Source organism: Phalangium opilio, unplaced genomic scaffold, assembly GCF_054372755.1.
Source record: "Phalangium opilio isolate 3A_F unplaced genomic scaffold, DU_Popi_V2 ptg000086l_1, whole genome shotgun sequence".
NCBI lineage: Eukaryota > Metazoa > Arthropoda > Arachnida > Opiliones > Phalangiidae > Phalangium > Phalangium opilio.
In genome coordinates, this window is record NW_028324191.1 from 1,814,442 (window position 1) to 1,886,530 (window position 72,089).

Below are 72,089 nucleotides of genomic sequence, written 5' to 3' on the forward strand. Positions count from 1 at the left end.
GTAAGTCGGGTTTCGGTAAGTCAGGTTTTGGGAGGTCTGGAAATATATATATTTCCTCAACCTCCGTTGGCGAGGGGGTCGGCGTCAGTGGTTCGAAGGTAGAGGGTTTCGGGGTCTCTTGTTTTGATAGATCAGGCTTATATGGGTCCGGAGCTGGAATTTTGGGGGGATCCGGAAGTTTTAGGGGATCTGGCTCCGGCTTTGACTTCGGTAATTCAGCCTTTGGTTTTGGTAGTTCGGACTTCGTTGGCTCCGGCTTTGGCTTCGGTAATTCAGCCTTTGGTGGGTCTGTAGTCAGAATCTTTAAGGGATCTGAAGTAGACGGGGTTGGTCTAGTTGTTGTTGTTGTAGTAGATGTTGGTTTAGTTGTTGTGGTAGATGCTGAATTAATCGTTGTAGTAGCGGCTGAATTAGTTGACCTCGGAGGTATTAGTTTATCCGAACTTGGAGGTATCGGTTTATTTGAACTTGGAGGTATCGGTTTAGTCGAATTTGGAGGTAACTGTTTACCTGAAGCTGGCGTTTTAGAGGGGTCAGGCCCTGAATATGTTGGATAATAAGGCTTTGGAGAGGTTTGTTTCGGAAGCGTTATTTTGGGTGGTGGTGGTGGTGGTGGTGGTGGGGGAGGGGTTATTTTGGATGGCTGTGGTTGTACAAATACTACGGATTCAGTCGTAGCAATAGGTATCGGAAGAAAAGGCGTAGTTCGCGGTAAAATAGGTATAGATGGCGGTACAGGTTTATATTCTGGTTGAGGCTTTTTTCTTATTGGCGGAACCTCATGGCTTGTTTTACGTTTAATGGCGGCTTTGGGAATGTACTTGTAATCAAATTTTTTTTTAAAACTATCTCCAACATTATCAATTTCGATTTCCACGTAATTATTAGTGTAATTTAAACTTATATTTTTAGCATGCTTTGATACAGGATATTTGGATATATATGGAACATCTTCGTAATTATTCTCTTTAAATTCAAATAGCGTGGTCAAGGGAGAATCAGCTGGTATTTTGAACCGTATGTTTTCCTCTCCTAAAACTTGCAGGTAAACGGGAAAGTTTGTATCTAACTGTTTTCCCAGGGCCCCGTCTTTATATTTATTCACTAATTTAAAAGATAATTTGCCTTTTAAATACGGATGACTGTTTACATCATCATTTAACAGCTCGACAAAATTTTGGGGCAGTTCGTACTCTTTGGTCTTGGCATAACGATTGACAGGTATCTCTATTTTTTGATATTCAACAGGCTCTCGAACAGCTGCATAGTTGTCACGGTTCGGGTCACTTACAACCTGAATTTCAAACTTGTTAAACTCTTCGCTTATATTCACCCAATGATTTGGAAATATGATTTCTGCCAGCCCAACTTCATAATCGCTAGTCAAGTTAAGAGGTTGATGCAAATAATTTTTAAAACTTGATTGGGTATTGTTTGGGTATATATCTAGACACGTATTAGACGATAAAGTTAAAAAAAAGTCGTCATTCATGACTAACGCCTGTTTATCAACTAACCCCAACTTCTTAAACAAAGCTTATTTTATACATAAAAAAGATCGTCCATAGCTCGGTAGCCTGGCCGGGATTTGAACTCGCCACCTTTTTGGGTATTACATTAGTAGACCCTGCCTTTAACCACTGAGCTATGGACGATCTTAAAATACACGCCGTTTATCTTCATCAAAAAAACTTAAATTCTTAAACTTTTAAAAGTCGCTACCCTTGAAAAATCTACGTAGCTAGGTAATTGACCTTACCCGATTCCGGTAAAAAAGACAACGCCCTGGTTAGATTGAGCCGGTTTCAACCTGTTTTCAAGCGGTTATTATATAAGACGTTGGGCTTTAATAGTACGTTTCAGGGTGTGGTCGATAGGGTGTGGTCGGTAAAAAATAATTTTTTTATCTAGAGAAATTGTTTAATATTAAATCTGCTCTCGGTCATTTAGTATATAAGCTCCGTGTTTCGTGAAGAAAGTTATCAGTTGCCCAGCTATGCTCTTAAAAGTCCAACTAAAGATGTCTTGCTTTAACTCGTGCCGCTTTTGTTGGGTGAGTAAAGACCAAACTCAATTTTCCAACGGAAAAGGGACCAATTTCGATTATGCCAACTGTCTCTTCTCGGGCATTGCCTGAAAAGGGACCAATTTCGATTCATGGGCTAGATTTACGTAGCTTTTCAGTACAATCCCTGCTTTGCCACATTTGATTGCACCGAAAAGCTGCGTAAATTTGTGTGAAGTCGCATTTTTTTTCGCGTCCCACCACTCAACGTCGGCCATAGTTCGTGACCAAATGCAAGAGATTTACGTCAGAAATCCGGAAAATTTGGTCACGGATGATGTTGAGGAGGTTCATGAATCGCCCTTCATTGCAGTGTGATATGCGTCCATACAACGGACTATTGCAATGAAGGAAAATCGAGTTTAAATTAAGTCCTGCTACTTCTTCCGCCGCAAGACTTAATTTGACGTGTTTTCCATTGGTCTCTTGAAAGTTGCGTAAAATTTGTGTGAAGTCGGCTCAGCCATTAGAATGCACGAGCAAAGCCTTTTGGTTGTGGTTCGATTTCTTTCGCAAGGTCGGGCTGACACTGCAATGAAGGAGAAGTTCTGGCTCAAACAACCAGACCAGAACAAGACGACCAGACCCCACAGTGGCTCGGATGTAACTTCCTTCGGGAGGTAAAGGGTCAACGAAGAATTTTATAGGACATGGCCCGTACAACCCGACAAGCCCTGCCACCGCATAAGGTTCTGCGTACCCTGCACCAACTGGAGCACGTTCTTTTCAGTGAGGCCTTGACTTTGATGTCCTTCTCAAACTTAACAGCTGTTCGCTCGATCAACGTGGATAGGATTCGGAGCCGAAATGCCCAAGATCTTCATGAATCAATGGAGGCATGTACTACCAGAGTGCCTGAAAAAAGCTAGTAGCCGACCCCCCGCTAGAGTGAATGCCACGTTGATGTCGTGAAATTGTTAATAAAAACGCTGCGCTAATTACGATTTAAAGACCGGCTTTCAGTTAAGATTTCGACTAAAATATCAAGTTTTGAAAATCAAAATGTCACTTTGAGCAAGATGCTTTTTACGCTAGAGACAAGAACAATTACCTTCAAAATTTCGATTTAAAGACTGGTTTTCATTAGCGGTAAAAGTAGCGGTAAATATTTCTGGTTTTAATTTAATTTTTGTTTATATTTATATTCTTGTTATTCTCTATTTATATTCTTGTTATTCTCTATTTTATTGTATATATTATTTGGTATTTGTTATTAAAAAATCTTTATTTATATATTTGTCTTTGTTTCTCAGACATACTTTAAAGGTTATTTTTTATGGCGGGAAATTCAAACGAGAATCTTACAAAATAACTAGACTGGTTTATTAAAAGAACTACAGCCTCCGAGGGTTAAGCCGAGCTTGTTTTGGGGAAAAAATGGGTAAAACCCCTCTAAAGAGTCATAGCATGCTGGAAGGTAGGGCTGATCAGGTAGGAGTTTAGCTTAATCTTTGGGTGGAAGTTTGGTTTGAGTCTGGTGGATGGGGAGAGGGCGGCCATCTTGGGGTGGCGGCCATCTTGGATGTCTGCATATCTGTATAGTCCCTACTACTGTAGTGAGCAATATATGGCTCGTTTCGAAAAAAGGGCGTTTGACATAGGTCAACGCGATATAGACGATAGGCAAGCTGAAAATCTACTCATTGATGAAAAACATGATTAAAGCTTTAAGCATTTTTGAAACGGAAGAATCAATTGTGCGGGAATTTGAATCTACCCAGAATGACCGTATAGTTTGCGACTTTTTAAACAATAATCCAGAGCTGGGTTTCGCCTCTCAAAACGATTTCGCCTCTATAGATTTTTCTGGTCTTAGTAATTTCCCTGATCAATCAGGAGGCGGGGCGAGGGGAGCAGTTATGACGCCAATAGATTCTCTGCCCCACTGTGAAATTACGAGCCAAAGAGTGCAAATGTATCCTAGGTTCAACCTTTCTGGTCCAGAAATCACTGTAAGAATAACTAATAATTTGGTTGAGGGCTTAGCCAATATTGTCCAAGCCGTTCTTAATAGGCTAGCCCCATCTGATATGATACAGATAACGGCCGAAAGTTTAAGCTTGCCAAACCGGGGCGAGATATCACTCTCGTTTCGTAGAGGCGATCAAATGGACTCTAAATCTGTTTTAGAAGAGATAGAATCAGTTTTATACGACGATGAGTTTGAAAGATTCTTTTTGGGACCCATCGTCTTAAAATTTCACGTTGTAAGAATCCCGGTGGAGGGGTTTGGTCGTGCTGCTCCCAAATGAGTGCGGTCCTTTTATATCTTTTCTCGCGACTCCCGAGGAATTATCAGGATCGTGAACAATGATAATCTGTGTTTAAGTCGTGCTCTTTCCGTGGCAATTGCGCATTCGGAACATAAGAGAAATCCGACTAATATCGCGCTTAAAAACAAATTTAAGTCGATTTCGTACACGCGAGCGGATAGAGGTGATACGGCCTCTCAACGAGATGCCGCTATAGAGCTTTGCCGTAAAGCTAAAGTTAATCCAAAAGACTGTGGCAAAGTAGAATCTATACAAATATTTAAAGCCGAATTAGCGCAATATAGTATATTTTTAAAAATAATTTGCCCGAATTGATTTTGGGGGAAATCGACATTGACGACAATAGACCTCGTTTGATATTAATTAATCAAAACAGACATTACAACGTCGTCACGTCTTTAAGACCTTTGTTCGGGATGGACCATTACTGTGAAAATTGTCTGGTAGGATTAAGAAACAAGCGAGATCATAGTTGCAATCTTTATTGTTACAATTGTTTACGAGATCAAACTTGTAGGGGCCCTGACCGAAAGTGTGACAAATGTCTCAAGGTTTTCAAAGGAGATGAATGCTTTAATTATCATAAACAAAATGGTTTAGACGGGAAGAGTATTTGCGAACAACTATTTCACTGCAAACAATGTTTCACGCAAATAAATTTATTTAAGCGTGAAAATCAACCTCATACGTGTGGCGAGACCTATTGTTCTGTCTGCAGTAGATACACTCCCAGTCCACACTATTTTTACGTTGAGGTAATTAAAGAAGAACCTCCTAAAGTTCGCCAAGCGAAGAAACAGAAAGTTGCCCCTAACATGCTATATATCTTTTACGATTTCGAAGCTATTCAGATATTAGAATCTGAGGAAAAAAGGGGCGTTAGTCCACCAGCCTCTCCTTTGCGTATCAGAGATAGTTTGTGAAGATTGTATTGATGTACCCGAGGCAGCTTTCGTCTGCGGGAAATGTGGGTCACTCGGACCGAGACAGAGAGTTTTTGAAGGGGCAAATTTTTTAGCCTTTCTAAGAACGTTGGCCGCTGTCAAAAAGGTAACTTTATTGGCACATAATGCTAGCGGATACGATAATCAGTTTCTATTGCGAGAGATTATGGCTCTAGGCGAAGAATTTAAACCTAACTGCATAATTAACGGCACTAAAATTATAAATTTAACTGTCTTTAATTTAAATTTCCTTGACTCTTTCAATTTTATCTTCGTGCTACTCTCTAAATTCGCCGCCACTTTCGGCTTAGAAGATGCTAAAAAGGGTTATTTCCCTCATTTTTATTTAACGTTGTTAAGAATCACGTCTTCGACCTTAATAATCAATTAGCAACAAATTATTTCTTAGAAGACCAAATGCCTCCTCCAGAAGCTTACGGGTCGGAAAATTTAACCTCCAAAAATCTCAAAGAGTTTATTGGAGTGGTACGATAAACAAATTGAGGAGAAAAAAGGCTTTAATTTTCTGGAGGAATTAAAGTTTTATTGCGTCAAGTATGTTGTGATATTAAAGTTAGGTTGCCTAGCTTTTAGAAAAAGTTTCTTCGATATTGCCCAGGTTGAACCTATCCAGGTCGCGTGTACTATAGCCGGTTTGTGTAGCTGGGTGTTCAGGAGACACTTTATGGATAATGATTCTATAGGCATTATTCCTCATAACCTCTATAGAATGATTGATAATCAGTCACTGGTGGCTATAGAATGGTTATCCTGGTATGCTCACGAGAACGCCGTAAACGTACAGTCGGCATTTAATGGATCGGAAGCCAAAGTTTTGAAAATGAAAGTGCACGGTCTTTTGATAAAGATGTTCTAGAGTTTAACGGGTGTTATTTCCATGGTTGCCCTAAATGCTATAAAGTCAACCGCAACCAATCTTTACAAGGTGATCCTGGTCAAACCTTGAACACCTTGTACGTCAGAACTTTAAAAAAGAAGGAACGAATCGAGAAAGCGGGCTTTAAAGTAATAACGAATTGGGAATGCGATTGGGGTAAAGATAAAACCGATAATCCGGCTATTGGTGTTTTTCTGGAAGCAGAAAACATTAAAGAAAAAGTACGTGAGCCTTTAAATCCTCGCGATGCCTTTATTGGTGGAAGAACGTCGGTACTTAAACTATACCACAAAGTTTCAGGCAGCGAGAAAATGCATTACGTTGACGTAACTAGTCTCTATCCTTTCGTCAACAAGAGAAAGAAGCTGCCAGTCGGGCACCCAGAAATTTTACTGGATAATATTCCTGACATTTTCGCATTCGACGATTTCCTGAAATGCGAAGTTCTACCACCAATTAGACTCTTTCATCCAGTTTTACCAACGAGGTTAAACAATAAATTAGTTTTCACTCTTTGCCGGGAGTGCGCTTTGAAAGGTTTCCAAGGAGACTGCCACCATTCCGACGAAGAGCGAAAACTAGTCGGCACCTGGGTGATTGATGAACTTCGTGCCGCTGTAAATCGGGGTTATGTTATCCTAAAAAAGATAGGGGCCTGGAAATACAAGGTGCGACAATATAACCCCGAAACTGGCGAGGCCGGCTTGTTTCAAAAATACGTTGATTCGTTCCTTCTTGATAAACAGACGGCTAGTGGTTACCCCTCCAATTGCGTTACCCCCGAGGAACGTGACAATTATATTAAAAATTTTAAAATTAGAGAGGGTGTACTTTTAGACCCAGCCAAGATTAAAAGAAACGAAGGGTTGCGTAGCGTAGCAAAACTTGCCTTGAAGAGTCTTTGGGGTAAATTCGGGGAAAGTGTCAAATCAACCAAAACGGAAATTATCAAAGAACCCCGTAGACTTTACGAACTCTTAAGTAACCCGGATGTTGAAGTAAAAAGTGTTTTAACCATCAATCAAGAAACGCTGCTAGTCAAATGGGTTCCTACGACTGAGGCCGACGTTGTTTTGAAGCATACCAACGTCTCCATAGCTTGCTATACAACGGCTATGGCCAGACTATGTTTATTAGAATATCTGGAAATTGTCGGGGATAAATGCTATTACCACGATACAGATTCTCTTGTGTACATGTCCCCCCTTGGAATACCACTAATAGAAACTGGTAACTTTCTGGGCGAAATGACCAACGACTTGGAAGGTTATGGTAAAAACGCCTACATTGATACCTTTGTCAGTGGAGGATGCAAAAACTATAGTTATTGGGTAACAGATCCCGACTCTGGCAAAAGGTTCAATAAAACCAAAGTCAAAGGGTTTCGTCTTAATGTCTCTAACGAGAAACTAGTCAATCACGAAACTTTAAAAGGACTACTAGGCGTTGATTTAGATAAACCCCTTTAGCCCATAACGGTTCCAATTCCGAGACACATTACAAGGCTTCCCAACCACACGCTTGACTCTATAGATACTCACAAAGTTTATAGAGCCACGGTCGGTAAAATCCGTATACTAGACAATTTCAAAACAGTCCCCTATGGTTACCATCGCCAAACTTAATTTATTAATTTATTTATTGACAAATTGCCTAATTTAAAACTAATTTATTGACTAATTTATTTATTTATTTATTTAAAAGTTTAAAACTAATTTATTTATTTAAAACTAATTTATTAATTTATTTAAAAGTTTATTTACCAAAATGCAAGTGTATATTGTATATTTAAAATGAAAAAAAATTTTAAACTGATTTTGTTCTTTTTTCGCACGCTTTCCTGTCATTCGTGTTTATACGCGGCGCGTTTCCCCGCGATGCACGGGGCGTTCTTTTCCGCGACACACGTTCTTTTCCGAGAGAAGAAGATGCGCGCGACCCCTATATTAACGTTTGGCCGCTTAAAGTTTAATTTATTTAAGCTCGAGAACTCGGAGAACAATGACTCCCTTTTATCATCCGTGTACCATAACGGTAAATGGGCCGAGTGGGGCTGGAAAAACGTTTCTTTGCGAAAGAATCATTAAAAATCATCGGGAAATGTTTGAACCCAATATCGCTGAAATTATTTTCTATTATTCAGAATATCAACCATTTTACGACAGGTTGAAAGGTTTGGTTGTCTTTAAGGAAGGTTTACCGGATATGAACGAGTACGACGGCTCTCGAAATTGTCTTCTAGTAATAGACGATTTAATGGATCAGAACAAATCAGGTTTGATAGGTTCAATTTTTACCATGTTTAGTCATCATCGTAATTTGAGCGTGCTATATTTAACTCAAAATCTTTATCATAAATCCGGCGACGCTAGGGACATAAGTTTAAACACAAATTATTTGATACTGTTCAAACAGGTGAGAGATAAATTGCAAATAAATTATCTAGCTAGACAAATGTACCCGCGTAACCCGAAATTTTTAATGGAAAGTTACTTGGACGCTACTGAACAACCTCATTCGTATTTGCTATTGGACTTTAAACAAAACTGTCCCGAAGATTATAGGGTTAGAAAAAAAATATTTCCCGATGAGCTCATGGTAATTTACGTGCCCAAGAAGAGATAAATTAGACTCGTATCATACAAGAGCATTCATTTGAATTATGAAACGCCGAGCGATTACATCACAGCGAGACGTTCTCTCAGTTTTGAGTAAACTTAAAAAAGGGCCTAGACACGCTTTTATAAGATCCGCGGATAAAGGTTTAATAGACGCTATATCAGAATTGGTTTTAAATACGTTACACGGAAACGTGAAATTGAATTTGGCTCAAAGAAGTAGGCTATACAAGTATAAGAATAACCTACGCAAAATAACTAGTAAAAGAATAGCTTGGAAAAAGAAAAGGGCTATTTTATCGAACCAAAAAAGGGAAGGTCCTTTTTCTTTGCTCGTACCGCTTCTTTCATCGGTTATCGGAGTCTTTAGTTCGTAATGTACCATAAAATGACGTTGGTACCCTTGAATGAACGGAAAATACCGTCTCAACCCGATATTCAACCCGTTGATACTCTAAAGACAGATGTTATGCAAGAATTGAGTAGGGAGATGCAATCGGTTTTAAACAACAATTCGTTAGACGATCGCTCCAAATGGATTATGTATCAACAGCTAGTCCAAAGGTACAATAATATTTCTCGAGAAATCGTGCCGGATCCGACCGATAAATGGATTGACATGTTCCCCCTTAATTATAAGGGGAGAGCAAAGAAGGTTTTTACTCAGTTGCAATCGCAAAAAAGAGTTTTTGTAAACGGACGAGAGATCAAAAATTCTGATATAGCGCAGTTAGTATACCATTACATTACCCCCCTTAAAGAAATACCCGAAGGCTGGAGCGATTTTCATAACATTGTAAAAGAAATTGAGGGGCCAAAGCCACCGTCTCTCCCGAAACAGTCCCCATCCTTCCCCCTCCTCTCCTTCATCTCACTTCCCCGCCAAAACGAACGCCCTTAAAGAGGCGGCTAAGAAATTACGGTAAATAAAATTCAAGCGGGCCTCGTTACGTTACGAAAAGGAAATCTTCTTCTATAATACCAAAATGGCTGAGCTTCAACCCAACAACACCGAAAAATTAAAAGCCATATACTATGATCCTTCAAACCCCGCTTCGTTTTCAGGAATAGACGCTTTACAACGAGCTGTTAAAGATGATGCTATATCGAAAGCGGAAGTAATTTCGTTTGTGGAAAGTTCCACCCCGTATACTTTCCATAAAACGGCTCGTAAAAAGTTTAAGAGACGCCAAATTATAGTTCACAATATCGGTGACTTGTACCAAATAGACTTGGTTGACATGCGATCCTTGGCCAATGATAATGATAACTACACGTTTCTATTGACGTGTATAGATTGTTTTAGTAGAAAACTATGGGTCGTGCCTTTACTACGTAAGACGGGAAAAGAAGTTGTTAGAGCCTTAGCTCTTATATTCAAGGATCAAATACCGATTAGAATAGAAACGGATAAAGGGAAGGAATTTTTGAATTCATCGGTCAGAAAATTTCTCAAAGAAAAGGGGATTAAATTCTTTACGACCGAGAATGACATCCACCACGCCCCCATTGTAGAACGAGTGAATAGAACTTTAAAGTCTCGTATGTTTAAACTGTTCACCCATCTCCATACTAGAAGGTATATCGACCACCTGCGAGATATAGTGACGGCATATAACGGCGCTTGGCATAGTACTATTAAAATGACACCGAATAATGTTAAACCAACGAATATATTAGAAGTGTACAGAAATATTTACGGGACTGAAAGCAAAGGACAGAAAAAACGCCCTCCCCCCCCGAATAAAAAAGGGCGATTACGTCAGGGTTAGCAAAGTAAAAATGGTTTTTGAAAAGGGTTACGAAGCCAATTACTCCACCGAAGTTTTCCAAGTTGATTTTATCGGAACTGCCCGTGATCCAGTGATTTACAAGTTAAAGGATCTGGAAGGAAACCCTATAAGTGGCGTGTTCTATCGCGAAGAGGTTCAGAAAATGGTTAAACCCCAAAGGTTCAACATTGAAAAAATCATAAAGCGGGGAAAAAGGCGTGGAAAATTGGAGTTATTAGTATCTTGGGAAGGCTACCTGAAAACGCAAACCTCTTGGGTTCGTGGAGAAGAAAAAAAAATCAATCGTTTTACCAAACCCTACCAAGTAACGTCAACGGCTCGTTATTTCCCGATAATACCAGGGCGCATTACTGTACCAAACTACCTAATCCTATTCATTTAAATGGAAAATGGGAAGTGGCTCTAGTAGATATATTGTATACGTCTACATTTTACAACGTGCCAAGGGCTAAGGAAGAATGTGATGTTAGTTTTCATAACGTTTCCAGATACGTGAGCAAATATACCGTTGGGGATGTAGTCGAAGGAAAAAAAAGACAGAGAAAAAGTAAAGACGCTAGGAGGGAAACCCTAGTTATGCCCGGTGTTCCCCCGGGGTTTTACAAGTCTACAGAACATTTAATAAACGTCATAAATAATTCGTTCGACAAAAATGGCCCAACATTGCGGTTGATTTACGATAACGTAACAGGACACGTTACTATAATACAATCTGAAAAATTATTGAAACCTTATTTAAAATTCGAAAAAACCGTTGCCGAAATTCTCGGATACGATGAAGATAGCGAATGTATCGGTCGTAGCGCAAGGCCCTCTAATTTGAATTACCACGTTCCGGACCAGTTATTCATCTATATAAATATCGCTAGTGATCATATTGTAGGCGACCACTCGGTTCCTTTACTGCGGATCGTTTCGGTTGATGCCAAGAAACCATACGGGTCTCAAATATTTCAAACCTTTACCAGTCCTTATTACGTACCCGTTGGTAAAAATTACTTTGATATCATCGAAGTTAATGTAAGGAATAGTTTGGGGGAACCGGCGCCATTTGAATACGGAAGCTTAACGGTTAAACTACATTTGTGATGCCTAAGCCAGACCTCTTAGAACGGAGACAATGTTGCTACAAGCAATATTACAATAATCAAGGGGGAACCGGAGGGTTTTATATGGGGAATAACCCTAATTTGAAAGGTTACGGATTTGGGAGTTTTTTTCCGGATTGGTAAGGTTTGTTAGGCCTTTGCTTACAAGCGGTGCCAAATTCCTCGGCAGAAAAGCAGTTAGTACGGGAACCAAAATTTTCAGTGACGTAGTATCGGGCAAGGATATTAAAGAGGCTGCTAAGAAAAGAGTAACGGAAACTTTGGATGATATTAGAACTCAGCATGGGGCAGGGGGGAAACGTCGCAGACGTAAAAAACCCTTGAAACGAAAACGGGCTCAAAGTAAAAAAGGTATAAAACGAGCGACTACCAGGAAAATAAAGCCAGTTCGCCGTCGTATACCCTACAGGTCAAGACGACACGATATATTCTCCTAAACATGTTTCAAGCGACAATATCTGAGCTGGATTTTTTCGAATCTGTACCGATTCAAACTTCGGTAGAATTGGCCAAGTATGTTTGCTATCGACCTATTTCGGTTTTGGATGGAGACTCTCAGATTGAATTTTACGTTCCTGGAAATGGCGAAGAATATATTGACGCCGCTCTAACTATGCTTTATGTTCGAGCTAAAATAGTGCATACGGATGGTACCGATCTTGTTTAAGCCGATAACGTAGGACCCGTCAAGAATTTTTTACATTCGCTCTGGGATACGGTAGAAGTAACCGACAATGATACGGCTATTTCATCTTCAACCGGAAACTACGCCTTCAAAGCCTACCTAGAAACATTGCTTAACTATGGAGGAGACGCTAAAAAATCTCCTTTAACTTCTTCTTTATGGCATAAAGATACGGCCGGAAAAACGGTTTCTGTAACTGAAAACCAGGGGCATCTTGTCAGGAAAGAGTTAGCAAAGGGCTCGAAAGAGATTGAAATGTACGGAGCCCTACACGCTGAAATGTTTAACGTTTCAAAATTCATACCGAATGGCGTCAGTCTTAGAGTCAGGATGACCCGAAATAAACCGGGTTTTGTTTTGCTCGGAGCTCCTCCCCCCGGTGGCGTATGGTACAAACATGAAATACTCGAAGTAGGTTTATATATTCGTAAAGTGAGAGTAGCTTCTCGAGTAATGCTAGCATTAGAATCGGCTTGGACTGAAGCCACGGCAAAATATCCATTCACTAGGACAGAAGTGAAAGTTTTTACCATTTCGGCAAATATTCAAAAAACTACGATAGATAACGTATATTTAGGGGTTTTACCAAACAGATTAACAGCGGGTTTAGTAACTCATAACTCATATAACGGCAAATTGGGTTGGAACCCTTTCGAATTCAACAACTTTAAAAGCGGGTTTAGTAACTCATAACTCATATAACGGCAAATTGGGTTGGAACCCTTTCGAATTCAACAACTTTAACGTGAATTATATTAATCCGATTATCGGCTCGGAACAAGTACTAGCTAAGCCTTTGCGACCAAATTTCAAAAAGGGTCTTTATGTTAGATCATATTATTCTCTGTTTACCGGCTCTGGTACTCATTACAAAGACGATGGTAACGAAATATCTATGAAGGAGTATCCCAAAGGCTATACACTTTATTGCTTTGATTTGACTCAAGACGGAACCGCGTCAGATATAAATCATTACAACCCTATACGACAGGGACAATTGCGACTTGAACTCGGGTTCGAAGAACCTGTACCCGAAACGCTGAGCTTTCGAGGCCAAGCCGGCAACCGTTTCCTGGACATTCGCGCCACCGTACAATAAATCCCACGTCTCGATTTCAAAACAACGACAGAACCAGTGGGTCTCGCGTAATCTACACCGATTGGACTGGAATGCTGGCCTAACCTCTTACGCCAAAATCGACGAATGCCTCGCCGCCGGTCTACAGGGGGTCGACCTAATCTTTTTAAAGGGTGACGAAATAGTCGCCTTTCTATCGGACCATCTCAACAGAACGGTTCACGACTTGAACGACTTCAAGTGCCCGAAAGCCACCACCGCGGACATCATTTCTCTTCCCGTACGGTGAGCACCGAACGGCTTGCGCCTTTGACAAGGCTTTAATTTACGCCTTATGGGCGCACTCTAACAAAGCCGAAATTAATATTTCGTGCAATCAAGACATCCTTAATGAATTTTACATGTAAAAAAATGAATAAATGTATTTTTTTCTTTAAAAATGATTTTATTTTTTCAACATACACATATTACAGTTTGAAAACAGATTCTCTGAGGGGGGAGAACATGTCTGGTCGTTTTATTTGCAGACGAGTGACGTAAACAACATTTGTAAAGGGGGAGGGGGCTCATAGCGGGGATGGCGAACGAGTCTGGGCACGAATTATCTTTAATCTTGGTGGATCCATTTGGTTCGAATGTCGTAAACAACTTTGTATACAAAGAACGTCTGCGGGGCTGGCTGACAAGTCTGGGCATGATTGATAGGGGGAGAGAGGGTGGGGGGCAGTTCTAGTTCTTGTTATAGGTTTAGTGTGGTGGCATGGGGGTGGAATGGGGTCGGCTCTTGATATATTTTGAGTTTGGTTCTAGTTAAAGTTTAGTGGTGTGGGGGTGGAAGATGAGGGGCGAACGGGTCTGGGCATGAATTATTTTAGCCGCTAGGGGGTTTGTACATGTTGAATTATATAAGAAAACGGAAAAGATCGTTGGGTTTCATAACTAGTATGAACACCGAGGCAAAAAGACGTGAAAGTTTCCATCGCTGGAAGGGTCCGTATATAAATCCCCGAGATCTAGCTAGAGACGGATTTTTTTATTTATATACGTATGGTCACGATACCGTGGAGTGTTATTTTTGTCACGGTATATTAAACGATTGGAAAATTCGGGACTCTGTGCACGAAGAACACAAACGTCATTTTCCTAGTTGTCCCTTCATGCGCGGACTTCCAACAAACAACGTACCGATCGAAGACGACAAGGGTCACGACGTACCACCCACCGCCCGCTCTGATTATATGGAGTTTTGCATTCCAAAGTCTACCATTCAAAAGGCAATTTTGGATACCTACGTCCAAGAAAATTTCAGCGACCCCAAGAACCGCGAAATGTTGAATACGACATAAATTCGGAAAAAGCCCGTTTAAAAACTTTCCAATCGTGGACGTTGCTTTACGTTGATGCCGCCGAACTAGCGCGAGACGGGTTTTATTTAGACCGTAGAGATACCATCAGATGTTTCTTTTGCCACGGTACTCTTCAAGTATGGACAGCCTCGGAATCGGTAAACGATAAACATAGACAATTGTACCCAGACTGTCCATACATTTTCGGGCAACAAACGCTAGTCCACACGGACCATACCTTCAGATGTTTCTTTTGCCATGGCACTCTTCAAGTATGTACAACCTCGGAATCGGTACGCGATAAACATAGACAATTGTACCCCGACTGCCCCTTCATTCTTGGAAAACGGACGCTCAATATGCGTATCGAATCATTAGTATACGTTACTTCGGAAAACGAGGACTATATCTGCCTTATCAAGAAAACGACTCGAGACGAAGCCTTGGCTAAAAAACTTTTACAATGGTGAAAAAAAAGTTACTTTTTGCCCTTTTACCGTAATATATAAAATACCTTACGAGGATCGTTTTAACTATTATTATATCGAGAAATTGCATTTTAATGAACGAACCGTAATATTAATACTTTACTAGAAAAAATACTTTATGTAAAAAATAAAACATGGATAAAATATTTAATGCCTCTTGATTTATACATACATAGCGCGAGCGCAAAAGTAAAACAGCCCCGCTTTAAAAAAAAACGTTGGGAGAGAAATTCGGCGAGAGAGATAGAATGAGAGATAGAATGAGAGATTTAGAGAGAGGGAAGTCCCCCGGCTTGTACGTGTATCGGAGAGGGAACCGGTACGGAGAGGGGACCAAGAGAGGAATCCTATAACATTTCAGTACTATACGGAGTTGACCTATATACAAGAGAGAGAAAAATGCGCGCCTGCTAGGCTTGTACATTCGCGAGCGTAAAAATAAAGAGACGGTCAAAGGGAAAGAGACGGTGAAAGTCAGAATATCGGAGGGAACCAAGAGAGAGATGTTAAGAAAAAAAGCTCTCCAGCCTTCACAGAGCTCTTGCGGGTATAGGGCTGGGATAAAAGAGAGAGATTTAGAGAGAGGGAAGTCCCCCGGCTTGTACGTGTATCGGAGAGGGAACCGGTACCGAGAGGGGACCAAGAGAGGAATCCTATAACATTTCAGTACTATACGGAGTTGACCTATATACAAGAGAGAGAAAAATGCGCGCCTGCTAGGCTTGTACATTCGCGAGCGTAAAAATAAAGAGACGGTCAAAGGGAAAGAGACGGTGAAAGTCAGAATATCGGAGGGAACCAAGAGAGAGATGTTAAGAAAAAAAGCTCTCCAGCCTTCACAGAGCTCTTGCGGGTATAGGGCTGGGATAAAATATAAAGATAAAGTGAAAGGCAGAATAAAAAGGGGACTTAGCGGAAAGAGAGAGCATACACTCAAGTAGAGAAGAACAACCTCCACCCTTCGGGGGGAGGAGGTGAGGGGGAGACCCACCAACCCCCTCCGGGGGTGGAGGCATGGGGGCAAAAAAATACGTACCCCCTTCGCGGGTATAAACCATGGGGGAAAAAATCATCCCCCTGCGCTGCCCGCGGGTATTCTCTGTTTCAAGATATTTTGACGAGGAAATTAATCGCGTCCGTGATTCGTTCATGGGACTAGCGGAAGTTCCTAAAGCAGACGCACAAACGTTATTTAAAAAATTTCTGGAACCTTTAGAGCGTTAGGGCTTCCACTAAAAAACTTGATCGGATTTGCTGCAGATAATGCATCTGTAATCATGGGGAGCATAAGTGGCGTTCAAGCTCATTTAAAAGTGCGTTGTCCTAATTTATACGTCATGGGTTGCGTCTGCCATTCATTCAAGCTGTGTGCTTCGTCAGCCTGCGAGACATTGTCGCGCACAATCGAAGATCTCCCTAGAGACATTTATTCGTATTTTAGCCATAACGCAAAAATAATTTCCGAATTCAAAGAATTCCAGGAATTCGTAAAAATAGAGTCCCAGAAAATACTTCGACCATGTCAAATAAGATGGCTGTCTTTAGAAACGGTTGTAAACAGAATCCTAGAAAAATGGGACGCCATGATCATAAAACATTTAATATTTGAAAGTAATTCTTATCTTAGTTTTTTTCTCCAAAATACCTTTAGTAAAAATATTTCATTTAGAAATTTCTCCATCGTTTTAAAAACATTACGCATGTGCATTTTACTTTCTATTAAAAAATATACAGTTAGGTTTGAGCATTTGGCTCTACAAGGAGAATAAAATGTACTAAAATCGTTGATAGCTGATAAAATAAATGTAGGATTGAAACCTAACAAAACGTGTTCGTTAATTTCAAGGGGAAGATCATACAAAGAAAGATCTGTTTGCCTCTGCGGAATCTTCGTTTTGAAGACGAGAAGGATGAAGAAGATACTGATACGAGAAAGGGGACTGCAGCCTCTTCAGTATTGGGATTTTTTCCCTATCAACTATTCCCTCATAAGAGCATTCCCGCTCCCATGGGAAGTTCAACTCTCTCAAATTTCCCTCCTCAAACTGGAATTGATTCCCTTGTTCCTCCCAAATCAGCGTCTAAAAACGTTTGGCCTAAAGTTAGTTTTGGTAACACTTTACCTACTCCTAGAGTTAAAACAACCGGAACTCAAATGTCTCCGTCTCGACAAGTCCCTCAATTTGGACCAGACACTACTGATGAGGAATTAACATCCTTTATATTACCTTTACTCCAAACTTTGGCAGATAATTCTACCACACATGCTAATGCCGTAGCTTAAAATGCAGCAATAAATAAAGCTATAGCTACTAGTTTGGATAAATTAGTTTGGGATCTACCCTCATTAATAAATAGAAGTACTATTCCTCAGACGGGAAAAGTCCCTATTGAACCACCGGAAAGGTTAGCGTTTATGGGATCTTCTAGCGATAATGCCTCAGAGGTTTTAGCTGCTTTTGAGGAATATGCGAAATTTCACAAGCTATCGAATGAAGATAGGTTAGCGGCATTGCCTCTCCTTTTACGAGGGCATGCTTTGTGTTGGTACAGGGATTTAATCCGTCAGTATGACGATATTTGCAATCGAACACCGCCCATCCTCATTTAGCTTGGAAGACATTTAAAAGACACTTTAAGGCTCAGTTTAGAGACTCAGAAGCTGATTCTAAACTTAAAATAGAGATTTCCCAAAGGAGTCAGAAAGATAAGGAATCTGTAGAAGATTTCTTTGGGGATGTAATGAAGTTAAATTTAGGGATGACCCATCCTCTTTCCGAAAAGGAGTTAGTTCCTATTTTTAAAAGCAATTTAAAGGATGAACTAAGAACTCCTCTCCTTTTCTTGCAATTTACTACAATGGAACAATTAAGGAATTCCTGTAAGACAATTGAGAAGGATATCGAAGTTAGGAAAAAGAATGCTGAAAAAAGGGAAAAGAGGAAATCTCCTCCTAAACCTAAGGTTATAACAAAGGCTGAGTCCCCTTGCCGACCAAATTGGGCCTCCGCCCATAGGCATTGTCAAAGCCCTTCACATCCTAAATGGGAATATCCCTTGAAACCCTTAGACTCTAGATCGAAAGCTAGAGCTCAAAACACTTCAAGTAATCAGAGAACCTACAACAGAAGCTTTAACCAGAGATCTAAGTCCCCTGGTCGTCAATTGGCTTTGTCCTACCCATCTACAAGTGTTATAACATGTTATAATTGCCAAAAACCAGGTCATCTAGCACCCGACTGTCCGGATAAAAAGATTAGTAAGTCGGGGAAAGTCCAGACGGGAGAGGTCCCTCGTGGTCCCTCTCCCGGCGCCCAATAAATTCCCCTAACAAGAAGCGTGTCGCGTTCCCCCTGAGGATTGAATCCGTCAGGAAAGGTTCAGTTTATAAAAGGGTCACCATTCCCGTTACTTTTGAACACGCGACAGTTCACGCTAAGTTAGATAGTGGGGCTGATGCCTCTTTTGTCAGTTTAGATCAAAGGCAAAATATTTGTAAATATAGAAACTCTTCAGAATTACCTGAAGATGAACAATTAGATTGTGTAGTTTGGGGCGACGGCCGTTATACTTTTACAAAAGGTTCTCACGAACTAGAGTTTACTCTCAAGTCAAATGAATGTGAGAAAAGATTCAAATTTAAATTGTACATAGTATAAGCCTTTTCTGTATGCTCTTTAAGATTTTATGGGGGTAAGGTGGGGTGTTCGATTCTTATTAAAGGGGTTAAAGTATAAGACAAACACCTACCTCTTTTCACTTATGATTCAACCTCGCTAACGCTAGACTAGATGTTAGAATGCAGTCAGTTGTGGAGAGTTAAGGCCTTTTAACGGGAACGAGGGGCTTATAAAATTTCTGAATCAAAAGTGACCGCGTTTGATGGTATGTGTCAATTGAGAGTCAAAATAGATTCTAATCCAAATTTTAATATTCAACATAATATTCAATCTTGTTCATAAACTTCCACACACTTTTATAGGGGTCAAAATAAAAAATTAAACAAAAAAATCAAAAGTAATATACTCTATGGAATGTCTCCTTTAAGTTTCAAATTTAAATTTTAGGGGTGTTCGGGTTAAAATCGTGCAGTTATGCACTAAAACAATAATGTTCAAAAATAGAAAGTTAGGATTAAAAAAAAATAATCAATCCGTTAACCATAGTTTCAAGTCAGTTTATCAAAATAGTTTCAAGTTTTTTAATTTCTTACGCAAAGTAGCTCCTCTTCCAGTTTCATCTTAGGGGTTCACGATCTTTTTTCTTCTCTCGCGATTTAAGGGTTTTAATTCAGGATCTTTTTTCTTTTCTCGCGATTTAAGGGTTAATTATTTTCTTTTTTCTTTTAATATCTCGCGCACTCGCGCTCCTTCTCTTCTTCAACTTAGGGGTTTAAAAAAAATGTCTCCGAGTTTCTTTTCCGAAAAATTAAGGATTCAAATTGACGAAAAATAAAGGTATCAAAATGAATAAAAAATATCTCCGATTCTCTTCCGAAAACTTGGGGATTCAAATTGATGAAAAATAAAGGTATCAAAATGAATAAAAAGTATCTCCGATATAAAATAATACTCCGGATTTCTAAGGGTTTCTTAAGGGTGAGCCGACAGGGTTTCGTTAAGGGGTTCAGATATCGACTGAGGGTGGGACAGCAGGGACTTCGTATATATATAACTTCTAGTTTCTCGCAAGGATCTCTGGGACAATGACGTTTGTTGACTTCGGTTTGGCGAATAGTGGACCATATTTATTACGTAGCCGGGCGAATTCATGTTATCAACGAATAGGCAAAACTTTTAAATCTGGGACCAATTGGGGATTGGTCAGTTTAAGGGTTAAAAAAATGTTCTAGAAGTTTCTCGGGCCAGGTACCAGGATAGTGACTCAAGGTCTTGTTGCTTGGGGTCTAAATCAGCGTGACATTTCTCTGGGTTCTTGGAAAGAGTTTTCGTTACTAGGTATTTCATTTTGCACTGTGGATACTTTGGTATAGGATAGTTTTAGAAAGTTCTGTGTCAACATTGAGGGGCTAGCTCCTTTTCTTTTGTACGAAAGAATTTCTTTTCAATTTTTTAAAGGGATAGGTTTAAGTTTAAAGAGCTAGTAATATATTTATAATGTTAATTTAAGGTATTTTGCTATTAATTTAAAGATTAATCGAAAATTTTATTTGATTTTTGAGTTAAGATGGTTACAATAGTTCCTTCCCTAAATAGTGACTTTATATTGGGTCAAGATTTCCTTGAAGAAAATAGGGTCAAGCTAGATTTCGAATCTTCATAATGTCTAGTGGGTAACGTAAAGATCCCTTTTTCAATTCCATCTGAAAAAGATCCAATAGACAAGGAGATTGTAGATAGTATTAGGGACGCAGTTTCTGCAGCCCCTATCTCTGACGAACAACGTCATCAATTAGAATTCCTTTTATTGAAATTTCCTGAGTTGTTTTCAGATAAAGTAGGAAGAACAGGACTAATCTTCCATGAGATTCATACGGGAAATAGTCTTCCCATCAAATCTCAACCTTATCGAGTTAATGACCAGAAAAGGAAAATAATAGAACAACATGTTAGGGAAATGTTAAATGACGGGATAATCAGACCCTCGGTATCTCCTTGGGCTTCGCCCGTCGTTTTAGTTGTTCAGACAAAACGGGGTAAACCCTATAGGTTTTGTATTGATTACAGAAAACTAAATCAAGTTACCATTAAGGACCCTTATCCCTTGCCTAATATAGAAGACATGTTAGCTAGAGTGGGAAGGCCAAAGTACATTACAACACTTGACCTTAAATCAGGGTATTGGCAAGTGGAAATGCACCCTAAGAGCAGACCAAAAACTGCTTTCGTGACTCATATGGGAAAGTACGAGTTCAATGTACTCCCTTTTGGGCTGTGTAACGCCCCTAACTCCTTTCAGCGGTTAATTGACGAAATTTTTAGAGATGCCGATTACTTCCAGTTAATTGACTATTTAGACGATTTAATCTCTCTTAGCGAGGATTGGGATCAACACTTAACGTGTTTAGAATATGTCTTAAATAGATTAAAGGAAGCGGGTCTCAACCTACAGTTAAAAAAATGTCGTTTCGCTCAAAAAGAAGCTCCCATATTTGGTCACATAGTAAATGAATCAGGAGTGCATATAGATCCTCCAAAAATAGAAGCTATTCAGAAATTCCCTCCTCCTAAAAAAGTTAAGGAAGTCCAGAGATTTTTAGGGATGGCATAATAGGTTTATTGGTCACTACTCCCAAATAGTAGCCCCTATTAACAAGCTTAAAAGGAAGGATCAAAAATTTATTTGGGGTATCGAACAGCAACAGGCGTTCGAAAAGATTAAGGAAGAAATCTGTAAGGCTCATCCCTTAGCTTCCTTCAGAAGGGATTCCCCGTGCATTCTCACTACAGATGCTAGTGATGCAGGGTTAGGTGCCCTTCTTTCCCAAATACAAGATAGTGTAGAAGTTCCTATAGCTTATGCTAGTACAGTACTAAAAGATGCGGAAACAAGGTATCCACTAGCGAGAAAGAATGTTTAGCCATTTGTTGGGCGGTTAAGAAGTTTAGGCCCTTTTAGAAGGTCGTAAATTCACTGTCCTCACTGACCATCAGGCTCTACAGTGTTGTTTAATATTTGGGAACGTAATTCTCGTCTAGTTAAATGGGCAATGTACCTTCAAACCTTTGACTTTACTATTAAGCATAAAAAATGAGTAGAAAACATAGTAGCAGACGCTTTGTCGAGGGCCCCGATAAACGTTTTAAGTATTAACTTTAGTTCCTCTACTTCTAATTCTACTAGTAACCAAGATCCAACTAGTAGTAGTACAAGTCAAAATTCTACCAGAAGTAGCAGTAGTTCAACTTTCTCTAGTGATTCTGTTGAAGGTCAGATTCGTCCTCCAGGTCCTAGAGCCTTATATTCAGTCTTTGCAATAGAAGACGTAAGAAAATGTCAAAGGGAAGACCCATTTGCTTCCCCTATTATTAATTCCTTGCAAGGACCTAACCTCGTTAGGCATAAAATTTTTGAATTTCGAAATGATCTTCTTTATAGAAGATCTTACAGGAACTATCCTGAAAAAATTTATTTACCTCCTCGGCTAAGGGGTATATAACCATTGAACAGAATTCCATTGGATCGAAATTCCATTGGACCGAAATAAAAAATAAGTTGTTCTAATTGACCGAAGCTAGCCAGCTGTTCCCAATGGACCTAATTCCCATTGAGCAGACTTCCCATTCCTGTTGGACAGAAGTCTCGTTGGAGCGAATTTCCCATTGGCGCGATTTCGCATTTTATCGTATTCCCATTGAGCAGACTTCCCATTCCTGTTGGACAGAAGTCTCGTTGGAGCGAATTTCCCATTGGTGCGATTTCGCATTTTATAATGCTATATTTATTAAGGTCCTTGAAACATTAACATGGGCCTTTTCCAAAATATTCTTATTTTCTAGGTTGGCCTAGGTTAGGTTAGGTTAGGTGAGGTGAGGTGAGGTTCGTGGAATCGAATATAGACGAATTCATTTATTCCATAAATAAGCCGGAATTCTCGTTAACAGCAGCTTCAAGCTTGGGCCATAAAGCTACGCCAGTCATCGTTCACTACCTCTAGCGTTGGCTCTTGCCAGAACGAGAATGGCTGCTTGCCCCATGTACGGTTGGTTTCTCTTCTTGTACTTAATGAATTCATCTATTACGGGGGTTTGCACTTTACGCGCTTAAAACTATAGTTATAAAAATGACCAATCTGTCGAATGGGATTCTGCCCAATGAAATTCTGCCCAACGGATTGCATCCAATGGGATATAAGCGTTTAAGGCTAGAAGCCATGAGGTTATTACATGACCACCCACTATCAGCTCATAGGGGCAAAGATAAGACCCTTAGTAAAGTGACATATAGATATTGATGGCCTACTATAGTTAGTGACGTCCAGGATTATGTTACAGGATGCACGTTATGCCAACAGTTTAAGGCTAGGAACAGAAAAACCCAGGGCTAATGCAACCCTCTGAAATAACAAGTCCTTGGGACCAGATTAGTGTCGACATAATGGGACCCTTCCCTCAAAGTAGACACCACTTTAAATATTTAATAGTTTTTGTCGATTACATAACTAAATTCGTGGAAATGATACCACTTAAAACTATTACAGCTAAGACCTGTGTGCATTATTACTAGGTGGGGAGCTCCTAAAGCTATTCTTAGTGATAGAGGGGTACAGTTTACTTCAAAACTTTGGCTGCAGACGTGCAGAGCTTTTAAAATAAACGCAAAGTTTACCACTCCCTACACACCTAAAGGAAATCCCACCGAAAGAGTAAATAGAGTAATAGGCGAGTTAATATCATTTTATGTAGGGAGTCACCATGATAGATGGGATGAATCCCTTGACCTTCTTCAATTCGCTATAAATTCCGCACCCCATGAAAACACGGGCAGATCCCCTTTCTTTTTGAATTTAGGGCGGGAGCCACGTCTCCCTTGGGATTTAGACATTGAAGAACCCATTCAGAACCCTGATGACCCCAGTCGTAGTAAGGCTTTGAAGGTTCTTAAGGAACAATTAGCATTCAGTAATGAATTGTCTAAGTTAGCTAAAGCACACCAGAATAAATACTATGACCTCCGCCATGACCCTCTTGAGTTTGAGGTAGGAACATTAGTATGGATGGAAACACATCCTTTATCAAGTACGACAGGTCAGCTTATGCAAAAGCTTAGTCCTAAATGGGCAGGTCCCTTTAAAATAGTAGCAAAACATTCTCCCGTTGTCTACGAGTTAGAAGATGCTAACTCAGGGCAGAATATAGGGAAAGTTAACTTAGAGCATCTAAAACTCTACTGCACTAATGTGGCCGTCTTCGACAATGCCGAAAATGCCCCCACTTCACAGTCGAACGTTGCAGATGAAATTGAGCCTAGTCCTTCTACGGATGGTGGTAGCGCGCACCACCAACCTGAGGAGACTTCCTCAACTACTTCATCTGAATCATCATCATCTTCTACGTCTAGGTCACCGTCACCTCAGGACGGTCAGGACGTCGATCAACCGATCATTCCTGCTATCCCAGATGTCCTTCAAACCTCGACATCCACTACTCTAGAAGATCAAGCAGCGGATCAACAGATCCCTCCTGCAGTTCAAGATGATTTACAGCAACCTACAGATTCTGATAGTGAACCGGGCATGGCCCTTTTTGAAGATCCTCCTCTCCTCCTTTTTACCTATCATGATATGAGGGCTTTTCAGCTCGATAATCCCGCAAACGATATTCCGCCTTCTGCGGCAGGGGAGGCTTCCCCGTCTGATCATGAATCAGTCGTGGAAACTAAGCTACATACACCAACATCCAGTTTTACAGAAGAAATCCTAACGCTGGAAGATAAATCAACGTCTTCTGCCAAGTCAATATCGGGACGTGCGTTACACCATTCTCATTCTTCTGGTTTTTCGGAGGAAATAATACCTCCTGAACAGATTTCTACTCTTTCGGAGGACATATCTACCCCTGAACAGATCCCTCAATCGAAATCCCAATCGTTGCGTGCGTCTGATAGTTCTTCGACCACGTTATCGGAGTCTATGAGAACTCCTCGGTTAAATAGGGCTACATTACCCGATATTTATTTAGAACCTTTTAAATTGGGATGGCGACGAGAGGTATGTAAGAGGGCTACGGTTCAGCCCGGAGGTAATGAAGTAGCCATCTATTATCGACCTCCTGATAATAAAAGATTACGGTCGAGATATGAGGTCCAAGTTTACCTTAATAATAATAAGATCCCGAACCTAACCAGGGAACATCTCTGTTTTTCCCGAGAGCCAATCTCTATATTCGCATGGGAGTTTATCTCCCAAGCCAATAAGAGACAAAATTAATGTTGTATACTTGCAGATGGCTTCTAATTGGGAATTTGACCTCCCCAAAGAATTAAAAAAGCCTAAGATGACTCAAAAGTTACTTAGCAAGACGGAGCAATCATTAAGGATTTTGGAGGGCTATTGCCCGAATGATCAAGACCAACTCCCGCAATGTCTTAAGTGCGACGAACGTGGACATGTATCAAGCGATTTTTACATGCCCAATAAATATACGAACTCTACTTACTCTTGCTCACAATGTTATACACCCGGACATACTGCAATTTCTTGCCCTTTCAAGGAAGACGACGACGAAATACTGGTGCTGGCCAGATTCAGGAGAGGAATTGGAGCAAAACACAGTTCCTCAGGCGGTCCAGGACCCGTCCCCAGGGTTTTACCCAATAACACCTCCATCTTTAAATCAAGAAGCATATGACCCTTGGTCTTTAACACCACTTCTTCCCCATCCTCCTCAACACGAGGAAGAAAAAAGGCCTACAATAGCCATCATCAAGGAGGAACCCACTGCGAAACCAGGCAAGTCACCACGCCAATGGATCCCCCTGGAGGATACCGATAGTGATGACTATGAGGATACAATGCGTTGGGAGCGCTTCGGATCAATGGGGTGGATCCCAAAAAACCCTCCAAAACTCTTAACTTCTTCAAAGGTTGCTGATGCGAAACACCCATTTATTTGGACCACTTCCATTTGCTGGCGCTGCCGCAAAGTCGGCCATCATGTTGTTGCGGACTGCCCTGGCAAAAGGAGTAAAGCTGCCTTGGCCCCAAAACCCAGTAATAGACGAAATAGTAGGCCAAATGGACCATACGTTAGCGTTGGAAACTAGGGGTTCTGCGTTAAACCTTGAAGACCTTGGGACTGGGGAATCGCATTTTTTAGGCCGAGCAAATCGGGTGTTGCCAAACCAATTTAAAATGAAGACATAAGAGGTTCCATTTAAAATTTTATACACAGAAAACGAAAAAATTCTCTTTCACGCGTCTAACATCAGCTGCTGACGTCAATGATTGAAAAAAATCAACGGTCCGTCGACTTCTTTACAGTCCCTTTATTACATTTATTAATGAAACTTATTATCACGCCAATAGAATTACTCCATCATAAATGGCTTTGGTAGCGTGAAGTAAGGGTAAAATTTATAACAAAAGGAATAGAAAGACCTCATGGAATGCCCCCAATTTAAGAAAGGACAATAAATTCCGATGTATCTAAAAAACTGTTAGTCAAACTCTCAAACACCAATTCGAAAATAGGAATGGTTTGAATAATTTTGATAAATTTAGTTTTCAAATAAATTATATATATTAACGATATATATCTAGGTCCTCAACCTAATCGCATCATTATGGAATAAGTGTCCAACGCGGCGTTCAAGGGCAGTTGCGCTCTGAATCCCTTTAACTTTAAAACTTACGATTTAAAGATTTTGTCTCTGTACCTCGATAACGAACAAATGCCATCGAAACCTTTGTAACGGGGAGCCCGTTACAAGGGTTCACCACCAGGTGGAGCGACCTAAAGAATGATACCAGGGATCCCCGCTAGATGGCCCGGAAAGCTGAACCTTAGACCTGTCCTCTGCTCGACTCCCGGATTGGCTGTTCCCCAGAGGCCCGAGGGAATATATTCAAACGTAGACCGGGAATCGGGGCAGTTGAAGAGGTACCGGCATCAGAAGCAGTTAATAATACTTTATAGACTAATTGATTTTATTTACTTAATGAATGTTGTTTAACGGATTGTATATTTATTGTTACTAACGTATTGTATATATAATTTAACCGGATTTACATGTTAATAAATACATTGGATTTCACTGAAATTACGTAGTCGTGTGTTTCCGGGTCTCAGTGGAAAGCGCGCGATTTCAAATGGTGCCCCGAGTGAGGAACAACTTTTGAATTTCGCGCCATTAATACGGACTTGTGTTTGATACGGACGTTTGACACTTGTGCTTTAACAGAGTGAGCTTCATTGTTGTACGCTGCTCTTGAACTTGTCGGCTGATGTACTTTTTGTGTGTTCCTTCTGCACAACGTGGGAATTTGAACACTCTACAGTGAGCCCCTGACTCGGCCTGGGGGGATCTTTGAGGGTGTTCCGCAGTCAACGGGAACACTCTACCAGCACGGCCAACCAGGAATCTACGAACGATAAGTCGATCTTTCAAAATTTCTGTACTCGGTTTTTTGAACACTCTGTATTTTTGCCCGGTGGGCGTGAGCAAAGGGGTTGTGTAGGATTCCCTAGTGGGCTATCTCTTGCTCTCGGGACCGCGTGATAGGGTGGGGCTTAAATTTTTGGCTTCTTTGTTTGCTAGCACCCCGTTTTCTTTCGGAAGCCATTCCAGGTTGATTGCCGTACTAGTTGTATCACGAGATTTTTGAGTTCGCCCAACCACGAAGAAAAGTTTTTCTTTATTATTTTCCTGATTGCCTTTGCCTTATTAAATTATCACCAATTCTCGGTAAGGTTATGAATTTACCTCTTACTTAGGGTCAATTTAATTTTGGACTGAACCGTAAACCATTTATCCTAAGCCTCGGTCGCTATTATTGTTACCGGGCGCATAGGTTTAGCCTACCTTCAGGGGCTGAAAACTTGGGCCTTGGTCTTATTGTCAAAGTATTGATTAATTTAAGTGGCTTTCTTAATTTTTTTTTTTGAATTCAAATTGGGGCTCTATTTTATATGGGATCAAATAATTCTCCCTTATTTTATCCCATTTGCGGTCACGGTGACTTTGGGATATGTGGGCTATTTGATGTACCGGGAAGTCAGTGTGACCGTGGGATATAATCGACATACCCCGTTACATGGGTTTAATATCTTCCCCAACCTCGTCAGAGTATTTATCCCCAGTTGCCAACTGGTCATGTTAAACATCCAGGGCCTCCCATACCCTTGACATTAAATCCAAACCCTGGCACAGCGTGTCAGTTGCCACCTCGGTCCGGCTCTTCTGAATTAATGGTCCGGTTCCTTAAGGATTGTGATTTGAAAAGTAAGGGCTTTAACGGCTCAGGACCTTCACATAAGGCCAATTCCAGTAAATCATCCAGGTCGGGTAGTATCTTACGACCTTCCGAGTAAGACGCCGTGGATATTCAACAGAGACAGGTTTTAGCCTCTGCCCCCCCCCTCAGGTTTCCTTCGTCCAGCCAGGAACTGTCAAACCGCCCATCTCCTCATTACCAAGGAATCAGGGTGCCGTACCTAATAGTCCGGCTAGACCAAAAAGTCGTAATTCTCCGGGGGAATCCCCTCGCATGGTAGTATCTGGCAATAGCTCGGGGTAGGAGCCCTGTTCTTCTACCCCAGCATGTTCCGGTGGTCAATCCGCCACAAACACCACCTCGAGTAACTCATAGGGTTATGGGAACCAATACCTCACCCCCTGCTGCCCTAGCTCAGCATGTTCCGGTGGTTAATCCGCCACAAACACCACCTCGAGTAACTCATAGGGTTATGGGAACCAATACCTCACCCCCTGCTGCCCTAGCTCAGCATGTTCCGTTGGTTAATCCGCCACAAACACCACCTCGGGTAACTCATAGGGTTTTGGGTACCAATGCCTCACCCCCTGCTGCTTCAGCTCAGCATGTTCCGGTGGTTAATCCGCCACAAACACCACCTCGGGTAACCCATAGGGTTATGGGTAACAATACCTCACCCCCTGCTGCTCCAGCTCAGCATGTTCCGGTGGTTAATTTGCCACAAACACCACCTCCAGTAACTCATAGGGTTATGGGGACCAATACCTCACCCCCCTGCTGCTCCAGCTCAGCATGTTCCGGTGGTTAATTTGCCACAAACACCACCTCCAGTAACTCATAGGGTTATGGGGACCAATACCTCACCCCCTGCTGCCCCAGCTCAGCGTGTTCCGATGGTTAATTTGCCACAAATACCACCTCGAGTAACTCATAGAGTGACTGGAACCAATATGTCCCCGCCGGGGTACCCCACTAACCCGGTACAGATAGTAGCAACTCCCGCCGGCGGCTCACGTTATAACCCTGTTCTGGGACAGTCTATAATGTTGCCCAGCTTCTCGGGTCGGGAGGATCCCAAGTTATACTTACGTCAAATGGAAATGTTTATTCGGCATCATAAATTTGAGGTCCAGGACCTAGAGTTATTTATACCCCTGTCACTAAAGGAAGACGCCCTCAGCTGGCGGGAAACCCTTAGTCGCTATGCTAATCGTCCCAGGGAATGGGGATATTTTCTTCAACAATTCAAGTAGGAATATTTGTCCTCCCGAAGGGACAGAGAGATTAGGGTCGCCCTATATAGTATAAGACAGGCTGTAGGGGAAGATCTACAATCATACCGTAGACGAGTAGTACAGTTGAATGAAACCTTAGTCGACCCTCTTGACGAACACGAGTTAGTCGAAATTTTAATTACCAATGTTTTACCGGAAATCACCTTGCTGTTGCCGGAGGGTTTATGTCGTACCATGGCTCAAGTGCAACGAGAGTTTAAGCGTATCCAGAGCGGTTTCGACCGAAAGTATACCCCAGGAGGAACATGGGGGTATACTTCAGGTCCTGGCCCAAGAGTGCGTTTTTCCGGTCCTCCTGGGACCGCGGCCAGTAATACCGGACAGACGAGTGGCCCTAATAGACCACCACTATCCCAGGCATGCTATCGTTGTGGTAGTTTTGGCCACCTTCGTCGGGATTGCCCCAGACCCGCGGGTACCCCACCTCGCCCGGCTCAAGCGAGAAATTTACCGGCGCTTCCTCCTGTTGCCCCACAAGGCCCGGCACCAGGTTCGGGAAACGCTTAGGACGCATCCTGGAAGGGTCTCAGGATGTGCGCCGGAACACACAAGACCTGCTTCACATGAATTCAGTCAGGGGGGATAGTATTAATGACAGTCGACTTAAGGGTATAGTAATTCAGATCGCTTGCAAACCATGTATTGCTTTTCTTGATAGTGGGGCAGATCATAGTATTGTCGCCTGGGACTTTTTACATAAACTAGGAGTCATTTCGTTGGTTGTTCCTCAGTCGAAGATGGTCAAGGGTGTAACTACGACTTCCGTGGGTTATATTGATTTGGAGATAGATTTGGGGAGGCAAATGGGCACAATACCGGTACGAGTCCACGTTTTGACGAACTGCGAGCTAGCATCGACCATGAACGTAACGAATTCCGGTATTGTAGATATACTCTTCCCCTCATTTATTTGAGAGACCTTGCGCCCGGCTTCACCCAAACCCAAGAACTCGACACAGGGACAGTGGATGTGACCCAGTTAAACATGGGTACGCTAACGGAACGAGAAGTGGAGGACTTAATGAAAATCTGTCAAGAATTTTCCTCCCTTTTCTCCGGTCGTCCAGGTAGAACTCACCTATTACGACACCGTATCAAGTTAAAACCAGGGACTGTCCCTATCCACCGACAACCGTATAACCATAGCCGGGTGGCTAGTGAAGAAATAGATAATCAGGTCAGGGACTTATTGCAACAGGGGTTAATCAGGCCTTCAGATAGTCCGTGGGCGTCGCCTACTATAGTGGTGGGAAAGAAAAACAACCGAGAAACGAATGTGTATAGACGTTACCCGATTAAATAGTGTTACTGTGGATGATCCCTACCCGGTGCCACGCATCGAAGATATCATAGATTCTATGGGAAAGCCCAAATATATCACTAAGCTTGACCTAAAGTCCGGATACTGGCAGGTAGAGATGCATCCGGATGATATCGAAAAAACGGCATTTGTCACCAGGGAGGGAAAATTTGAATGGCTCGTAATGCCGTTCGGGTTAAAGAATGCCCCATCCACATTTTTTTGGTTGATGAATAAAGTTTTGAAATATGCGAGACGATTTGGGGTCGGTGTATACCTGGATGACATTGTCATCGCTAATGCTAACTGGGAGGAACACCTGGTACCTCTCCGGTATGAGCTTTCACAGCTGAAACACGCCGGTTTAACGCTTAATTTAAGAAAATCGAGTTTTGGAGTTTCTAAGGTTGCGGTGCTCGGCTATGTAGTAAGCGCGCAGGGTGTACAGATTGACCCAGAGAAAGTAGACGCAATTAGGAACTTCCCCAGACCACGAACCATAAAACAGGTTTCATCCTTCTAAGGGATGTGTGGGTTTCACTCCCGGTTTATCCCTCATTTCGCGGATCTTACGGCCCCTCTTAATCGATTAAAACGTAAACACCAGCGATGGCGGTGAGGCGATGAGGAAGAGCAATCTTATCAGGATTTAAAGCAGGCTATAGCGGAAGTAGTTATGCTACAGGCCCCGACCCCGGATGGGAAATTTATTGTTACTACAGATGCCAGTGGCATCGGTATTGGGGGGATGTTAACCCAGATTCAAGGGGGAGTGGAAGTGCCGTTGGCATATACCAGTCGTCTCTTAAGACCTTCAGAATTAAAATATAGTACTCCAGAGCAGGAGGAATTAGCGGTTGTGGAAGCCGTCCGTAAATTTCGCCACTATATAGAGGGCCGGGAATTTGCAGTTTTATCGGATCACAGGGCGTTATGCTGGTTACTGCGCTTGAAGGATAAGAAAAGTCGGCTTATGCGGTGGGCCTTGGAGCTACAGGAATTTATGCCGTTCGAAATCCTGCATAAATCCGGACGGGAAAATGGGGTTGCCGATGCCTTGTCTCGATGCCCGGTATCAGATTTGGACACAGTCAGTCCAAAGGTCTTAGAGACGGACGACATAGATCAGTCGCCCGGTTGCGACCGTCAAGCTTTCCGGGTCAATATGGTATCCTGTAACCCAGTAGCATTAGGTCTCTCGTTAGACGTAGCAACTAAGGCCGATATTAAGTTAGCACAGGCTAGTGATCCGTATTGGCAGTCTATTAGACAGGACTTAGAAAATGGAAAGGCGTCAAAATTGTATATACTAATGGATGATATGATATACCGGATAGCCCAGGGTTTTCAACCGGAAAAGGTAGTTATTCCCACCGCGATAGTACCGCGGATATGTCAAGCCTACCATGACCATCCGTTATCGGGTCATAGAGGTCGTACCGCTACGTATAAACGGTTGCAAGCTAAATACTACCATCCGAAGTTGTATTCCCTGGTACAAGATTATGTCCGGGGATGCGAAACTTGTCAGAGATATGAGTAGGAATACTAAGAAACCAGGTTTAATGATTCCTTCTCATAAAATAAATCCCTGGGATTTGGTAGGGATTGATATTATGGATCCTTTACCTGTATCGAAATCCAAGAATAGGTTCCTGGTAGTAATGGTAGATTATTTTACCAAGTACGTAGAGATATTTCCGGCGCTAAGTGTTACCGCCCCTATACTGTGTAAGATCTTACTACAGTATGTTTCACGTCACGGTACTATGACAGCCTTATTATCGGACAATGGGCCTCAGTTCATATCTGCATTATGGAAGCGCTTGTGCCGAATGTTAAAAGTTCAGTTAAAATTCACGTCCCCATATCATCCCCAGGCGAATATGACAGAAAGGGCAAGTAGGGTCATAGGCGAACTCATGAGTATTTATACAGGGAATGTCCATACGAAGTGGGACGAAAGCTTGCCCCTTATTCAGTTGGCCATTAACAGTGCCATACATACTTCCACTGGTTCATCCCCCTTTTATTTACATCATGGTTTTGAGCCTACGATACCCTAGGATGAGCGTACCTTTGCCGGGATACCCGAGGACATCGAAGGAGAGATTAGGGGTTATGAGGATGGGCCGCTCCGGGAATGGCAGTTGTCCATTGACTTTTCTCAGGAAATGAATGAGCAAGCCAGTGCCAAACAAAAACGCTTCTATGACCGGAACTATTCCGATGGGGAGCTAGAAGTGGGGCAATTAGTGTGGAAAGCAGGACAAGTTCTCGGCTAAGTTAGCTCCAGCTTGGGAGGCTCCCTATAGGGTAGTCGAAAAGATATCACCAGTTTCCTATGTTATCATGGATTTGGAGTCAGGTGCTTTGGCCGGTACTTGGCATAACAATCAGTTGAAACTACTACTGAACTCGGTGGTCCTCGAAACCCAGGAAATCACGGAGTTTGAGATCCCACCGGTAATACAGGAACTGGAGAACGATGCAGACCCAGGAGATGAGCCAGAGCATGAGCTGGTTGCAACACAGAACGAAAGATCGTTTATTGAGGCAGATTCCCGGGACGGTCAGGAGAATGTCTGGGATACGGTGACCGTTAGATTATATAACTTCCGGCCTCGTCAAAACCAGGCAGAAGGGGTTGTCGATAGGTCGTCAACATCGATAGATGTAGAACCAGATATACCCGTTCCGACTCTTGACATGCCAGTAGAAAACGACTCGGTTCCCACCCCGATACCACGGCGGGAATATAATCACCGACGCCGGGGTCGAGTTGAGGAACAGGAAGAGCAACGGGTAGACCTTACGGTGGCAGGTCCTTCCGGGGAAGGAAGGCGGAAGCGTGGGGTTCAGAGGGACCCGGGGTTGGGCAAAGCTCAGTCAAGGACTCCCACGGAGATAAGTCAAAGTCAGAGTACCCAGGAAGACTTGTTAATGGCTCCTTTCCAGTATGGGTGGAAAGGGGAAATAGTTTTAAGAAAGGATACCGGGGGTCGAATTGGGGATGTGTACTATTATACCCCGGAACCAGTTAGGGAGAAGTTACGATCATACAAACAGATTTCAGCTTTTCTCGGAACACATCGCGACCAAGCCCGGCGGTTGGGAATGCAGAATTTTAGTATGAAGCCCCAACCGTTTGCGTATCCCCCATTTGAGATCCTCCGACATGTTCTATGGTAATGCACGCCCGGTCGTACTCCTCCTGCTTTCCGTTTCGTTTTATTTGCAGTTGCTTGCTTAGGATTGTTTAGCATGGACCTTTTGAACGAAATGCGGCTAGCATAAGTCTCTTTTTACCTTTCAGGCCATGGCAGATTCACGCCCAAAATCTTATTGGGACCAACTTTTTGGTTTAAGAGAAGCGTCGTCAAGTGACGAAGACGATATTCCCACCACCCGGCCGTTAGTGGTGGAGATTACCGGGGGCGGACAATCTGGAAGACGCGGGCGCGTCGGCTAAGGACATTCCCACCACCCGGCCGTTAGTCGTGGAGATTGCCGGAGGAGCGGACAATTTGGAAGACGCGGACACGTCGGGTGAGGGGTCAAATATGGACGAAACGACGGGTTTGGCGGCCACATCTTCCCCATCCGTGGAGGAGCAGATGATGGCCCTCGCTATAATAGACGGTGCTCCGGTGAACACTGCAGAAGAAGCGGGGCCACCTCCCCGCTATGTGGACATATTCTGTTCACTGCCCTGCTATGCGTCCCGGACTGGAACTGACATTATGCATTTTTCCCGGCATGTCCGGGCCCTTCCGGAACGTTTCCCGGAGGGATTTAAAGGATGTGTATCCCACTTTGGCGCCATTCCGGACGAACTTAACATTGATTTTATAAAATCGGTCTTGGCAAATTCCGGGGTTCTTGGTGCGGTTGGCATTCCGCCCTTATATGCTAAAGTCTACCTACAAGATGAGCGCATAGAACGCCAGTTGATCCAAGCCCTGGCTTTCTCTAAAGTCCGCGCGATCGGCGCAATTCGATTCGATTGGATTCTTCCCGAGTCATCGATCTTTGCCCCGGAAATCCAAATTCAGGCCTTCCGGCTACAGTTGCGTTTAGTCACGACCTACGATTACCCGGTGCTAATTTCTTGCAGAGAAGGGCGACAGGAAAAGGATGCCTTCAGAACCTGTTACTGTCTGCTAGGGGAAGTACTCCCTCCCGGACACGTCATCGTCTTACTAAATGTTTCCGGCGGTCGCGACGTGGCCGAAAAATTCCTCGCCCGGTTCCCCCGGTTATACCTTGCTCTATCCCCGGCTATGGAGCCGCAATATATGCGTAGGTTTCTTATCGGTATCCCGGTAGAGCGCCTACTAGCGCAGTCGGGGGCGCCGATGTTCGCGCCGACCCGTGGAGCGTCCTCAGCCGTGCCATCCCCTGGACTGGTTTTTACCGTAATCGAACGAATCGCGCAAGCCAAAGCATTACCGGTCGCGGACGTAGCCGCTATTTTGTGGTCAACCTCTCAGAAGTTGTTCCGATATTCCAGTTAAGCCCGGAGGAGGATGGATTAGTTTTCCAGGATTATCCGATTAGTTTATTTGTTTTCTTTGATAATTAGGTCATATTGACCGTCATAATACCGGGGTAGTTATTCTTGCTTTAACAAAAAACAAAAAAAACATTATTCTACGTTTATTTTGATTCTTTTTGTACGTCATGATGGCTAATTTTCCCCAAAGTGGGCATGTCCCCTTAATTTCGTTAGCTTGTTATCGAATTTATTCCCCAACACGGTTGCATACTGCTGAATAATAACACCCTAAAGGAACACTTTTTAGAACTCTACAATAGCTATGGGAATTATATGATATCCGCCTGTTAGGTAATCTCGGGATTGGGAGCGAAGATGTTTTTACATGAATTGTGCTAAAAGAGCCTAAAATAGAATACAAAACAATGAACATAGCCCCCCTCTCCCCGAAAAAGCCTCTTCAAGAAAAAATATATCACAATAGAATTATTACTAGTTGAAAAGGGCCGTAAGACGCCATGAACGCGTTGAACTCATTCTCATTTAAGAGTGGAACCTTGCTTTGACAAAGCATCCATTGCCTGCGTGTTATAGCTTCTTCGAGATTTGTATTGTCCTGTAGGGTTTGTAGTAAGATACAAATAGGTGTTGTACCATCAACTAATTCCGTATATATCTTATATTTTTTTAATGTTTATAGGGCCTTGCCCTATAGCGTTAGCTTGTTATCGAATTTATTCCCTATTTTTGCCTACAGCGAAGTACTTATGTCCAAAAGGAACGCTTTTTTAGACTTCTACAAGAGTTAGAAGAATTTTATCATTTTATGGTATATAGATCTTAGGTAAGCACGTTATCGGAAGCGAAGATGTTTTTAGATGAATTGTGCTAAAAGATCCTAAAATAGAATACCAAACAATGAACATAGCCTCCCCCTCTCCCCGACAAGCCCTTTCAAGAAAAAATATATCACAATAGAATTATTACTAGTTGAAAAGGGCCGTAAGACGCCATGAACGCGTTGAAATCATTTTCAAAGCTCAGAGCTAAGGACATCATCCTGCCTTTCACTATAGTAACCTCTATAAGCTTTTAACATGGATTGTCTCAATTCGAAATGGTAAATACGGTTAAACCAAAGACCCTTGTACGGTAGATCAAAGAAATGCTGAAGGGCGTTTTTCCAAATGTATCCAAAAAGAAAGACATCTGAAATTTTTTTTAGTCCAATGGCAAGGCTTCTGATAATTTTGCCCGCGAAAATATTTACCTTTGTACATGCTAACCATCTTGGAGTGACGTTTTTGATCTCGAACACGCCTTGACCCTAGTAAAAAATATAAAACAACGAGGTTGACCCCCCCCCCAGAGTCACCACTTTCTCTCGGACTTAACAAGATGATGAACCACCAACAAGAAGCGATGGACCTGTCTTCAACATGGTAAGAAAAAACTTTTTTTAAAACTTAGTTTTTTAAGAGAAGACCTAAAAAAATCTTTCTCTATAGTTATGTTCACGGGATTGACACCCCATATTCCCCCTGTGAGTTTTCGGACTCGTCGGGGACATCCCGTTCAGGGACCCCTGAGGCCCCACATCGGCGGCCACAATTGTGTGTCGTCGGGCCAAAGCGGCGCCCGCCACCAAGCGCGTCACTTCCGCCCACGCCTCCAAGGACACCATCACCAGACCATTACGTTCCTCTCCCGGCTATCTATTATCCTTGGCAAGTGATGCCTCGGCCGGGAGAGGCTGATTTGAGCGTCAACGGTGACTTGTAAGTGAATATTTTATCTTTGGGGCAATATAACGCGAAATTATAATTTCTGTTTATTCGTAGTTTAATCTATCAAATCACGGCGTACCTGGCGATACTCGCCAAGGTCGTGGTGGACGATGATTTTATGCACGACCTGCTAAACCAAGTTAGGCAGGTCGTGTATAATAATTGTATCTTCATTCCCCACGAGTGAGTTTTCACGCATTATTTTATGATTTTATCTAAATTTAATTTTATAATTTTTATTACAGCCTCCTGGCCTTAAACTGTCGAGGGTTCCGGTAAGTTAATTTTTTTTATTAGTTATCCAATACTTTATTAATCCTTTTTTTCTCTCTTCTCTACAGGGTGATCCAGGAACTCTCGCAGTTGCACCTATACCGTCGGGTTCGATTTTTAGAAGTCCCCGCGCGCCACACACGGGTGTACGAATGCCGGGACAATATAATGTTCGAAGGCTTTCGTGCACTCGTGCAAACTCTCTCGTTGCCGTGAACGAGAGGGCGGGGGTGGGCGGCACCCCAAAAAAAATAAAATGTAAAAAAAAAATGTTTTTTTGGAAATATTTTTTTTAAATAAAAAAATTTTGTTTTCGCTTTATATACTTCTCTCTTTATTTAAATTAAGCTTATATTTTTTAGCGTCAAAGTTTTTTAGGCTTAAATAGCAAAAGAAAAAAAGATATGCTTAGTATTAGTTATATACAAATAGACCAGTTTTTAGTTCAATTCAATTTATTTTAAACACCAAAAAAAGCAAATTAGCAAGTAGATATAAATTAAAAATGAGTTAGTAAATGCATACGGGTTTTTAAATAAGTTACCTGCCCCGAAATTACAGAAAATAAATTATAATTGTAAAATGTATTTTCAAGATTTTCTTCCTGAAGAGCATTGTTGAATTTCGTCACTACCTGGTACGACGTTATACAGTTAGTGAAGTACCCCACCACTGCGTCGAATTTCTCAGGTTGGCCATCCAAGCAAGATATATCTTCGGGGTCCCCGTATAAATTATCATAAATGGCGTTATAAAACTCTATAATGATATCTGCCATGTGTATAAACACAATTTCATGGTTACTTATCTTAATAAGATGCTCCTTTTCTGCGCTCGAAACGCGATTCAAGGCCGCTGTTTCCATACTAGTAAATAGGAAGTGTTACCTTTGGGACAGTGGCGTCAGACAGTGCCAGATGGCACATGATCAGGGAGGCTATTCTCTAAGGTCCTTTTGGAGGAATTTCGATCCGAATCTTTTCATTCGGAGTCAATTTCTCCGAATCAAAATAAAACGTATTCTGTAAGCACCTTATCCTAATCATACGGTGATAACCTCTCCGAATCATTCGGCGGCCGTAAGAGACGGCCGAATCGGGCATTCGGAGTTTTTACCGCCTCTCTTCCCTCCATCAATCTTAGATTCGCGGAACTTTCGCCGAAGTTTTGGCTGCGGTTCATATTTTTATTTAGTATGGCTGCTTTGTTTTTTCAACTCAAGCTTCATCGTTTGCGATTTGAACATGGTAATCGCATTGCCCGTCGCGATTTACGAGTTCAAAGGGTTATTCGAGACTTAAAATCAAGCGTGGGCAAAAGTTTAGGTTAAAGCGGGAAATGGCTTTAGGCCTTGGCGGGCCTTGGCGAAATCTACAAGGTAGATCGACGGCTTTTTTTGGTAGATTAAAGGTAAAAAACGTCGTTGAATTTATCCTACATTTAAGGGATAATTTCGCGAGATCCAATTACTTAACACAGATTTAATTGTTCATTTTAATATTTTTTCTACCGGGGCTTGTGAGTTAGAGCCACCTATTTTTGACCAATTGCATCAATTATTAATAATTGCTAGATTAAATTTGGTTATTTCGTTTAGCATCTATTTAAATTATTAAATTTTGGTAGGTGTGTAACCATTGATGGAGGGCTAATGATCTACATTAATGAATTTATCATAATCTCACGAGATCCACACAATTGGATTATAATTTGCGATTAATTAACGTTGTTATTCTTGGTTCTCATTGCCTCATATTTAACCCTACCAAAACTTGCGCTAAGTTTCATTCAAAATTCGACGTATATTAACTGTTGTTTAGCGTGTTCTTTAATACCATTTTAAAAGAATATTATGAAGCAATTTAGGAATAAATAATTTTTTATCAAAAATAAATAAATAAATAAAAATGGAAAAAAAGCACTTGTTTCTATCTTAAGAAAAGAAATCGAAATTTGCTTTGTATTGAATGTGTTCCCAATACAAAGACCATTTCCCAAAATTTCCACTCCTTGGAAAAAACCAAAGTTTCCATCCCTTCAATTTGAAAGCGCGCCAAATAAAATTGTCCAATAAAGAAAAAGTGGGCGTCAAAAAGTACCACGTGGCTTAAGAGGAAGTGACGTCCATTTGGATTGAGAGAAAATTTCGAAGTATCCGAATGACGATAAGGATTGGGGTTAGAGAATACGGTTTGTTCGGTCCACTCCGAATGAGCCCGATCCGAATCACAAGGATTCGGAGTGATCCGAATGATTTTCGATTTTTAGAGAATAGCCTCCCTGGCACCAATAAATATGGCGTCAGTGGGCGCCCACAACATTTTTCCTCTTATGGCGTCAGTGAATCAAATATTTTTTCTCACAATCCTGCCATGACGTCAGTGAATCAATCATGGCGTCAATGTTAGGCTTAAGCGTCATATTCGACAACGTGGTAAATAACCCTTGTCATACACGTGGTTTAAACGCCATGTTCACTATAAGAACATGATTGGTCTAAAAAGTGCGCCATGTTTACATGGTCAGAAAGTCGCGTGACATTAAAGTATAAAAGACGAGGACGGTTTAAAGATAAGGCATTCTATATCCCTCATTGAAGTACCAATCCAGATCCGAAAAATGTAAGTATAATTTCCCATAAAATCTTAGTGCTATAACCTTGGTTTGTATCACATTTAATGTGATTACCATATTTAATGTGAATATTCAGGGATAACTCCAACGTGTTCGAGATTTCTTCAACTAAATCAGTCATTGTAACGCCGGACTGTAGGATTAGACTAGGAATGACCGATGGCTCAACAGGGATCGTATTAAGCGAGGAGGAATATATGCAACTTTACGGAATGAAGGACTCCATAAACGGATTTTTCGAGAAGGATGACGCTCAACCCACCACGTGCTTTTTCGAGGGATCGATGGACAAGCGTATGCAACTTGTAACTTACCAGGAAAGGAAGATGTTAAATATCCGCCAAGTGATCCAGGGACAAGGAGCGAACTACGGAATCCAATACCCAACTAGGAATGGATTTGCCATAGGACCATTCCTATGGGAGAAGTTATTGGAAAAACACATTCAGGTGACGACATTCATTACCGAAGCGAAACGTGTGGAGAGTGCGATTAAGGACATAGTAATACAGCAACTTACTGAGGGAATAAAGAATTCGTGCAACGGCTGCATCATCGACCATCCTTCACAATTACAGCATGATTGTATAATGACGGAATGGAGCGAACGTGTGGATGAACATTATTCTAATGCCGTGTCTAATTTAAATATCGAGATGATAGTTAATATTTTTAATAATTCCACTTTCTTAAGTTTTCAATTCTGTAAGCAAATGGTATCTCTAAGTGTATGTAACTCTAAAAAATTCCTGTAATACATTGAATGTAAATAATAAATATTCAAATTTAATACTTTTTCATTAACCTAAATATAAGCCTATTTCAAATTTTAGGAGTTATATATATTCAAATTTAATACTATTTAACTAAATATATAGGCATATTCCAAATTTTAGGAGTTATTTCAACTTAATATCTGAATTTAATACTTCTAAATATAAACTTTAGAAATTATTTCAACTTAAACCAATTTCTCTTTATTGATAGGCCTATTTTACAGTTTCATGGATAGGTAATGTAAATAACGAGGTCGATGAACGTGAATAGAGAAACTCGGATGGTAAATAAGCGGCCTATGTCAATAATTAGAAATCATGATAAGCGCTTGTATGAAAGCGGTTAGTGTCAACATGGGATGATAGTTGGGGTTGCAATGTTTGTTTATGCTAGGAAACTTGTAAGTAAACAAACTAGATTGAAACTTGGCGGGAATTTCGAAACGTGGCGTGGCTCCTATCGTGACGTCAATGGGAAAACCCATATGATAGTTCGGGCAGAGATTAAATGGACGACGCCACAATGTTTGTTTATGCCAGGATACTTGTAAATAAACAAACTAGATTGAAACTTGGCGTGAATTTCGAAACATGGCGCGGTTTTCGACTTGACGCCAACGGAAAAACCCATATGATAGTTCGGGCAAAGATTAAATGGACGACGCCAAGAGGCAAGAGTATAAAAGCCTGGCACGTGTCCAAACTCAGTCACTTTTGTTCCTGACTTCAGACGAGCTCCAGCCTGCTCCTTTGTTGCTTTATAGTATTTTTCAATACTTGGTAACATTTGCTGTTGCAAGTTATTTTGCGGAGGGTAAGAAAAAGTTTACGGGCTAGTACCGAAATTACTTGTGATTTTTACAAGTACTTGCGTATTTTTTTTACAAGTACTTGCGTATTTTTACAAGTACTTGCGATTTTTCCGAGATTAAGATTGTCTTTATCATTCTTTGAGAATGTTTTAGTGTAATATTTGTGAGCGTTCCTACCAAGGGAACAGGGAGCTTTTGAGACATAAAAGGGAGAAACACGGGGATGTTAAATACCCGTGCTCGCAATGTCCGGCCGTTTATACCAGACTTGCGAATTTAACGTTACACGTGGCTACCCGACACTCTACCCCTAAGGCTCCACTCCCCCTCATGACCAATGCAGGTCCATCAACTTCTACCTTTGTCCCATTCTTGGGTCCATCAACCTCTACCTTTGTTCCTCCTGTTATTCCATTCTCGGGTCCATCAACCTCCACCTTTATCCCTCCTGGGATGCAGAGGCCGAAACGGTCCACGTCTGACCCATCCACTCCTGAGACGAAGCGGCCGAAACGGTCCACGTCCTACTTTATTCCCTCCCAAGATGAACTGTCCGACGATGAGAATCGTGCTCTGAACGCGTTCATGAACCGAGAAGAAGGTGTCATCAATGGAACTCTACTGGGAACTCCTCCACCCGCCGTTTGCGAAAATCTTGATGAGCTGTCCGACGATGGAAATCGTGCCCTGAACGAGTTCATGGACCAGGAGGATGACTTCCCAGCCCTTTCCAGCCAGGAGAACCGCGACATCCATCGCTTTATGGATCAGCAGGAGGGTGGTGGTGGTCAAGAGCAGGAGGAGGAACCCATCGTTGCGTCACCGGAAGTTCCTCTTCACGACGAGCTAGAGGAACTAGAAGTACTCGGTAGGGCTATTTTTTGTGCACGTTTCACACCTGTAGTGACTGATACAGACGTAGAGCTGTACGTGGGTAGACATAGGGTAGCGATTGAAAATTACTTACGCAATAAACTGGCTAGAGATAGAGGGATTAAGTGGTATTTAACTGTCAGGGCTCGCTACACCCGTCAGTTAGCTGACACTGACGAGGAAGTAGAAAATTTAATTTATCACAGAACCCAAAACCTTGCTATTTTGAACCCCGACGTTATCCCCGGACAGATAGACTTTAGCATTAGGACTCTGAAACGTTTAATGGAGGAGTACGAAGCGCAAGGTAGTGGGTGGGTTGTAGATAAAATTCTCTTCCTGCAAATTAATATTATAGCGTACCTCCCGCTTCACGGGGGTACGTACTTTGAAACCCCTAAAAATCTTTTAGCTAAAAAAGCCCTTTTAAATGTGCAAAATACAGACAATAAGTGTTTCTTATGGTCAATTTTGGCACATTTACACCCTGTTAACCATGGAAATGCCCCTCATCGTGTAACTAAGTACCTAGAGTATAGTAACGAATTGAACATGGCCGGTATTACGTTCCCCGTGGAATTAAATACCGGTAAATTAGAGAATTTCGAACGGGTGAATAACCTTTCGATTGATGTATTCGGATACGAGAAAGAGGTCTTCCCCCTTTACGTGAGTTCCAACAGAGTTGAGGAACCGCGTCAAGTAGATTTATTGCTATTAACCGAGGGTGAGAAGAAGCATTTCTGCTTAATCCGAAGCATGAGTCGACTTCTAGCGAAGGTGTTCACCGCACACGCAAACACGAACTATTATTGTCGTTATTGCTTGCATCGATTCTCCGGTGTAAACTCGGAGGAAAACTACAAGGACCACATCAAGGAGTGCAGTATACACGGACCCCAGAAGATCGAGATGCCGGTAAAGGAACCTATTCTCGAATTCAAAAACGTCGCATGGCAACAGAAGGTAAACTAAAACTTTTGTTATTTATCAGGGTATTTTAAATAACGCGCCAAAATTGTTTACTGAGGCTAACGTCAGACGGCGCCCATAGCAAGATAAATAGAGCAGACGATAAGATGCATGGGAGAGAGAGAATGTTTTGTTTACATTTTATCTAATGTAGTTTTATTTCTATTTCCCACAGGTTAAATACGTTATCTATGCCGATTTCGAGTCTATTCTCCGTAAAGTTCACCGATGCGATCCCGATGCCGGCCTCTCTTCAACCACGAAAACTTCGCAGCATATCTCCTGTGGGTTTAGTTATGTCATTGTTAGTCACGACGGTACAGTCTCTAAACCAGTTACTTATCGAGGGATAGATGCCACGGAAAAGTTTTTAGAAAACCTTTTGCGTGAAGACGCAATTATTCAGCGTAAGATTAAAGATAACGCCCCCATGAATCTATCAGACTTAGATAAGGCGCAATTCGCCTCGGCCCAATCCTGTTACTTATGTAACAAGGCTTTCACTGTAAATGACTGTAAAGTTCGTGACCACGACCACACTAACGGAGCCTACAGGGGAGCTGCTCATAATTCGTGCAACCTGAAACTGAGGACCCGGAATTTCGTTCCGGTCTTCATGCATAACTTATCTCGTTACGATGCCCATCTTATTATGGACAAAATTGGATTGGTCAAAGATCACGAGATTAAGTGTATCCCCACGAATTCCGAAACGTACATTTCGTTTTCTCTGGGTAATTTACGATTCTTAGACTCAATTAGGTTCATGCCGGCATCGCTAGAGACACTCGTATCGAATTTAGCTCGAGGAGGAGCCGATAAGTTCAAGTGTTTAAACTCTGCCTTCAGCGCTGACGAAGTTCCGCATCTGCTGAGGAAGCAGGTTTACCCCTATGACTACTTCGACTGCGAGACTAAATTCGACGAGACCGAGTTGCCACCCAAGGATGCCTTCTTCAATTCCTTAACTGACGAAGAGGTTAGTGAGGAAGATTATTCTCAAGCTCAAAAAGTTTGGGAAAAATTCCAACTCACTAACCTCGGTGAGTACCATGATTTATACGTTAAGACCGACGTTCTGCTCCTAGCGGATGTTTTTGAAAGTTTCAGGGCTATGTGTCTAGAATATTACAAGTTAGATTGCGCGCATGCATATACAGGTCCTGGTTTCGCTTGGCAAAGCGCACTTCACATGACCCAAGTGAAATTGGAACTACTCCAGGATCCTGATATGCATCTCTTTATTGAGAAGGGTATAAGAGGGGGCGTTTCTTTAATTACGCATAGACTAGCCATAGCCAATAATAAGGATCTCCCCGAAACATTCAACCCAGCAGAACGTAGCTCTTACATTACCTACCTAGACTGTAATAACCTTTACGGCACCGTAATGTGTCATCACCTGCCGATGAGAGGATTTCGATGGATTCAACCATGTCAAGATTTCACTCGTGAAATTATCTTGAATCACCCAGACGATGATCCCCAGGGTTTTATCCTGGAGGTGGATCTTGAGTACCCGGAAAGTTTGCACGAAGAACATAACTGTCTACCCTTAGCACGCGAACGTAGAGTTATTAACGCGGATGAGCTTTCACCGTATTCGATTGAACAGTTGAACAAACTGAAAATTAACGTACAGGATAGCCTTCCAAAGTTAGTCCCCTCGCTCTACAATAGGGAGAAATATGTTCTCCACTACCGGAATCTCAAGTTTTACATCGCTAAGGGGATGAAATTGGGGAAAATCCATCGAATACTCACATTCGAGCAGGGTGCGTGGTTAAAACCATTTATCGAGTTCAACACGGAGAAGAGGAAGCAGGCAGTGAACGACTTTGAGAAGGATTTTTTCAAGTTGGCCAACAATAGGTACGCATCTACGCTACGCTAAGTTAATATTTCACACGTAAATTAATCAAATTTTTCTTATCTATTAACAGTGTTTTCGGGAAGACGATGGAAAACCTCCGCAACAGGATCAACTTCGACCTTGTCCAGACCCGGGAGATGGCAATCAAGAAGGCCAGTTCGCCGACATTCCAGAGGTTCACCATCTTTAGGAACGAGCTGGTTGGGATCCATCGTCTGAAGAAATCCCTCAAGTTGGACCGACCCATTTACACCGGTTTCGCCATCTTGGACCTCTCAAAGTTGGTCATGTACGACTTCCATTACAACACTATGAAGGCAAAATATGGCGACGACCTCAAACTTCTCTTTACCGACACAGGTATGATTTTTTAAAAACGTTTACTAGATTTAAATCCTTTTTCTACTTTCAATTTTAAAAAACTAATTAAATGTTTTTACATATAATTGCAGACAGCCTGACCTATCAGATTTTCACCGACGATTTGCCCCGGGACTTTGCCCAGATGAAGGAGATGTTTGACTTTTCCGCTTACCCCAAGGAACATCCTCTCTTCAGCGAAGAGAACAAGAAGGCCCTCGGAAAGTTCAAGGACGAACTCAACAGCGTCCAGATTCAGGAGTTCTGCGGCTTGCGACCGAAAATGTACAGCATCTTGTCGGCAAAAGGTGAAAAGAAGACGGCGAAGGGAATCTGTCGTCGCGTAGTCAAAAAGAAGATACGTAACGCCCAATACAAGGAATGCCTGCTTCAACTTAAACTCACCACTGAGGAGATGAAGAGGATAGTCAGTGTTAAACACGAACTATTTTCCATCACCCAGAAGAAACTCGCTCTTAACCCTTGCGATGATAAGAGATTCATCATCGATGGGGTGTCTACATACGCTCATGGTCATTTTAAAATTAAGGAATAAAATTTCAAATGTATAATTATTTTCGGTAACCCTATCCCCTCCCATTCCCTCCTGGGGGCGAAGTGGCCGAACCGGTCCACGCCCTCCTCCCATACCCTTTTGGTGCGAAGTGGCCGAATCGGTCCACGCCCAACCCTTTTCCTTTAAAATTTCATAGTTCTATGTATAGTTTATAAGTTTAATTTAATGTATATATATTTTCAATGTTTAATTGTATAGTTTTAAGTTGTTTTTTCTCGAATGAGTTTTACTTAGTGATTCTACGGTTTCTCATTCAAAATAAATATTTTTAAATACAAATTTCATCCCTCTTATTTCATACAACTTAGGCAAACATTTTTTTCAGGTTAGGAATAACTTCGCGCGCGATTTAAAGAAAAAACACATAAATTCAATCAAAAAAACTTTATTAAAAATCTCTTGTACATAAATTCCGATATCATTTTATCGTTCAAATTCTTATCTTTTACAAATTTTAAGCAAATATTATACATTTTAATACCTCTGCATCTATACAGAGAAAAATATACGCAAAATCCGCCACATGTCCGACTGGAATTTCCTCGAAGTTGTTTAGAATTAAAAGTTACGGTAACGCTGTTTCTTTCTACAAAATCGTTGAATTGAAACATGTCCGGCGGGTTTCCGAAACTATCGAAGAACTCGGTATTTTTGTTACTAGAAAAGTAAATAACAGTCCAATGCTCACCTTCAGTTTCTGAAGAGCCAGTATTTACAATATACAGTGAAGGGAAAAACTTTACTTTCTCGGGTAGCAGGTCGGCTGCAAAAACACCTCGAAACAGATCTTTGGTGAATTTATCCCTTTGCATAATTTCAGTTAATTGCGTAGTGTTCATAGTTTTTTAATTGTAATCGTAAATAACTGTTCTATTCTTATCAATCTCAACCAAATTCTGAAACTCAGAGTAATATAAAACTGTGATAGTCTTCGGCAAGTCCTTGGCGAATTTTAATTCCAATCGCAAGTTACCATTCCTTATCAATTGAAATTGAGAAGTGGAACTACTGAGGTCGGCACTTAAATCAAAAGCAAATATGCAATTCCCATTGGGGAATTCCTCCCGTGAAATGTAGTTTCCCTCGTCCAATAACCATTGAGAGGTACAGATAGAAAACTAATTAAACCACGTTAATTCACACAGTAAAAAAATTTATTTACTAACCAAAAACTTACAGCCTTTTACACCTTTCTGACAAGAGCAGTAAATGTTTGCTCTAATTCTATTTCCCTCGAGAAAGAAATAAACTTTATCAGAGCCATAGCGGACAACAGGGGTTTCCCTAGCTCTACTCTCAATAGAGGTTTCGATAGAATTTTAAACAGAAACAAAATTAACCGCAATACAAAACTCAAATCCGATTACAAAAAATCCGATTTCATGATACTTCCGTTTAATTCTCGTAGCCAGCGGATTGGAAACTTTTTTAGTAACAATAATATAAAGCCAGTTTTTAAACCCACCAACAAAATGCAAACGATCTTTGGATCCTTGAAAGACAAGATAAGCCTACTAGACAAACATGGTGTCTACGAAATATTTTGCTCTTGCGGTAAATCATACACGGGACAATCAAGGCGTAACTTCCGATTTAGATTTAACGAACATAAAAATGATATTAAAAATAAAAAAATCGATTCATCTGCGCTAGCCGAACATATCAACGAAAACAGCGACCACAAAATACTTTTTGAAAAAGCAAAGTCTAACACCGTAGTAGACCATTACTTAAAATTAAACCTTAGGGAATCGCTCCATATTAATAAAAAAAGAACACAAAAAACATCATTAAATAAAGACAATGGCCCTGCCAGCTATTTGACTGAACTTTGGTATGGGGGTGGAAACGACAAATTAGACGAGGGAGGGGGGCCGACGTAGTCGTAATCTAACGCACGGAAAGAGAAACCAGACCAGACCTGAAGATGCTTCTGAATAGAAGCGAAACTAGTCGTCTGTGCGTTTAAATAAACGTTTTATAAATTTTTTAAATAAAATTTTTTACTGTGTGAATTAACGTGGTTTAATTAGTTTTCTATCTGTATTAACACACACAAGTGCCATCAAATACTCTTCAAACCATTGAGAGGTTTGAGTAAAAAGATTAGTATAAGATCTCATATATTGACTACCAGAAAAGTTTGGGGTAAGAGGTTTATGTGGAACGCTAGCTCCGTCAAGGTACAAGGCGATATGATTTAAATCATAAGGTTGAAAATTGAAGGGTGACTTTCCGTAATCATCCAAATATGCATTTTGATCTACAAGAGCGAAAAGAACTTTTTTGGGTAGTTGACCCATGAATAAATTATCTCTAACACATATTTTTGTACCACTGTTAATTGAGAATGAGTTACATTCCGTGCGAATAATCGGGTATTTCATGGTTGCCAGTTCCAAACATTTAGCGTGGGCGATTAACACTTCCGATGGTAATTTTACTTTACGAACGTACAGGGATGCTAACTCGTAAACCACTTTCCATTTAACTGCACCGTCTGCATGCACGCAAAATTCGTTTGGACTTTTAACAAACTTGAATTTGGGATCCGATAAATTTGGGAAGTATCGAGGTTGTTGATAAAGATCCAAGTGTACAGTTCCTACCATATCTATTGTTCCTTTTCTAGCAAAGGCCGCTCGTGTTTTAAACCCTTCGTTATCGTCCAAAACGTCAAATTTTCCGGCCGTGTCTTTGTAAAACATTGAACTAGTAAGAAAACTAGTTTTGGCGGGTCCTCCAAATGTCACCGCCGTTTGAAACATGGCCTTGTAAGGGTAGTTTTGCGGCGATGGTGTGACCGATCTCTCTTGAGCTGAAAGGTGTACTTCGCTGAAAAGACTATGCAGGAAATTATTTACCGGTCCAACTTTATCAGCAGCTGCTGGGATTGTTTTTTCATCGGCCGGGTTGACAATCCTGACTTGGAGATGTAGTAAAGTCTTGGACAAGTCCAAATACGCGTCGGAACTACCAGCCACGGTAAACGTGATTGTCGAATTTTCGTTAATGTTAGAGATGGGGCTGTATTCGACCCATTCTCCACTCAGAATACTGGTATTGGTAAGGGGTATGTCGAAAAGTTCAACTTCGGAGCCGACCGACCCATGCGAACCTGGATGGACATGTGTCATTATATTTTTTAGGTAAAAATATCTGGATGATTAAAGGATGTTGCTTTCCTCTTTCTTGCCGAGACTGAACTGACGAGTGATCTAGACCTGCGTTTCCTTTTATTACCATTCCCCGTCATTTTTCGGATTTCTTCCGCCGCACTAAGAGCGACGTCTTTAGCCGCGGCTTTTCCATGAGATTTTACGGATGCTTTCACGATTACACTGTTTGCCACGTCGGCCACGACCTTTGCACCTGTGTTCAAAAATTTTTTCCCGAGGTATGAAGCACCCCTTTTCAGTAATGGCATAGCCCGGCGGAAGGCCGATGAAATGAAGTTTCCCAATCCGTATCCGTGTTGCACCGGAAGTCCCCTGTATACCGCTAAGGAATTACCAATTTGGGTATGAAAGTGTTTATAATAATCAAATTTTCCACCATGTCCGATCTGGTTTAGAAAGTGTTGATCGTAGTCCGATTGGTTAAAGGACATATTTGATTTGACGACGTTCTTCATCTAAAACTTCAAGTGTAAATGACACGAGGACCTGTTTTACCTTCTAATTTATAATGGTGACCACATTCTACGGGGTCTAAAGTGTAGAGTAACGTGAACTCTTCCTCTCACGAAATCTATGGGGGTACCAAGCTCACTCATTATGTTAATTTCAATTGACTGGAAAGTATTGCAGGCGAGGGGGGGGGGTAGTGCGGTCTAGGGAAATCTTTGTCTACCGTTTCTCCGTCATTACCCTGCACGCTAACGATTCTTAGTAGAGGTATGTGCACATCTCCCACGGGTCTAGACTCGACCACGTCGCTATAAACAAAGAGTGAATGAAGTCCCGCGTCGAGGTCAAAGGGGTACGTGGCTATGGTAGACTGGGAAAAAGTCGTTGATTCCGTGGAATCTTTCGAAAATCCGAGAATAACAGCTAACTCCCCCGGTATAGTTAACAAATAATCCTCTTTGAGAGAAATTTGTACTCTTCGTATGCGCTTTATGTAACTAAAGGAATACTTGAGCTGGGCGGGAATTGAAGGTTCAAGCGTAATAACGCCCGCCACGTCATCCTCGACGTAGTTAAGTTGCTCGATAAGGTCCTGGATATTACCATAATATCCGGCGGGTAACTCTATGATTGTAGAATATACTACTCTACTATTACTCACGAGTATAAGCGAGCATGTCCTACTCAAATTATCCCAAGTGTGCGGGTAGCTAATTTCCGCTTAGCCTACTTCGTAAAATCCCTGTAATTTTACGGGTTCGGGGAGGTACGTCCTGAATTTACTTCTCGTAGTGTCGGGGAAATACCTCATCGACGAGTCGGAAGGTAAAGTGATGTAAAAGCTCATACTATATCTATTTCCTGAACCCAACTGTCAAAAGACGGAGAGTATCCTTTCCAACGTACTAGCTTCTCTAGCGTCCCGTCGGGTCTGCGACGTTTCCTCAATATCTTTTCTATTTTAGACACGCTAGAATTTAGGTCTTTACACACTTTCTGTAATTGTTCCTTGTAAAAAATACCAGTAATCGGTTCCGAATTCAAATCCTGGATCCTATACACCGGTGGACTACGAGGTAATCTCTCCACCACTTTGAAAAGTTCTTCCGACCACGTGGGCAAGTAACCCTTCTCGAAAATATTCTTATGTTTACTTATCCGAACTACGTCACCAATATCGAAAGGATACTTTAATGGTGGAGAGAAGTCTATATCGCCGTAAAGGTTTTCCCATACCCGTCTTGATGTTTCGGGTGTGACTTCAACGGGTTTACACTTTATGGATCGGTGATAATTGTTATTATAAGTTAGAATTAAAATGAGATCTGCTACTTCATGGAGGTTTTTTTTTTAAAAACTTTAATTAAAAGTGTTAATACGGGAGCTTTCGGACCGCGGTCCCTCTTCAGTCGTTGTTAAATTTAAAATGTTTAATTAATACACAACTAATAATTCAGTTTTTTTACATACATATTTTTTATCTATAGACAGTGATACGCCCCCTATTTTTTAAGATTAAACCCCCCCCCAACCATTTGTATTTATCAACCCTTGGTCTAAGTTCAATTTTGCTCTATCCTTAATATAAACTGGTTCTTTGAAGCATCGTTTATACCAATTCGTCTCTTGACATAAAACTTCTATTGAATCCCATTCAATTTGATGGTAGTTTTCTTTTTTAATGTGAGCTGCCAATCCATTATTTTCGTCTAATTTTTTAACACAATTTTTGTGTTCCATTTGTCTTTTTCTTAATTGTCGTTTTGTTTGACCTACATATTTGACCTACATGGGGGGGGGGGTTTAATCTTAAAAAATAGGGGGCGTATCACTGTCTATAGATAAAAAATATGTATGTAAAAAACTGAATTATTACTTGTGTATTAATTAAACATTTTAAATTTAACAACGGCTGAAGAGGGACCGCGGTCCGAAAGCTCCCGTATTAACACTTTTAATTAAAGTTTTTAAAAAAAATCCTCCATGAAGTAGCAGATCTCATTTTAATTCTAATTTATAAATTAACTTGTTTACCATGGATCAAAATTTTAATATTTATGATAATATTAACGACAGGATGAGCGTGTCGATCTTTTATCGAATTAAACATTTAACAGAAAAACTCGCGAAATTGAGTAACCAAACGACATTTTTGCATAGATGCATGGACAGTGATATTACCCCCTATGGTCTACGTTGTAAAACAAAACTATCGTCCCAACTGATTATAAAGAAAACAACAAAATTACAAAAGGCAATCGTGAAAGAAGCTATAAATGAGGCAAGAAGGAAAAAGAAGGACATCATTGAAGAATTACATCATCAGCAAGAAAGATTTTGGAAAACAGGTATAGACTTTCAAACGTTTAATTATATCTTAAACCAAATAGAACTATTTAGAATAGAAAGAAATCAACATTTTAAAAGAATGCAAATAAATAAATTAAATAGATTAGTATCGGAAAAATTAAATAAAACTTTAGATAATGAAAAAGAAATTATATGTAACGTAGTAAATTTATCAAACCGGAAATTAAGTAAGGGAGAACTAAATCTACTGACTAAAGGGTTAACTTTTGGCGTACACCAAGAAAAAGTGGACTTATTAGAAGTATGTGCGCAAACTGAGGAACAGTTACGAAATCTAAAATTAAGTGATGAAACAAAACAGGACATAAGATCTATAGTAAAAAACAACTTTGCAAAGACCTCAACAGTAAAAAATTTAAAGAAAGAAGAACAAATTGCATTACAATCAATAAAAAATTTAAAGAAAGAAGAACAAATTGCATTACAATCAATAAAAAAGACAAATCAATTAAGATTGTCCAGGCAGATAAAGGGGGGAAAATAGTGGTTCTAAATTCTATAGATTATTCAGAAAAAATGTTAACAATTCTGCAGACTGATGATTATACTATGCTAAAAAGTGATCCAACTGACAAAATAGATAAGAAAGTACATACTATAATTAACAATGCTATAAAAAACAAAGAAATAGAAAAAGATAAAAAATTCCAATATTTTCCACCAGTATTAAAGGTACCCCATATATATGGGTTAGTAAAAATCCATAAAAAGGATAATCCACTAAGAATAATAGTATCCTCAATAAATAGTCCCACATATACTTGCGCAAAGCAAATTGTAAGGTTATTAGCACCATTAATAGGAAACAGTAATCATGTGATTAAAAACAGTCAAGAATTTGCATCAGATATCAGAAATCAGGAATTGGATGATGAGGATGAAATAAGCAGCCTCGATGTCATAAACCTATATGGAAGTATACCAATACCACTAGCCTTAACAGTTTTAAAATCAAAATTAAAATCAGATAAAACATTAAGAAATAGAACAACTTTGAATCTTGAAACTATACTAAAATTGACAGAAGTTTGCCTAACGGATACTTGTTTTTCATTTGAAAACATTTATTATGCACAAAAAAAGGGTTAGCAATGGGAAGTCCCTTATCAGCACCGATCGCAAATCTGGTCATGGAACACATAGAGAACAGTATTTTAAAGAAAACAATTATAAAAGATAATATAAAAATGTGGAAAAGATTCATGGATGATGTATTTATAATTAAGAAAAAATCCTTAAAAACTGAGAAATTGTTAGACACTGTGAATAAAACACATAAGGACATCCAATTTACGTTTGAAGGGGAAAAAGATAATTCCTTACCATTTTTAGAATTGTTAGTCAAACATAATAATAAAACTATGTTATGCTCAATGTACCAAAAGCCTACACACGCGAAAACCTTCTTAAACTTTCAATCCTCACATAGTGATAATATTAAAATAGGTATTGTAAAATCGTTTAAAAATAGAATAGAAACTTTATCGGATGAGGTTGTAAATAATAAAAAGAAATTTAAAAAACAATTCATAGCAAGCGGATACCCTAATCACATTGTTGACCAAATATTTAATAACCATGAGGTAAAGAATAATATAATTAAAGAAAAACCAGATCACATCATTTCATTGCCCTATATTAAAGGAATAACAGAGAAAACAAAAAGACAATTTAAAAAATATAATTTAACCCTAGTCAGTAAAATAGCAAATACGTTAAAATCAGAATTAATAAAAAATAGACCAAAAATAGATAAAATGAAAAAAACGGGAGTGGTGTATGAAATTCAATGTAATTGCAACAAGAAATATGTAGGTCAAACAAAACGACAATTAAGAAAAAGACAAATGGAACACAAAAATTGTGTTAAAAAATTAGACGAAAATAATGGATTGGCAGCTCACATTAAAAAAAAGAAAACGACCATCAAATTGAATGGGATTCAATAGAAGTTTTATGTCAAGAGACGAATTGGTATAAACGATGCTTCAAAGAAGCAGTTTATATTAAGGATAGAGCAAAATTGAACTTAGACCAAGGGTTGATAAATACAAATGGTTGGGGGGGGGGTTTAATCTTAAAAAATAGGGGGCGTATCACTGTCTATAGATAAAAAATATGTATGTAAAAAAACTGAATTATTAGTTGTGTATTAATTGAACATTTTAAATTTAACAACGGCTGAAGAGGGACCGCGGTCCGAAAGCTCCCGTATTAACACTTTTAATTAAAGTTTTTTAAAAAATCCTCCATGAAGTAGCAGATCTCATTTTAATTCTAATTTATAAATTAAGTTGTTTACCATGGATCAAAATTTTAATATTTATGATTGTTATTATAAGCTTGAACCATGTCTTTAAGAGCGTCAATGTACTTATAGGTATTGTTTTCCGTGAAATACCGATACATGCGACTTTTTAGAGTTCTGTTGAACCTTTCAACTATCGTAGCCTTCTGTTCGGAATCCGGGTCAAAGAACTCAATCCCCCCTTCTTTTCAACTCTCTCTGAACATCCCTGCATATGAACTCATTACCGTGGTCACTTTGCACTCGCTTCGGCGAGCGACCGGACTCGAGAATAGCCTTAAAAGCCCTAAGGATGGTTGGTCCTTTCTTGTCCTTGGTAGCCACCACAAAGGCGTATTTACTGAAAACGTCAATGCAGCACAGGAGGTATCTGAACCCTTTATTGTGACGAGTTAGGTTCTTCAAATCGGCTAAATCAATCTGCCACTGCTCATCGATCCCATAAACTATTGTCCTATTTCTCTTAAAGTTTTTTCTAGCATTCCTGTGTAATGTATACGTATCTTGTGTTTTTAAAAATGTCTCCACGTCTTTTACCGTAACCTTTAACCCAGCCTCTTTAGCCGCTCGGTATAGATCGAGAACACTTCCATATAAACCCGGGTCAGAAACATTAGAATAAATCTCTTTTAGTCTATCCATTAAGGGTGCAGTTGGTTACACTATGATAATGCCTGAAGAGAAAATCGCTAACCTCTATAATTAGGAATATGGCAATTACTAAAACCACAGTTAAAATTTTAGGAGATTTAAAAAATGTGTCTACTAGGTTGGCTAACACCACAAAAGTACCCACCTGATTATCACAACCTTCCATATCGGAATACTTAAAATGAATGAAACGTGGAATGTAAATGAATCGTATTTTATTTAAAACAAGTGCTACAAGTTTATCCAATTTCCGAAACCCTCACCAGTCTGAGCGGGCAAATAATAATCCTCCTTCACTTCTTCTTTCTCCACTTTTTCTTTCTTCGCTTCACTTTTTTAAGGCGGGGGTGGGTCGGTTTTTCTAATTTTAATTAATGTTCTTGGTACATTAACCGTATACAAAAGTTGGTAAAACTGTGGGGCACCAATGACGGACGACTGTTTTTTAGAACTCTTCGCGGTATAAGCTAATAAATCAATTATATTTGAACCCATGATTTTACGGTTCTCATATATTAACTCTCCGGCGTGTGTCCATCTTATTTTTGATATACGGTCAATCCATTTGTACAAATTCAAACAATCAGCTGCGCTATAGGAAGGAGCCGAAGAGACGATTTCAGGACCCCAATTCCGGTTTTTTGCTGGTTTTACTTTCGCCCTTTTCACCGTTTTACTAATTTCCCTCGAAAGTACGTGGTTATATCTTAATAGTTTATCAGTATCGTTTAATTTAGTATCGTTTATGATGGATTTCAACTTATCCTCCTTATCCAACTCCATTGAAGTGTCGACTTTTAAACCGCTATTTGAATTTAACCTATTATACGTTTCTTCGGAAATTAATAACATTTTTCGCGCCATTTTTACTTTATAGCTCGACTTATAGCCGCACCTGCTACTGAACTAATGATAGATAGTAACGGTCCGAGAAGTAAAGGGATGAAACCTCCGTTTTGAATTAATAGTTTCCTTTTCTTTGAAGGAAGTATGTTGGACGTAACCTTTCTTATAACGTGTCGATGTTTCTTCAACCGCTCCTTCTCCTCCACTGAAAGAGGGACATTGCCCCGTAGGATATTTATACAGCACTCGACAATAGATTTAATCGCTTCTTTATTGGCAAATTTAATTCTTTGACATGAGTTACAATTTGCAATATATTTTAAAAAATTTAAATTATCGTCGACTCGTTTTGACGGAGCCATTCCGCTAGTTTGGACGCCTTCACCAAGGTACAGTTGTTGCTGTCCCTATGAAAAGTGCAAGCCCTGGGGGTATCGCACTCGATACTTGATAATCTCGGGCAACCGTAGTCTTCGGCGTTGATAACTTCGCACCCTAAGAACCTTGATAGGGTTTCGGCCTTCTCCGCTCCTTTCGTCACGTATGACGATGCTCTAGCTCGAATATAGTCGGCGGCCTCCTGCGTCGTCTCGTATGGGTAGTCTCCCTCCTCGAATGCTAGATCGCAAGTGTTCCTTGAGAGCCACCTGCATTGCCTTTTATCCTTGACGGATAACTCTGAGAACTTGCATGGGGATTGGAAGATCCAGACTTCGTGGACGTCGGTCTCCTTCACGTACATCGTCAGCTCCTTGATTACCCATTGCCCCTAAGTCCGGAAAAAATTCGCTTCAAGGATGGCCGTCATTTCGGTGTGAACAGTGCTGCTTGTTGACCTGGAAGTACACCTGTTCTTAGACGGTGGTTATCTAGGGCCTTAAGGTCTACAAATAGATATCCGTAAGGTTCCAAAGTCGCCTGTCTAAAGGAGTCTACCACGTATTTACTATTTCCCGGCGAAATTTGTTTCGCAAGATGGATAATGGCAGACTGATCACGTGGTGTTTTAAATATAACCAAGTAATGAGCATTTAAGTTTAAGGTACGAATTTCCTTCCCAGGATAATAAAGATTCTGCATTAAAATTAAAACTGAGGTATTCCTATGGTGCGAGCCCCTAATAAAAAGATTCGTCACGTCCTTATTATTCGCTATTTCACATAGTAAGTCGTCTAATATAACGAAGTTCCTCACACTAGCATCTAGGGTGTTAACATCTAATAAACCCTCGTGAAATTCTACACTCGGAGTATGGGATAGCATAGCACCGTATAGTTTCGACTGATACTCCGTGTAACACCAAATTATTCTTTCGGGGGTGGGCGAAATACATATATCCTTATGCTTAATTAATTCTCCTACGAAAACACTTTTCCCACAGCCGGTAACACCAGCCACTAGTCCGGTAAAGGGGTGTTGCATACTTAAATCCATATCGATAAATGCGGGAGGATTTAACTACCGTAAACTTATATTTAAAGAAATTTATACTTACATTTTTCGGATCTGGATCGGTACTTCAAGGATGGATGTAGAATGCCTTATCTTTAAACCGTCCTCGTCTTTTATACTTTAATGTCACGTGACTTTCTGACCATGTAAACATGGCGCTCTTTTTAGACCAATCACGTTCTTATAGTTAAACCACGTGTATGACAAAGGTTATTTACCACGTTGTCGAATATGACGCTTAAGCCTAACATTGACGCCATGATTGATTCACTGGCGCTATAGGATGACACGTCACTGACGTCACAACAGGATTGGGGGGAAAAATGTTTGATTCACTGGCACCATAAGAAGAAAAATGTTATGGGCGCCCATTGACGCCATATTTATTGGTGCCAGATCATGTGCCATCTGGCACTGTCTGACGCCACTGTCCCAAAGGTAACACTTCCTATCTACTCATACTATTCAAATCAATAGAGTCTTCTTTTAACATGTCATTAATGTGACATGCGTTATGGTATGCCACAACCATTGTCTATTCATTGGGGTTATCGTTTAACACGATTTCAAAATTTTTGGCTTCATGGGCAGCCGTCCAACCCGCTAATACGGGTAAACGTGGAATCAGCTTTTCCCATGTACTTGTTGAAATGGCGAAGCATTTTACAGATTGTTTCCTACATAGGCGTACCTCAGGATCCAGCGTACCGTTTACAAATCCAGTTGTTAAGAACAACTCTTTAGATTTATGGAATCTTCCGTTAATTTTACGTTCGTTAGTTACACCTATCTTCCTTTTGCCAGCTTCTTGATTTTCCATCTTGCACGTTTAAGGTCTTCTCGAATAATGATACTTGACCCTATTGAGTCAGGGGCTTTTTATACTAAATTTCTTACGTAGCTATTGCGAAATATTTATGGTCCTTAGTTATTGCAATGTTAGACTGTAAGCGTATTTTTATGTCCAAGTTCTGAAACCAGCGATTAAGGAATTCCAGTATTCCCAAGATCAATAAAATAAATAATACAATAAGTAGCTTTTAGGGGGTTGATCTCCAAGATCTGACGTATTCTTGTCAACCTTTGTGTACAGAGAGGAACGCTATTTTCGAATTTGTAGACGAAAATCGAATATTGATTTAAATAAATTTTGAACTTTTGAAAAGACTCTGCCGTCCCACACTCACTAACCCTTACGTCGGCCTTATAACATAGTTCTAAAGCAGCTTCTTTCTGCATTTTGTTCTCATCTCTAGATTTAGATATTGATTCGTAATGGGTCTTTATAATCTTGTCTTCGGTTGTATCATCAGCATAAGCTCTATGCGCTATAGCCACACAAAGGGATCTGGCTTGACAGAGATGATCTGCATTGACTATGCGTACAATACCTCGTCTATCTTTACAGAATAGATTAAAAGGTTTAACCCCTCGGGTTACAGAGCGCCCTTTACCCACCGGTATTCTTACAATGCTAAAAATCAGTTTAATAGGACCTAGGAAAAATGCTTCCATTTCGTCATCAAAGAGCATAACACTAAGCTGGTCAAAAAGAATATTAGGGTCAACTTGATCTGCTCTTCTAAAAGATAATTCAAGTTCGGATCTGCAAATATTTGTGGCACTCTTTAAACTAATTTGGACGTGGTCTGTAGGCCTGTACTTACTAAGGACACATTTGGTTACGGTACATACACTAGCGACGGGATCTTCAGTAATCCTAAGAACTACCTCTCTACCATACATGTTAAAATGTTCGTAAAATCTCTCACTTTGACCTTCCAAATTGAAAAAGGGGAGGGGGTGTAAGAGTTGAAGAAGCTAACTATCGACCAAACATAAAAGGTTAAGCCGAATTTAAGAGTGGAACGTTGCGTTGACAAAACATCCACGCCCAGGCCTGTTGCCTAGAGATTTTAATGGCCCTGTAGCGCTTGTAGTAAGATACAACTGATTCCGTATATATCTTACATTTTTTAAATTGTTAATATAGCCTTCCCTAATGGCGTTAGCTTGTTATCGAACTTATTCCCCAACACTGTCACATACTGCGGAATAATATCACACTAAAGGAACGCTTTTTTAGACTTCTACAATAGGTAGAGGAATTTTATGATATCCGCCTGTTAGGTAATCTCGGGATTGGGAACGAAGATGTTTTTACATGAATTGTGGTAAAAGATCCTAAAATAGAATACCAAACAATGAACATAGCCTCTCCCCTCTCCCCGAACAAGCCTCTTCAAGAAAAAAATATATCACAATAGAATTAAAACTAGTTGAAAAGGGCCGTAAGACGCTATGAACGCGTTGAACTCATTCTAATTTAGGAGTGGAACCTTGCGTTGACAAAGCATCCATTGCCTGCGTGTTATAGCTTCTTCGAGATTTGTATTGTCCTGTAGCGTTTGTAGTAAGATACAAGTTGGATTTGTACCCTCAATTTAAATGTTTATATGTCCTTGCCTTAATAGCGTTAGCTTGTTATCGAATTTATTCCCTATTTTTGCCTACAGCGAAGTAGTTATGTCCGAAAGGAACGTTTTTTTAGACTTCTACAAGAATTTTATCATTTTATGGTATATACATGTTAGGTAAGCACGGGATCGGAAGCTAAGATGTTTTTACTTGCATTGTACTAAAAGAGCCTTAAAAAGAATACCAAAGGCTAAACATAGTCGACCCCTCCCAAACCCCCTTCGAGAAAAATACATCACAATAGAACAAACACTACTTGAAAATGGCCGTAAGACGCCATGAACGCGTTGAAATCATTTTCAAAGCTAAGGACATAATCCCGCCTTTCACTATATCTTTAAGCTTTTAACAAGGACTGCCACTATTCAAGATGGTAAATACGGTTAAACCAAAGACCCTTGTACGGTAGATCAAAGAAATGCTGTTTTTCCAAATGTATCCAAAAAGAAAGACATCTAAAAAATAGTCCAATAGCAAGGCTTCTGATAATTTTGCCCGCGAAAATTTTTACCCTTGCACATGCTAACCATCTTGGAGTGACGTGTTTGATCTCGAACACGCCTTGACCCTAGTAAAAAGTATAAAACGACGAGGTTGAGCCCCCAAAGAAATCACTTTCTCTCAAGCCAAAGTCAAAAATGAACCAGCAGCAACAACCCATGGACCTTTCTTCAACCAGGTAAGAAAAAAACTTTTTTAGAAACTTAGAAAATCTTTCCCTACAGCTACGTCCACGGAGTGGACACTCCGTACTCCCCCGGCGAGTCCGAAATCTCGCCGGGGACATCCCGTTCGGGGTCACCCGAGGTTTACCCTCAACGCCCTCATTGCGTCGTCGGGCCGCAGCGGCGACGCAACCCGTCACCGCCGCCCAGCTTGCCGCCGACCCCACCGCCCAGCTTGCCGCCGACCCCACCGCCCAGCTTGCCGCCGACCCCACCGCCCAGCCTGCCACCGACGCCACCACAGAGTCCAGAACCCTTGCCCCCATATCGACCTCTCCCGGCCATTTATAACCCATGGTTAGCCAAGCCTCGGCCGGGAGAGGCGGATTTAAACATCAACAGCGACTTGTAAGTGAACCTTTTATCTTTGGGTATTATAACGCGAAATTATAATCTCTATTTACTCGTAGCCTCATCTATCAAGTCCAACAGTACCTGGCGGTACTTGCGGAGGTCATTAGGGATAATGATTTCTTAGATGACTTGCTGAATCAAGTTCGGCTGGTCATTTACAATCATACAATTTTCATCCCTAATGAGTAAGTGTTTTTTAAAGGTTTTATTCCTTAGATATTTTAAACTAAATTTTATAATTTCTATTACAGCCTCCTGGCCTTTAACTGCCGAGGGTTCCGGTAAGCTAAATACATTTCTTCCTCTTATATACACAATATTAACAAGTAATAACTAATTTTACTCTCTCTCTCTCTCTTCCTTAGTGTAACCCCCGAGCTGAGTCAACTGGCCCTGTATCGCCGGGTACGTTTTTTGGAGGTGCCGCAGGCTGTTGCACTAGTGTATGAGAACTCGGATGCAATACTATTCCGAGGGTTCTATGCACTAGTGCAGATCCTCAGCCTGCCTTGAGGTGGGGTGTGGGGGGGGGGAATAAAAAAAAATGTATTATGCCCTCGAGATATCTATTGACCTCCACCCCTAGCTGAAGCATGCACCGTTAAGGTATGTATCCCAAATTCTTAATCAGTGTGTGAGATTTTGTTAAATTAAAAAGTGTTTTTGGTGAAACAGAGTAATTTTGATAAATTAAGCTAAAATTTATCGAATCGTTTTTAACAATTTGAAATGCTTTTCAAATGACTCTTTTCGCTTCGATAAAATGTAACCTAACGGGCTAATTTTTACCATGTATTCCTATGGGTTTTTAGGAATTGTAAATGATCTATTTCGTGTCGGTCAATTGTAACCCAAATGATCAAAAACGTTTCGGTTGTTTTTTACTTCTAACCCGAAATGCGTTGTGAATGATGCTTATTTCAATACCGTTTTACGTTTTCCACAAATTTTTGATTACGAGGTCGATAATTTTGATAAATATAGTGCGTATTATGTTAATACTTCGGTCTAATAATACTTCTTGATTTCTGCGAACGCTACAAAAACATCTTAGAATTTTCCAAACATTACCCTCGGGGCAAACACCTGGAAACGATTAAATGTTTTGGTGTTAGAGTGAGTCACCAATTAAAACAATAAATCACAGAATAAATTCCATTGATAGCAATACAAATGGTACGACCACTACCCCCCCCCCGGAGCCATCGCGTCTGAGCGTGGGTACGTATAAATAAAAAGCCGATGGAATGTCTTAACACGTTTGTATGAGTCATAAATCACTAAGATTCCATTGATAACAATACAACTGGTTTAGCCACGCCCCCTTTTAATGTCCTAAACCACCTGATTGGAGGTCCACTTAAAGAAAAATAAATTCCATTGATAAGAATACAAGGAATCAAGTCGCCCTGCCTCCCCGCCCCCTATCTCAAAAAATCTAGACACGTCTGAACGTGTTTACGTATAAATAAAAACAGATGGGGATAAATTCTTTTGTTATGGTCCAAGTTCGACACCCTCTTACCCTTTAATGTTATATAACCTACATTTGGAGGGTGGCCCCAAAAGGGGATTTTGTAAACTATAGAGAGTCATTTCAATTCCAAATTCTGGAGAGAAATTGTGGGGGACAAGGCTATCACGTGTTTCCTCCGATGCACCTTACGTAATATGTAATTCTTTTTTCGTAAAAATATCCTTTAAAATGTGTGCTAATTAGAAAATATATATTGTTCAGTCAATCCTATGAGGCTTTTTAGTTTAATAACTGCCTAATTGTGCTTATTCGCCAAATCGTATCAAAACTAATGTGAATCAAATTTTATTTATGATGTTTTAGTAGTACTGCTTCATTTTAGCATCTAATCAACTACTAAGTTGTGTAAAAAATGCCGTAATACCACTTTTATGATACTAAAATGTATAGTTTTAACCCTGTTTTTCGTTTACCAACTATAACACCCTACAGTAGTACAGCGTCGTAACTTAATTGCTAACTATAATAAACGACGTAAACCATATCACAATTAAAACTAGTTCTTTAGTACGACATAAGCATACATAGAGACCTTAATAATAATAACATTACGGGAAGCGTGCGTGTAAAAAGGGCCTACTGAACCTATATAAATCATCCCCTACATGTACACAATATCCTACAATACCCCTAGAGTTAAGTGACACTGAATACCTTCAACACCAGTAAATTACGTGACGTCATACCAATACACGAAAAAAAACCCCTATAAATTCAAATTTCCCGCCAACAACATCACGTAATACGTGACGTCATCAACCCCCCCCCCTAACCCTATTTTCCTCCTTCAGGCACGGTACCATCCAGAGGAAAGAGATAGAAAAGGGGGGGCACCAAGTGGGTGGGGGTAAACGCCTAATGAGGGCTCCATATATGCCGCCTTTATACGGACAGCTTGTTCGTTTACTGGCTGCTATACTCTCTATTGCACTTGTAACAGCGCCCAACACCCCGATTACCTCTCCTTTGGACTGAATTTCCGCCATTGGATTGTGCATTAAAAGTTGCACCAGAATTACTACCTGAGCGAGTATTTACTCCACTCATCACTTGTCTCTGTACTCTAAAAATAAGAGTACGGATCCAAGGCTGCCATTCCTACTCCCACCTGGTTTCCCGCAAATGCATTTGCATCCGCAGAAACAGACATAGTGACGGCTTTACTAACCGATTGATGCAATTGCTCAATCGTAGCGCTTGCCCCATGTGCCAAGCCAGGTTCTAAGGATTCCGCCATTGACGGTGGGGGTCTGTACATTACCTCGGCTGGGAGATCAGATTGAATAATCTTAGCCTCCTCAGCCAATTCAGCAAGCGAAAGCTTTCCCCCTTAGCGTTCTACGGTATGTCGGATGACACTGCCGTAGGACTCGCTGAATTTGTACCGACTCAGACTCCGGTGTTTCTAATCGGTGAGAATACTCCGATAAACAATGGATGTACTGAGTCAATGGTTCATTTTCTCCTTGAGTTCGGTTATCCAACTCAATTTGAATGCGCCTAGAGTAATTAGTAGCCTGATACTCTTTTCTAAAACAATCTCGGAATTCCGAAATGTTTTTGAAAGCGGCTGAACCCCCCACAAATTTAAACCAGCGATCGGCCGGCCCTTGTAAAGACAAAGGGATCACGAGAAAAAGGATATCCTTATCACTATAGCCGGTCGCTGATTGATACCGCAGAAGAGCCTCGAGGAAATCCATCGGAGATTTCTCATCTGCGGGTCCTAAATAGGTTGGAGCGTCTACTCGCAACCTTACCTGAGGTGTTTGCGTTGGATTTCCAACACTAGCTACCCCACTACCTGAGACAAAACCTTGAAAGGCTTGACGCAAGGCATCACTAATAAGTTGGCTCATTTGCTGAGCCGGGTCTCCGGACTCAGTGCCTTCACCATTATTAGCGGAAACCCCGGATCTAGTTTCCGGCATAATTCAATATAGTGGTATCACTATACTAAAATCACTAATTTCTAAAGTAAACTAACTTTCAATCAACTAAATCGGCTCGTGACCACAACACTATTTTAAATTAAACTTAGAGAAAAATTAAACTAAGTACATGTATTACTCTATGTTCTCAAAGCCCCACGTTGGGCGCAAGTTTGTAAGCCCCACAAAACTAGTAGGATTACCCTAGAGTAATACAGCACTGTTTCAATACAAAAATGTATTTCAACTCACCCAGTCATCTTTTTTAGCTTAAAAACTAAAGTATACAATTTAACAAAATAAAAATGGAAGAGCTCTCTCTTCCGTGAGCAGCCAAAAGATAACCTCCTGGTCCCCGGCCCCTCCTTTTATAGACACAAGGTCTCGAGTCGGGCATAAGGGTTCCTTTCCCCTTGAATTTTGGTCAAGGGGTTAAGTCTCTGTCGGGATTCCGACGAGGACAGTTGCGCGGTGCTATAGAACTTTCTTAGACCCCCCTGGTAGTTTTACAAGCGTATGCTCGTTCCGCTGCCACCCCAAGCTCGCTAATTTTAACGTTATGAGGAGCAACGGCCTACCAGGGGTAACGCCATTTCGCGTTTGCGATATGGCCGTTACAATGCCCAATCGTTATTTAAACTCTAAAAATGCTTGCTCACTGTGTTATTCGAAAGGGCATACACGCCAAAGAATTTTGCTCTCTTCGCAAGCCTCGCTTAGTAGACGTTTTTTCTGGTGTGAACGAAACGCGACGAATGAAAGCGAACAATGCGAATGCGGCGAACGTGGCGAACAACGCGAAAACGGTTGGTGTGGACGGGCTAACACAAAGCAAGCAATGAAAAAAAAACTGTTAAATACTCAATTTTAAACCCCTGCCAAAACATTCAGGGTTCCTCGGGGTAACCGTTTTTTATTTCATTTTTGTTATTCTTTGCTATGATAAAAATTGTTCCTAAAGAGGGGGGAATGTAACATGGTTGCCAGATTCCTTGGAGTTTCTACTCCTTGGATCTGGCAGGGTATATATGCCTTCATGTTACATGCTCCTCCTCTTCAAATCTTCTGTGATTTTTTCAAGTTTATTTATTCTTTCCGTAGTCAATATAGTAAGAACAAGTTCACGTTTATCCCTTGTCAAAATTGATTAATAAATACTTTACAAGAGTCTTCTTCTATTTTTGGATATTAAACAAAAGTTGTCTTTAATTCTATTTTAATGACCCTCGGTAGAATCTCCCTTTTTAGTTAATTTCTATTGAGGGTTACAACGTTTTTATTCATTTTTTTAAGGAGATGGTACGTTCTATCCACATCGGATTCGTCATCCGATTTGATCTAAGACCGGAGATTTCGTCAATGGACGTTTCCGTATCGTATTACCCCAATATACATTGGCTCCTGGGACCCTATTCTCTAAAAATCGAAAATCATTCGGATCACTCCGAATCCTTATGATTCGGATCGGCCTCACCTTATCGTCATTCGGATACTTCGAAAATTTTCTCTCAATCCAAGTGGACGTCACTTCCTCTTAAGCCACGTGTTGTTTTTTTTCCATCACGTGAGACTACATGTGGTACTTTTCCACGCCCACTTCTTCTTTATTGGTCAGTTTTATTAGGAGCGCTTTCAAATTGAAGGGATGGACACCTTGGTTTTTCCCAAGGAGTGGAAAATTTGGGAAACAGGTCTTTGTATAGGGAATATATTCAATACAAAGAAAATTTTCTCTCTTTCGATTTCTTTCCTTAAGATACAAGCACGTGCTTCTTTTTCGGTTTAAAAATATTTATTTTTAAATTTCACTTGAACATTAATTTAAAATGGGTGTTAAAGTACACGCCAAGCAACAATTAATTTACGTGGAGTTTTTAGAAGCTCATAGAAATTTTGTAGACATGAAATTTAGCGCTACATTTAATAGGGCTAAGTACGAGGCCATGTGGGAGGACTTAGCGACGAAAAATGTTGAAAAGTGGAAGAAGGTATGTTAATTTAAATACATTTTAATATAAATTTTAACATAATAACTCCGTTAGTGCTTTACGGCATGGAATTCCCATGTAAAAGTCAAAGCCTCTAAGGCCAATATTGGCAAGATTGGTGGTGGGCCATCTCCGAGATCCATTACGGATTTAGAAGGGAGGCTCATCCAAATTTTTGGCAAGGGGTTGGTCACGGGCATAGAGTCTATTGACGTTGGGTTCCCCGAAGTTCCTACCCCATCAACTTCATCCCTCCGTTGTCCTGCGGACAACGGCTCCTCCAAGGAATCCACCTCGTCATTTGTTCCGTTAGGTGACAACTTCGAGGTTGATGTGGCACCGATTGTCACAATGGAGGTTGGAGAACCAACCATTACTTCTCCAACCCGCCGCGAGATTTCCGGTGGAGAATCTAGCGGAAACGATGAAATGGGTTTTGTGCCAAACTCCGTTGCAGATTCTGCAAAATGTATTTTTATATAGCAAATAATTTGGGCTAATCCTGACATTTACTAACAAGAACAAAAGTATAGAATTAAATGAGGCACGAAAAAAGAGAAGGGCCGAAAGCCGCAAAACGCCCCTTATGAACGGGCAGCGGAGCATTTGGGGGAGACCCAATATTTTCCCCATATTTTCCGGTGGCGAACTGGTATTAAAATTTTCCTCGTCTCGATGCCCGGTTTCATATTTGGACACAGTCAGTCCAAAGGTCTTAGAAACGGACGACATAGCTCAGTCGCTCGGTCCTGAAGCCCAGGCAGTCCGGGTCAATATGGTGTCTTGTAACCCGGTAGCGTAGGGTCTCCCGTTAGACGTAGCAACAAAGGCCGATATTAAGTTAGCACAGGCTAGTGATCCGTATTGGCAGTCTATTAGACAGGACTTAGAAAATGGAAAGGCGTCAAAATTGTATAGACTAAAGGAGGATATGTTATACCGGATAGCCCAGGGTTTTCAACCAGAAAAGGTAGTTATTCCAACCGCGATAGTACCACGGGTATGTCTGGCCTACCATGACCATCCGCTCTTGGGTCATAGAGGTCGCACCGCAACTTATAAACGGGTGCAAGCTAAATACTACCATCCTAAGTTGTACTCCCTGGTTAAAGACTACGTCTGGGGGTGTGAAATTTGTCAAAGATATAAGAGCAGGAATACGAAGAAACCAGGTTTAATGATTCCTTCTCATAAAATACATCCCGGGGATTTGGTAGGGATTGATATTATGGGTCCATTACCAGTAACGAAATCCCATAATAGATTCTTAGTGGAAATGGTAGATTATTTCACCAAGTATGTAGAGATATTCCCGGCACGAAGTGTTACCGCCCCTATACTGTGTAAGATCTTACTACAATATGTTTCACGTCATGGTACGATGACAGCTTTACTATCGGACAATGGGCCTCAGTTCATATCAGTATTATGGAAGCGTTTATGCCGAATGTTAAAAATTTAATTAAAATTCACGTCTTCATATCATCCCCAGGCAAATATGACCGAGCGGGCAAACAGGGTTATGGGCGAAATAATGAGCATTTATACCGGGAATGTCCATACGAAGTGGGACGAAAGCTTGCCCCTTATTCAGTTGGCCATTAACAGTGCCATTCATACTTCTACTGGTTCATCCCCTTTTTATTTACATCATGGTTCTGAGCCTACGTTACCCTGGGATGAGCGTACATTCGCCGGTGTCCCTGAGGACATAGAAGGAGAAATAAGGGGTTATGAGGATGGGCCACTCCAGGAATGGCAGTTGTCCATTGACTTCGCTCAGGAAATGAATGAGCAAGCCAGTGCTAAACAAAAACGTTTTTATGACCGGAACTATTCCGATGGGGAACTAGAAGTAGGGCAATTAGTGTGGAAGGTAGGACATAGCTTATCGAACGCTGCAGCTAAGTTCTCAGCTAAATTAGCCCCAGCATGGGAGGGTCCCTATCGGGTAGTTGAAAAGTTATCACCAGTTTCCTATGTTATCATGGATTTGGAGTCAGGGGCTTTGGCCGGTACTTGGCATATTAGTCAGTTGAAACTACTGCTGAACTCTGTGGTCCTCGAAACCCAGGAAACCACGGAACTTGAAATCTCGCCGGTAATACAGGAGCTTGAGACCGTTGTAGACCCGGATGACGAGCAAGGACCTGAGATGGTTGTAACGCAGGACGAAAGGTCGTTTATTGAGGCATATTCCGGGACGGTCAGGAGAATGTCTGGGATGCGGTGCCCGCTAGAGTGTATGACTTCCGGCCTCGTCAAAGCCAGGCAGAAGGGGTAGTTGATGGGCTGTCGACCTCGATAGATGTAGAACCGGATATACCCGGTCCGAATCATAGCATCCCAGTAGAAAACGACTCGGTTCCCACCCCGATACCACGGCGGGAATATAATCTCCGACGCCGGGTTCGAGTTGAGGCTGTGGAAGAGGAAGGGGTAGACCTAGCAATAGCAGGTCCTTCCGGGGAAGGAAGGCGGAATCGTGGGATTCAGAGGGACCCGGTGTTGGGTATAGCTAAATCAGGGACTCCCACGGGGATAGGTCATAGTCAGTTTACCCAGGACGATTTGTTAATGGCACCTTTTCAGTTTGGGTGGAAAAGAGAACTAGTTTTGAGAAAGGATACCAGAGGTCGTATTGGGGACGTGTACTATTACACCCCCGAACCAATTAAGGAAAAGCTGCGATCCTACAAACAGATTTCAGCCTTTCTCGGAACGCATCGCGAACAAGCCCGCCGGTTGGGAATGAATTTTAGTATGAAGCCCCAACCGATTGCGTATCCCCCGTTTGAGATTGTCCGCCATGCTCTATGGTGAAGCACGACCAGTCGGACTACGATTTGATTTTCATTTGCATGGACCTTTCGATTATAGCGTGATGAGACTAACTGTCTATAGTTCACCTTTTTACCTTTCAGGCCGTGGCTAGTTCACGCCCAAAAACGTATTGGGGCCAACTTTTTGGTTTAATGGACGCGTCGTCAAGTGACGAAGACGGCGTCCCTAGCTACGTGTCGACTCGACCACTAGTAGTTGAAGTTACCGGAGAGATTGAGAATGTGGATGTAGCTCAAGCATCGGCTACGATACCACCATTGGTAGTTGAGGAGACGGAGAAGGCGGAGGACACTCAAGCGTCCGGTTTGATTGCCACACCTACCCCATCCGTGGAGGAGCAGGCCCTAGCCCTCCCCTCTTGCCCGGTTCCTCCGTCTATCCCTTCCGCTATCCCCGGCTATGGAGCCGCATTATATGTGTAGGTTCCTCCACGGACTCCCGGTGGAGCGCCTGCTAGCGCAGTCAGGGGCGCCGATGTTTGCCCTGACCCGAGCCTCCCCCGCGTTGCCATCCCCTGGACTGGCGTTGACTGTAATCCAACGGATTGCACAAGCCAAGGCTTTACAGGTCGCGGACCTGGCCGCTACCCTGTGGTCTACTTCTCAGAAATTGTTCAGATATTCCGATTAAACCAGGGGGCAAAAGATTTGTTTTCCCGGATTGTCCGATTAATTAATTTTTGTATTTGATCATTGGGTCATATTGACCTTCTCTGTTACATCCCCTGGTTGGAACTCAGTGTTGTTCCTCTATCTTTTTTTGTTGGACACTTAACTTACCCGGAAGAGTGATCTCGGACACCACCATTTCCCGGAGTCCTTCACAACCACGTCTTGATTTTGATCAACTGTGCTAACAACCTTATTTAATTTTTCCCATAATACTGGGACATGCATTGATTCAAAAAAAATGTATTTCTTCTTGTTACTCATTGTTTTCTGATCTCAATGTCTTAAATATGTCTATTCTTGTACCCTAGCCCCAAAGTGGGCATGTCCCCACGTAACCGTCGGACTTTATAAATATTTTCTCTCTAACTCCTTCCTTGTGGTCGTTTCGAGTTGGGTATTTGGTTTCCAGATTTGGGTTGTGTCCCCTTTATTTTTTTCAGATACTCCCAATGGCGTTACATTGCACTTTTCTCGTCACTCGGGACCTCTGCTTATTCCTTGCATAGGGGGAGGATATAACGGGGAGCCCGTTACAAGGGTTCACCACCAGGTGGAGCGACCTAAAGAATGATACCAGGGATCCCCGCTAGACGGCCCGGAAAGCTGAACCTTAGACCTGTCGTCTGCTCGACTCCTGGATTGGCTTTTCCCCAGAGGTCCGAGGGGATATATTCAAACGTAGACCGGGAATCGGGGCAGTTGGAGAGGTACCGGCATCAGAAGCAGTTAATAATACTTTATAGACTAATTGATTTTATTACTTAATGATTGTTATTTAACGGATTGTATATTTATTGTTACTAACGTATTGTATATGTAATTTAACCGGATTTACATGTTAATAAATACATTGGATTTCACTGAAATTACCTAGTCGTGTGTTTCCGGGTCTCAGTGGAAAGCGCGCGATTACACCTTTGACGCCTGATTTCGGTAAAAACTTGTATATACAAGCTTATCAAACATTGTTCGCGGGTACCGCTATTCATTATAAAGACGACGGTAACGATATTACTCCGAAAGAGTTTGCCAACGGGTTAACTTTGTACGCTTTTGATCTGACACCGGACCTTTCGACTAGCGAAACAAACCACTGGAATCCCTTTAAACCAGGACAATTAAGTTTGGACATAGTATTCGCTAACCCTTTGCCCGAAGCTGTAGTCTGTATTGTATACGACGAATTTCAAAGAATGATTCAAATCGTTAAAAATAGAAACGTAATTGTAGATTATTAAAATGTCAGCAACTACCACCGTAAAAATGATTCTCGCCTTATCAGATATGCCCAACATTTTGGGTGTTTTCGCATCGTTAATTATAAATCTAGATCAGCATTACGAAAAGGGCTCTCACCGGAGCTCGGTTTTCATAGACCGAGCTCGTATAGGGTACTATTTCGATAGCTACGGGTTGCCACCATTTCTGCCTAGTATAAGATTTTTATCTTCAAACTGCAGAAAATGGACTTTTGGTAAATAACAACTTCGGAGGCGAGAAAGTAGCGTATGCGGGCAGTATAGCGCCCTCTATCTTATTCATAGGAGTAAGAAGAAAAGTACAAAAGCTTCCTAAAAGCTTACCGCAAATCGAAAAATTAACGATATGAAAATTGCTGAACAATTTCAAAATATATACGTCGACTAAAAAGTGTAAAAGGAGCTTATTTATAAACAAATTAGTGGAATTGTGCATGCCTTGTCACGCAGCCGTATCTAAAGGGTTGGTTCGAAAATTCAGCCCCGTTAATGGCTTTTTTCAGTCGTAAATGAGACTATTACAGGGCTATCTAATCTCGAGCGACTGATGTTAGCCTTAGAATTCCCTTCATTAAAATACGATCTCTTGGCTGTGATTCGGAAAAAGGGTTAAAGGGCACCGTTGTTAATGTTCCGTGTAACGTGGACACGTCCTGTTACGTTTTACCAAGACTGCCTGACAACACACATACAATACAAGTGAAATTAATGCGTCGCATGCAGTATAATAACTTATTTTTATTTGAAATTGTGCGCCCTTAGCTTATTTTAGCTTCGCTTAAAGCATGGTTTTCACTTGACCGAAACTACTTTGCAGCTGGTCG

The 72,089-nt window shown here is 41.1% G+C and overlaps 4 protein-coding genes and 1 long non-coding RNA gene across 5 annotated transcripts; 3 read left to right on the forward strand and 2 right to left on the reverse strand.

Moving 5' to 3' along the window:
• Positions 1–791: 791 nt before the first annotated feature.
• Positions 792–3,298, forward strand: LOC149650565 (uncharacterized). The gene is made up of 2 exons (XR_016371576.1): positions 792–889; positions 983–3,298. It is a non-coding gene; the product is annotated as an uncharacterized LOC149650565 (long non-coding RNA).
• Positions 3,299–36,683: 33,385 nt separating this feature from the next.
• LOC149650566 (uncharacterized) lies at positions 36,684–46,456 on the forward strand. The gene is made up of 10 exons (XM_089849146.1): positions 36,684–36,727; positions 36,794–37,063; positions 37,127–37,255; positions 37,318–37,347; positions 37,414–37,515; positions 40,056–40,641; positions 41,721–43,406; positions 43,588–45,284; positions 45,356–45,645; positions 45,738–46,456. Exons 1-10 carry the CDS (start codon positions 36,684–36,686, stop codon positions 46,199–46,201), a joined length of 5,298 nt encoding a protein of 1,765 aa, XP_089705272.1. The 3' UTR covers positions 46,202–46,456.
• A 1,781-nt stretch (positions 46,457–48,237) lies between these two features.
• LOC149650567 (uncharacterized protein F54H12.2-like) lies at positions 48,238–49,505 on the reverse strand. The gene is made up of 2 exons (XM_089849147.1): positions 48,558–49,505; positions 48,238–48,485 (listed from the first exon to the last, which is right to left on the reverse strand). The coding sequence occupies exons 1-2, from the start codon at positions 49,357–49,359 to the stop codon at positions 48,238–48,240; spliced, it is 1,050 nt and encodes a 349-aa protein (XP_089705273.1). The 5' UTR covers positions 49,360–49,505.
• Positions 49,506–53,312: 3,807 nt separating this feature from the next.
• LOC149650568 (uncharacterized) lies at positions 53,313–54,170 on the forward strand. The gene has a single exon (XM_089849148.1). It carries the CDS (start codon positions 53,313–53,315, stop codon positions 54,168–54,170), a length of 858 nt encoding a protein of 285 aa, XP_089705274.1.
• Positions 54,171–56,320: 2,150 nt separating this feature from the next.
• On the reverse strand, positions 56,321–57,968 carry LOC149650569 (uncharacterized). The gene is made up of 2 exons (XM_089849159.1): positions 57,522–57,968; positions 56,321–56,862 (listed from the first exon to the last, which is right to left on the reverse strand). The coding sequence occupies exon 2, from the start codon at positions 56,766–56,768 to the stop codon at positions 56,355–56,357; it is 414 nt and encodes a 137-aa protein (XP_089705285.1). The 5' UTR covers positions 56,769–56,862; positions 57,522–57,968; the 3' UTR covers positions 56,321–56,354.
• Between the last annotated feature and the right edge of the window lie 14,121 nt (positions 57,969–72,089).

Coding starts and splice junctions, on each gene's coding strand:
- LOC149650566 (XM_089849146.1), top strand. CDS start 36,684: ATGATGAACCACCAACAAGAAGCGATGGACCTGTCTTCAACATG. Junction 37,348..37,413: donor TTAAACTGTCGAGGGTTCCG/GTAAGTTAATTT, acceptor TCTTCTCTACAG/GGTGATCCAGGAACTCTCGC. Junction 45,285..45,355: donor TTCAAGTTGGCCAACAATAG/GTACGCATCTAC, acceptor ATCTATTAACAG/TGTTTTCGGGAAGACGATGG.
- LOC149650567 (XM_089849147.1), bottom strand. CDS start 49,359: ATGACACATGTCCATCCAGGTTCGCATGGGTCGGTCGGCTCCGAAGTT. Junction 48,486..48,557: donor CTCATTCTCAATTAACAGTG/GTACAAAAATAT, acceptor TCGCTCTTGTAG/ATCAAAATGCATATTTGGAT.
- LOC149650568 (XM_089849148.1), top strand. CDS start 53,313: ATGGGAAGTCCCTTATCAGCACCGATCGCAAATCTGGTCATGGAACAC.
- LOC149650569 (XM_089849159.1), bottom strand. CDS start 56,768: ATGTACGTGAAGGAGACCGACGTCCACGAAGTCTGGATCTTCCAATCC.